The sequence below is a fragment of the Lactuca saligna genome, chromosome 4, assembly GCF_052625555.1.
Source record: "Lactuca saligna cultivar CGN05327 chromosome 4, ASM5262555v1, whole genome shotgun sequence".
NCBI classification, from domain to species: Eukaryota; Viridiplantae; Streptophyta; class Magnoliopsida; order Asterales; family Asteraceae; genus Lactuca; species Lactuca saligna.
The window spans coordinates 100,503,458-100,575,546 of record NC_136420.1 but is presented as its reverse complement, the minus strand read 5'-3'; the positions used below and the strand labels follow the sequence as shown (position 1 = coordinate 100,575,546).

The following is a 72,089-nucleotide window of genomic DNA, read 5'->3' as shown; positions in this document are numbered from 1 at the left end:
TGGACACAAAAGGTCAATCTCAAGCAGTTGTCCAAGTCAGCAACAGTAAGAACAGTGAACAAGAGGCTGTTGTTGATGCTGAAAAGCCTGAAAGCAAAACTGTTCATGTCCCATTATCAACAACACAACAACAACAACAACAAAGAAAGAGAAATAACAAGAGTAGCAAGAATAAGCCTAAAGTTGATGATGTGATGGAAGGTGACGTGGCTAAGGTTTCTTCAGAACCAACCTCTCATGTTGAAGTAGATTCAAGCAAGGATTCGATGCAGCAATCTAACATCCAGTATAATAAAGGTCAGCAGCACTCGAGAAGGATGCCAAGGAATCCACAAGCTAATAATAACAATAACAGATCAGCAGATAGGTTTCATGGGAATGATGGTGTTGTGTGGGCCCCTGTTAGGGCCCACAACAAAGAAGATCGTGGTGATGAGCACAGTCAAGGTCAAAGCCAAAGAGTTATTCAGGATGATGTGGTGGTGCCAGTGAAGACGTCCGTCCAGACTAATCTGAAAAGCAGAAGGGCAGAAATGGAAAGATATGTTCCGAAACCAGTAGCTAAAGAACTGGCACAGCAATCAACACCATCTTCACCCATGAAAGGTGCATTAGAAGAAGATGCATCACAAGAAGTGGTTGTTCAACCTGTAGTTCCAGTATCATCTGATAGTAATAATAATAATAAGCAAAATAAGGCGCAGATGAAATCCCAGCAACAGGGAGTGTCTGTAAAGAAAAATCATAATAATCAGAAAGCTGCAGGTGTGGGTGTGAGCCAGAAGAGTGAAGCTACAGGTGAAATGAATGTGATGCATGACTGGGACCCGTCTGATGGGTGGTTTATGCCTGAATATCCTCCCCCACCACCACCAACAACAACAACCAATACAACCAGTGTTGTGAAAGATGAAGGTGGTGGTAATAAAGGAAAGAAACCAACAGCAGCATATAACAAGAGTCAGAGTAGGAGCACAGCGACAGTGGCAGTGAAAAATCATCAGGATGAAGCCGAGGTAATAACAGAAAGGCCTACTTCTGCGAAAGAGAATCGTTCTACTCATTGGCAACCAAAACCTCAAGCTCAAGCAGCAGCATATAAAGGTCAAGGTGGTGGTGAGGAACATCATCATGGCGGTGAAGAGGGTAGAAGAGAGAGAAAGCCAAGAGGAGGAGGAGTACGGATTCATTCCCCAAATAATAACATGGAAGATGAATCCCCTCCATTTGAGCAGCAGCAGCAGCAGCCAGGTTTTAGGAAGTATGGGCAAAACAACCGTGGTGGTGGTGGGCGGCAGCATAATAGCAATAATAACGCAAACATAAACCGGGAAAGGCCAAGGCAAAATCTGCATTACGAGTATCAGCCAGTCGGATCAAACAAACTGGATGCAGGTGCAGGTGTAGCTGATGGGTCTGGGAATTCAGGGGGTCAGAGGTACAAAGAGAGGGGTCAAGGTCAATCAAGGCGGGGTGGCGGCGGCGGCGGTGGGGGTAACTTTTATGGGCGGCAATAGTGGTGGTGATTGAAGAGAAGTCAGATGATGTTTACTCTTTTTTTTTGGGGTCAGAAAATTGGTGGGTGGTGTGAAGGTACGAATGGTGGGGTTGTATTTGAGTGATTTAATAATATGATGATTTTATAAATGTGTTATTGGTATGGTATGTCAGGTAGGGGCATGCATGCATTGAGCAGAGAGAATAGAGTTTGGGTTGTTTAGGGCGGACAGACAGACAGAGAGAGTGAGGAAGGCAAAGTGTTGCAGTTTATTACACGAGAGGGAGGGACGTGGCGGTTTCTTATGTGAGTGTTCTGAATATTGTAATGTCTTTCTTGTTATTAGGAGAGGAGCTATACATTGTGTCGTGTTGTGGAAGGAAGGAGAGAGATGAGATGAGATGAGATGAGCCCCTTCTTGTTTGGCCTAATATTGTTTTAAACTGACTGGTTTGCCCTGAATATTTGGTAGATAGATCTGATCTGATGTCATGAACCTTGTTGTTATTGTTTCACTCTTTCATCTATAGCATCTAGCTAATTCTCAGTTAACGTTACATCATGTCCTCAAGCTGTTTTTAGTTACAATCAAATGCCCTATTATTTCTTTTCATTTCGTTTTTTTTTTTTTTTTTTTCTTTATTATTATTATTTTTTTAAGAAAGGGATTTCCATTTCCTGATCTTACACCAGTTAGCCATATCTTGGGCCGGAACCCAACCCAATGATATTTTGACATGATTTGCGTTCCTCCACTAGCATTTACTCATTTCATGAGTAAACATAGGGGTGGCAAGGGGGCCAAACGGGGAAAATAGCATCTCTGCCCCAATCTCTGAATTCAGCCGTATCCTTGGATTCAAACCCTCAATCCGGCTTTCAAATTTCAGTATCATCTTTGTTTAGGGATGTCAAAAAAATCTCATGGGACCTTGATATTGTATAGGGGATATTTGTTTAAAAAATCAAGGATGGGGGAGGGGATGGATGTTCCCGTCCCGAACCCGGGGTCCGTTAATATTTTATTTATATTAATATATATTAATTATATAAATATAATAAATAATAGCAATGTTTTTGAGTTTCTAAAATTCAACAAAATACAATGTTTTTTAGTTGTCAACAAGATTCTAAATAACGCAAGGTGTGACTCGATAACAATGTCAAAACTCTAAAATTTACATCGTTTGTAAGGCGCGACATAAGGATGAATTTTGGAGAGGACGATGGAACGAATGAATTTCGGGGGTAAGGCGAGGGATGCAACCCCCGCTTCATTTGCCCATGTTGACATCACTGTCTTTGTTTCCTCTTCTATTTTCCTTGAATATCTTGTTAACTCTGTTTGTTCTGAAATCTCTTGTTTAACCCTAGTTACCTTCTTTTTATTATTTTCACTCTTAAAAATTATATATATATATATATATATATATATATATATATATATATATATATATATATATATATATATAAAAGATCAACAACGAACTTAAATAAGGAAAGAACCAACAAACCCACTAACAACACATTTTTATGCACTTAGCCCCAATCAATCAACAATAGATACACATAACTCCGCAGCGGCAACCTGAAATCATCGAACGCATTGCTCAATCAAGTCCACCACAACTGAATCTACATGCGCATGTTCTCCTTACAGGTGAATTTCTCCATTTTCAACTTGATTGATTCGATGTGCGTATAAAGTGATATGATTTGAGATATCATGAAGATAATTGTAAAATTACGTTGCTATTTTATGGCTTTAATCGGTTGGTTATCTCATTCAATTTGTGACTATAGGTAATCATTAATAAACCATGTGAAAAAACATATGCATCGATAAAATGCATATGTTTTTTTGATTTTTTGCTTCTTCTTTATGTGGTTCCTGAATCTACTGTTTCCTATAACCGTAAGCAACCGAGTAACGTATTCGAATTGGTGATTTTGATATAACTTCCTAAAGTGGGTTTGCAAATGAATCTAACATGTTTAATGTTTCCCCGTTTGAATATTTATCATAGTTTTTGTAACGCCCTGTTCTGAATCGATTCTTAATTCGAAGCTGTGGCCCGAAGATCGATCATCATGAAGATTAAGGCCTTTGAAAAGGTGAGATCTAGGCCTATTTGGGTGCAATTGATGTATTTGAAGTGATCCGGGTGTTCGGTTCATTTTTTGGAGTCTATGGGTATTTCGGTAAAGTGTCAGTTCAGACTTTTGTGAAAATTGGATTTTTGATCGGAAGGTCTTAAGGATGGTATGTGTTGATAGAAGTGTAGAGCTTTTCATTACCTTTCCATGGATATAAGGATCGTCAGAAACGGGCTTATAATGAAGAAGTTATGGTCTTCAGAAGTTTGGTGGTTTTAAGGTTTAGTCTGGTACGCGAGGCGTACATAAAGGTTACGCCAAGCGTACTAGTGAAGAGAGCAATACGCGGGGTGCACCTTAGCGTATGATGGGCGTACTGATCAGGATGGTCGTGGGTGCTCTTCGGAGTATGTTGGACGTACTCCAATCAGACCCAAACCCTATTTTAGGGTTTTAAACCATATTTAAGTTCCTTATCTCATAACCTAACCCTAATATCTTCAGCCTCTATCCCTATAAACCCTAGAAATCGACCCTTAACCCCCATTTGAGTGATTTTAGAGCTTCAAAGTGGTTTAAGTGTGTTTTGGTGCTTGAGGAGGAAGAAGGAACTTCTTGAAGAGTTATTGTTTGACTTGGAGCTTTTGGATCCAAGCTTTATGCACATAGATTTAACTTCTGGAGGTATAAAGTCTCAACCTTGACAATGTTTTCTTGTAGATCTAGCTAGGTGGCACTTTGTTATGATTTTGGTCCCTTTGTGGTGGTTTTTGTGAGTAGAAGTTACTCCAGAACCTTTAAGCTTCATATTTGGCCTTTGTTGGGGTTATGGAGTCATAAAGTTTGGATCTTGATGAGTATAAACCTTTCATGCATGATTTGCTAGTCTTTTGGTGAAGCTTGAGACTTAGGGTTTTGATTTGGGTCCCATTAAGTCGTGCTAAATTATAAAGTCAGGAACTTTATGACTTAAGAAGTCCCTTTGAATAAGATCTGGAAGTTTATACTAAGGTCTTAAGGTATTAAGAGGTTTTTAAGGCATTTTGGTGTGATTTTGACATTTGGAATTTATCTTTGGTGTTTGGGCTTCATTAAGCCATGCAAAGGCTTAAAGCATTCGACTTTATGATCAAGTCACTTATATTTAGCTATTCTGAGGTTTTGGACGTCTTGGCTTAATGGATTAAGAGCTAGAATTGAGAGTTGGTCGAACAGGAGGAGTATGTTGGGCGTACAAGCCCTTAAGTTAGTACGCTTAGCGTACAAGCTGAGTATGCCCCACGTACTCATTAGAGTAGGATTTCGGTTTTGGGGCTTCAATTGGGCCATCTTTTGGGCTTTGTTGTTTTGGGATCTGTTGGGCCATTAGGTTTTGGGTTGATATTTATTTGTGGAGGCCTACTATGGATTTGGGCCAAATTTGGAAAATTAGGCCATGGGTAGTTTTTGGTATTTGGGCCTTGTGGACTATTAGGTTTGGGCCTAAGTCTTGGTCCAAAAGTAGGAGAATTTCATTTACCCCAGTAATGAATTTATGGTTATTGATTGGAACCAATTGTTGATTGGGGTGTTGTTTTGACTTCGATAGTTTGGGGATCTATCAACCAGCAACTATGGATTTTATGTTTGATTCGGCAGTGCGAGATGAGTCTTCTCAATATATTCATGGGTCGAAGGCACCAATGCCGACCCATCACGTGTTATGTGGTATGCTAGTTGTCTTTGTGATATTTGCATGGAAGACCCCAGGGGTGGCTCGTAGCACTTGGATATTAGACCATAGGGGGAGCCCATGTCATTCCAGGTAAAGACCATTGGGGGAGCCCATGACATTCCAGATAAAGACCATGGGAGGAGCCAATGGCAATTATATGTACGTTGCATGATAATATGTGGTTGTATGTTGTATGATATTTTGGGGAACTCATTAAACTTTGTACTTACGGTCTTCAGTTTATATTTCAGGTACTTTGATTTTCAAATGAGAGGGCTTGGGATGATTGCAGAACACATATCCCATGTTTCTGCATTCTATGAAATACTCTGATTTAACGATGTTTTGCTAAGACTCAGTTACCTTGGTTTTATGGGAAAGCTATGTATTAACTATTTATTAATCTAAAAACATTTTTTATGTCATGATTTTCAGGACGTTATAGTTTTCTAGAAGCTTGTGGCTTATATTGGCCTACACTAAATGGATTTGTCTCTTTTCCCTTTCATTACTACACCTAAAATAACGAAATTTGCTATAAAGGATTTATGAATCTTTTCTTGTCTATTAGAGATGCACATCAAGTGCTCGATGAAATGCGTGAAACAAGCACCCCATTTTTTTCCAGTAAGTTAGTCTTTTTAGGGATGGCAAAAAAGCCCGAACCCGATGGGAAAACCCCAAACTCGATCATTTCGGGTCGAGTAACGGGTTGTTATCGGGTTTTTTATCAGGTTCGGGACAGGGAGTGGGTTATCCTCGCCTCGCCCCGTTGCAATTATATATATATATCTACACACACACACACACACACATATGGGAAAAGTGAATATACCCTTAAGGGTATATAAGCTTAGATACCCAAACTCACCATATTATGTCGTTTTGTATAATATAACACATTCTAATTGTCCAATGCTTTTATAATTCAACTTCTAACTTAATTTACTTCTATGATTTTTATAAATTACACATTTATTTTCTTCTTACATAATTTTCATTTTCAACTACAATATATAGACTAATAGGTGTTCGGCAAAAAGATGTGATGTAAGAGAAAAATAATAGTGAAATTTCAAAACTAGTGGGCAGACATTGGTGCATTCGACCCACATGTATTGTGAGGTGAAACTCACCTCAATATGCGCGTAGATAACCACTTTAGCAACGAAGAACTCTATCACCAAAGAGTAGGATTGATTAAGGGTTGACTTAGTCATTCTCGGGTGAAATAATAATCCAATCAACAACCCAATTATGTGCCCGATCATTGTCCAAAATAGAGCTCCCCGTAAGGTGTAGTTGGGTATTTTCATTCCCTAAGTCAATTTTTTTTTTTAGCCACACGCCCATAGGTACATAAGAAATGTATTGAATCGATTCTTTTTAATGAATAGATCCGATCGCAACTTCTTTCCACATAAAATGATAACTAGGGTTAGTGTTCCACACTAAACCCTTTAAGGGCTTAACTCAATAAGTCCAGTATTGCAATAAATTAATTGTAGGACATTATTAAGTATTATTTAAAGTTTAATTAATAGTTTTTAACATGGGTCCCGACCAACTCCAAAATCCAAGGTTTTCTTGACATTAGGGTTTTCTAAAACCTAATTAAGGTTTCCAACCCCAAACTCGCCACTCGGACTAAAGTTAGATGTCTAGGTCATTAATTGCTTAATAAATCAGGCACCACCCACTGCCACCACGGGAAGTGGTGGTCGACGGCGGTTTCAAGTGATGATTCTAGTAATCCAAGCAGACATAAAAATTCCTATATCACACACACACACACACACTAGCACCACCAGAACTAGGAAAAATGCCCAATACAGCCACCAAGATGGTGGCAGCCATACCTCATGGTGGTGGTGGTGGGTTTTCTTTGATTTCAGGCCAAGAAACATTCATAAAACATTACACCATTAAGCACACACATTCACACGATAATACACACACACAACCACCCATACATAGTGGCTGGTGGTGGCAAAAAGAGCATCATGGGTGGCAGCCACCATGGGTGCCTGCCATGCTGGTCATCTTGTTCTCCGGCCAACAACACACGCCAAAGATACTGAAACACACACACACCCTCCAACAGAAAAACCCATCATGCAGCTGCACTTCAGTCTTGGAGGAGGACGATGACGTAAGGGCGAAGAAAGGAACGAGAGAATGAAGTAGTGGCAGCAGCGACATCGACAATATGAGCGACGTGACGTGAGCCGAGGCATACAACAGAAGAAATGGGATATTGTGTATTAAGGTGTTAAGAAGTTGAGATTTTGTGTATTAAGCACTTAATGGGCATGTAAAGTCATAAAGTTGGAAACTTTATGACTCTTCATGATACTTTAGCCTTGGATCTGCATTTAGACGCATGAAGTCGAAGTAATAAGCTCTTAATAGGTTAAGAAGGAAAATTGTTGTGTACATAGGGCGTACCAAATGGTACGTTGCGTGTATGCAGATTTGGCCCTGACGTCTCAGACCGCTAGTACACCCCGCATACGAGCCCTAAGTTGACTCGACTGGGTTGACCCATTGACTTTGACCTTTGACCAAGTTTGACCTAAGGGTATTTTGGGAAAGTGTTCTTAATTTAAAATAGGAAATGTTTTGACATATAGGATTTGGCTTGAGCCAGTTGTCGGAGCTGGGAGTTATTCAGACTACATTCAGACTGCGAGATGAGTTTTCCTCATTGTACTCGTGGGTCGAAGGCAATAAGGCCTTCCCACTAGATTATTTATCCTGTTCAGGATAGTGATAGATAGTCATAGCTGTTCAGTAGACCCGTATGATTATTTGTATTAGTTGGCTTTGTGTTTATGTTTGTTTGTTGCATATGTCGACATGTTGTGTTGGGTTGAGGCGGTCATGCTTTGTGCTGTAGACCAAGTCACCCATGGATGACCGGATAGACTGTAGGCCATGCGAGGCAGTCAAAATAGGCTGACAGCCCATAGAGTCGTCCGGATAGGATGTAAGCCCTGCGAGACGGTCTAGTCATGCCAAAGGCTCGTAGAGCGGTCCAGATAGGCTGTAGGCCTTGCGAGGTGGTCCAGTCATGCTAGTTGTTCATATTGTATGCTTGTTTGTTGTGGTGTGCTGGTACTTTGGGGGAACTCACTAAGCTTTGACTTACAATTTTAGTTTGTGGTTTCAGGCACTTCTGAGGATTGTGGGAAGGCGAATGCGTGATCGTATACAACGTCCTGCTTTTATGTCTTCGGGTCTTGGGAAAACTCTGATTTGAAATAATGTTTTTGAAACAATGACTTTTTGTAAACAATATTGATTTATGGTTGATTTTAAAAAATTTAAATTTTTTGTGATTTTTGGAGTGTTACAATTTTCGGATTGGGTTAGTATCGAGTTACGAGTTGGGTTGAGAGTTGTCACCTTTTATATATATATATATATATATATATATAAAGAGTAGATATATACATACTAGTTTTTTTTAATACACAACTTTTAAGTTTTAAAATATTATATTGTATAATTTTAGAAAACACAAAATTATTGTGTTTGGAGAAAAATTGATGTGTATAAATAACTTCTCTAATATTTAATATATCTCAATTGATATGATCAAAGTCGATACATAATTTTCAAGTCACATTTACACGTATTATAAATGAAACTTATAGGATGGAATTATCAAATGCTAAAAAGGAATATAGAAGGAGCTACTTAAATGATAAAGTAATTGATTATTTAGATAACATTATGTGGTTATAATGATAATATTAAAAAGACAAAATTTATTCTATATATTTGGTTCGGTTTGGTTTTTTTTTTTTTGTATAAAACCAAACCTATCTGCCAAAAAATTAGTTTTTGAAATCAAAGACTGTTCGATTTTGATTTTTTTTTTTTTCTGATTTTTTTTTTTTTTATTTTATGAATTTCGATTTGTACATACCTTAAACATAATATTACAAAACATACTGAAAATGGATTTACCTCAAATTGTTTTTTTTGTATAAAACCAAACCTATCTGGCAAAAAATTAGTTTTTGAAATCAAAGACTGTTCGATTTTGATTTTTTTTTTTTTCTGATTTTTGGTTTCTTTATTTTATGAATTTCGATTTGTACATACCTTAAACATAATATTACAAAACATACTGATGGATTTACCTCAAATTGATCCTCAATCTCATGTTATTATTTTTTTTTTTTATGAGTAGTGATCAATCTAAAATTCTAAATATTATGTTTCTTAAATCAGAATTATCTTTTAATAATTGTAATACTATATTAGAGTAAAACTGATAATTATTGTTGGCATTAAATAATAAAAGGAATTTAGTCAATAACTACTCTTGGAATCTACTTGATCTTCAAGCCAATGGACCATCAAAACTTTTGTTTATCCCCTTTGCTCATTGACTTTCCCCCATGGAACTTAAAGAATCATGCAATAAACCAAAAGGAATATCTTTTATCACTTCCTTTTCCCCTCTAAATCATTAATAATTATTAACACCCATTAACGTACTACCTTCTACCTTGGATTTTATGCCTTGTCGACTATATTTATTTTCGTTCTTTCTTTGTTTTTATTTGGGTATTATTACTATAATGCAACCATCCTCTAATTTCATTCCATGTCTTCATATTAGGTATCACCTTTTGTTGTCATTCTGTTTGTTTCTACTCTACTTCTTTTATGGAAAGAAAATTCTCCATGGTTAGGTTGGAAAAGAGACTAAGCGCGTCGAAAAACCATCGAAAAACAAGGGACTCCCTTATCTTGTTAAGTGATTGTGACAAACCAATAGAGCAAGAAAATAAAAAGTTATGAGTATGATAAAGTTTAAACCTTTTTTCCGATATTGAAATGATCAAAATCGCCATGTAGAACAAGATTAAGAGATGGGTACAAAAGCACTTATGGGTGATAGATATATGGTCCACCAAGAAAGCATATATGGTATGCATAAATGGTGTTTTTGATGGGACAAAACTTCATGGGATATAAGTCCAAAGTGGTTGCATCTTCTTTGATTACACAAACACTAAGGAAAGGTGATATTGAAAGACATAAAGCTTGCTAGCTAGCTACCCACTAGACACACAAATTGACAAAGAAGCCTTGTAACACATATCAACCAAATGTCTTTGTCCTTTCTCGTTTTGGTTCCAATCCCATCAATGAATCTTATTCTTTCTTCAATATACTCTCTAAAATAGCATAAGGTATAACTATGAATACACTATGTGCAACTCATAAAACACGACTTTTGACTTTGAAAAGAACATATATAGTCGAGATTAACTGATTCAGAGACATTTCAAATGAGTCTAAATTCCCATGTGGTTGTTTCTCAATTTAACGTTATTATTATTATTATTATTATTTTGATTAATTAGTATTAGGTGAGGATTAGATGGAGCGATTTGAGATTCGAGTGGAAAAAATGTTAAGGAACTAATCCCGAACATCCTATTAGTTGTCCCATCTGCTATATTTTGTGTCGTTCAAGCAACATTAACTTTGATAAATTAATCATTTTAAAACTAATAATGAGCTCAAGTATCTTTATACTTTAAAGTTTAATCTTGTAGATAACATTAACCTTTTTTTCTCCCAAGCTAATGTATGGTTTTACACTATGATCGCCCCCTTGATACATCATAGGACCCAAAAAGAAGCTCAATAAGTATTTGTGATCTTATAATACAATGATACCTATTAAATAATACAAATGTTGCTATGAAGAGAAAATGGGTTCATATATTCATACCAGTATCTTATGAAAGTCAACAAACCCAATCTAATCCTAAATAGATGTGTTAATTACGGCCATTGAATGGATATTTATTATTATTTGATAAGTCAAATAACTAAAATAAAAAATTAGATAAATCAAGAGAACAATAAACCACACAGGTTATAAAATATTAATGGTGTGAAGTGTATTTTTTATAATGCATACGATCTTTTATACCGTTTTATTTAAAAATCATTATTATCATAATAACGTAGGTTTTGTTTACTCTTAACTAATATTAATTAAATTTAAAATAATAAAAAGTTTAATACAAAATATTTCGGTTCAAACCAATCCATACAATTATATATTTTATCTCATTATTTGTTTGCAGCGATTACCACTTACTACGCTAAAATAAGTGATCATTATATCATTATATGATAAATATTAAAAAAATAATCACTTTGTTACATAAACTCCTCCCATATGATATTTATGTAATTATCCATTATATTTAATCTCATTGGTATGAATTAAAATCATATTTGTATTGCAACTTGAAAAGGGACCAATACATCCATCAAAGAGCAAGTGGGTATGTCTCCCCAATTTTATTTTTTCCTTCTCAACCATCACCATCTTATCTTCTCCGCTCATAGTAACATTCCAAGTCTTTAAAACGATTAAAAGATGTTGAAAATTAAATTAACCACTAACATATTTGTAAATGACCTTGACTATATGCACTCAAGAACATCACTTTTGATTAATCGTTCCGTTTTTTTTTTTTTTGAGTAAAAATCTGAAAACTTACGGTATATTTTCAAATCATGACATCGTATGAATAATTAAAGATATATTTTTGTCATTACTATATATTATATATATATAGTCCTTAAGTTGACTATGATTAACCCGATAATAGTATAAAAATGTTTTTAAACTGATTAAATTAATAAGAGAAGCTTATATAAAGTTTTGAAGTTAAAAGGTGCTCTCACTTTTCATGCACAATCATCATCAACTTTGTTTAACATCAACACTGATGACTGATCTGTCCCATATCGATTTGTCTTTCTGAACCCATTAATTACCACTTCTATTCATCTTCTTCATCTTAACTTCACAACATTCATCACCTTTTCATGAACACAAACATGATTTTCATCTTTTCACTTTAATCATCCAATTACAATCAATCCAATCTTTTCTCAAATGGGTGGCGTTACCATTACCACTATCACTACCAACACATTAATCTTTCTGTTTGTATTCCTACAACTCTCACTCACGAAAGCTTCTTCAAATGATTCATTCTGGCTTCTCAAGATTCAATCACAATTCATCGATCCAATGGGAGTTTTCAGCAACTGGAATTCATCATCGAATATATGCACATGGAATGGAGTGCAATGTTCACAAGATCAAACACGAGTTGTGGGTATAAATCTTTCAAACTCGGGACTCTCGGGAACAATCTCTCCTGATTTTTCCCGACTTTTTTCGCTTCAAAAACTCGATCTTTCCGTGAATTCACTCACTGGGATAATCCCTCGAGAGCTTAGTGAGCTTCAAGAGCTTCAAGAACTACTTCTGTTCTCAAATTATCTTTCTGGTGACATTCCTAATGAATTGAATCTCTTGAAGAAGCTTCAAGTTCTTCGAATAGGAGATAATTTGTTAACAGGAGAAATTGTTGAAAGTATTGGGGAGTTAAGGGAGTTAAGAGTATTAGGTCTTGCTTATTGTCAATTTAATGGAAGCATTCCTTCACAAATCGGGAATTTGAAGCATTTAAAATCTCTTCAGTTACAGACGAATAATCTTGGTGGAAAGATTCCGGAAGAGATCAATGGGTGTGGAGAACTCGAAGATTTTGCAGCATCGAACAACAAGCTTGAAGGCGGAATTACTTCTTCAATTGGACAACTTCGGTCCCTCAAAATCTTGAATTTAGCAAACAACACCCTCTCGGGCTCCATTCCGGATTTATCTAACCTTTCCACCTTGAAATACTTGAACTTTCATGGAAACCGGTTGATCGGTGAAATCCCACCGGAGATACTCCGGCTGCCGGAGCTCCAGAATCTTGATCTTTCAAGTAACAATCTTTCAGGAAATATTACCCGTTTGGATTTTGAAAATGGTAACCTCGAAGCTTTAGTTTTATCGAGCAATTCGTTCACCGGTGGGTTCCCGGAGAAACTTTGCTCCGGGGAATCGAACTTGCGCCATGTGTTTATCTCCGGGAACCGTCTCTCCGGCGACTTCCCTTTTCCGTTGCTGAACTGTTCTTCACTGGAAGTGCTGGACATTTCTGGTAATAACTTCGGAAACGGAATACCATCTGGGGTGGAGAATCTAAAGAATCTCACTGATCTTTTACTCAACAATAATAGTTTTTCCGGTAGTTTACCTCATGAAATCGGAAACTTGAGTAATTTGGTGAATCTTTATCTGTTTGGGAACATGATCACAGGTGAAATCCCGATTGAAATAGGAAAGTTACAGAAGTTGAGTGTATTGTATCTTTACGATAATCAGATGTCGGGAAACATTCCAATCGAGTTAACGAATTGCTCGATGTTAAGTGAAATTGATTTTTTCGGGAATCATTTCACGGGTCAGATTCCGGGTACAATTGGGAAGCTCAAGAATCTTGTTTTTCTTCAGTTGAGGCAAAATGATTTATCGGGTCGGGTTCCATTAAGTTTGGGTTATTGCAGAAAGCTTCAAACTTTATCGTTGGGTGATAACAAGTTTTCAGGATCGCTTTCAAACACATTTGGGTATCTTTCAGAGCTTTCGCTTCTTAGTCTTTATAATAATTCGTTCGAAGGCCCTCTTCCTGAAACAATCTCCCTCTTGAAAAATCTCACCATTGTTAATATTTCTCACAATCGATTCTCGGGTTCGATTTCACCTCTTGTGGGGTCCGATTTGTTGTTGTTGTTCGATTTGACTAATAACAGTTTCTCCGGTTTTATTCCTTCTGAATTAGCGAGGTCAAAGAATCTTACCCGAATACGACTTGCTCATAATCTTCTAAATGGTACAATTCCTATGGAGTTTGGTCAACTTAGCGACTTGAACTTTCTTGACCTTTCATCTAATAGTTTCACAGGAGAGATACCACCGGAGCTTTCAAACTGTAAAAAGATCAGCCATTTTCTTGTCAGCAACAACCAACTTACGGGTTTGGTTCCACCATGGTTAGGAACGTTTGAAGAACTTGGAGAGCTGGATCTTTCAAACAACGATTTCAATGGAACATTGCCGAAAGAAGTGGGAATGTGTTCGAGATTACTCAAGCTTTCGGTCGACCAGAACAGGCTTTCCGGTGGGATACCAGAAGAGATTGGGAATCTAACTGGTTTAAATGTTCTGAAGCTTCAAAGAAACAATCTTTCTGGGGAAATTCCTCCAACACTTGGTGAGTGTAAGAAATTGTTTGAGCTTAGGCTATCGGAGAATTCGTTCTCGGGTTCTATACCACCTGAGCTTGGCACTCTGACTGAACTACAAGTGATTCTGGATTTGAGCAAGAATATTCTCACGGGTGAAATCCCAGTTTCTCTTGCGAGTCTTGTTAAGTTAGAAAGGTTGAATTTGTCATTCAATAAACTGCATGGACAAGTTCCGAAATCGCTGGGAAGATTAACGAGCCTCCATGCCCTTAATCTCTCGAACAATCACCTTCAAGGAGATATTCCATCAACTTTTTCAAGATTCCCATTAAGTTCTTTCATGGCCAACGACAACCTGTGCGGCCCACCACTAATTTCATGCGCGGAATCAAAGCGACAACAGAAAAAGCAGCTCTCGAATACCGCAGCTGCTGGAATCGTAGTGGCCATTGTTTTCACGGCAACCTTGATATGCTTGTATCTGCTTTATCTGATGCTTCGCATATGGTGCAAATGGAAGCAAGCTTCTATTTCAAACGCTGATAACCGCGGCGGGGTGATTGATGGGACGCCGGTAAAGGAGGAGAAATGGGTGTACGAAGATCGACCGATAAGGAGTAATGAGTGCTGGGACTTGAACAAGATGACATTGCTGCCATGTTCGCATTCGAAGAAAGATGTTTCAATGGCGAGCTGTATTTTTCAGGATAGCATGAGTAGAGAAAACTCCATGAGATCATTGGTTTAGTTTTGATTTCGTAGTTTTTTTTTTTTTTTTTTTTTTTTTTTTGTTATAATTGTTTGAATTTGTTCGAGTTATCATCTTGCTTTGGGCTCTGTCCTTCTATCGCTCTTTGAATTCTTAGTCGTTCCACCACTACACCAACCAACAAACAGTACATAAATTTGATATATCCATTCCTATACATCACATTTTCAAATTAAAAATGTAATAAAAATGCTAGACTTTTAAGCAAACTAAAAATATTATATTACATAAATTCAAAAAACAGAAATTAAGCAAATAAAATAAAAACATAGAAAAAATTGTGTGAACATTCAAATAATTCTAAAATTACATAAATAAAAATAAAAGTTTCATAAAAAAATTATAATTAATTCAAAGATAAATTTACTTGTCGCGTTCATGCTATTTTGGTATATAGATGCTCCGCTAGATATTCTCGAAGATATTGAATGTTTCCCCTAGATCTTATCTTCCATTGGCAGTCCTTCTTCGTAGACATGACCAGAACCAACCACACCACCACCACGACACACACATGATGGTGTGCATGATGGTGGTGACCAACCATGATAGCACCGGATCCTTCATGATATGTATGCATGAAGTTCTTGTCGAGGCATCTATAAAAATTGAAATGGATAAAGAGTATCAAAGTTATCATCCTCTTAAAAAACAATTATTGATTTTTTTTGAAGTGTAATAAAGCCATTATAGACTTTTTTTTTTTTTTTTCTATTTATACCAAAAGAGCAAGTTGTCATGTTATCAAGCCTTGTTTTTCAAAAAAAAAATTGATGACGGTTTCTCTCAATATGTTATCATGCATTTAGCGTAATTGCAATTAACGAAAGTATTAACTAACAATATATAGGTTCAGGTTCATTTGAAATCATTTTAATTTTGTGAGACCGTGAGACCAAATCTAAAAATAATTTTGAAATGCAAAATAAATGGAAAAATCCAAAAATTCTTTTTTTAAATATTATTTTCGGAACTTGAATTAATTAAAAAAATAAAAAATAAATAAAAAAATCCCGTTTATTTGAAAAATACGTGAAATATTATAATAGAATATTACACTGTACATATTCTAAAAAATAATTTTAAAATACAAAATAAATGGAAAAATCTAAAAATTCTTTTTTTAAATATTATTTTTGGAACTTGAATTAACTAAAAAAAATAAAAAATAAAAAAATGCGTCTCACGGTCTCACAAAATTAGAGAGAGAGAGAGAGAGAGAGAGAGCTAGGTTCAAGTATTCTAAATAATTATTGTGCAGATATCGTATGGTATGAGAATTATAAAGAAAATATGTTGTTTGATAATATAAATACGTTCAATCTTTATATAATTGTTGTCATTGACACACATTCTCACTAATTAAATCGTCTATAAGGTTGTTATACATTTATTATTATTATTCTTATTACTGGCAGAATGTTTTATTGACTCGTATTTTATCAGAATGAAAATGAGTGAAAAACGATGTGTGAGAACAGAAATAAATAATAATTAGCGAGAATGTATGAAAATAACGATATTTTTGTAAGGTTGAATGTATTTGCATTGCTAAACAACTTATTCTCTTAGTAATTATCATGAGTGCTTATGAATATGATTTGAGCATTGGATTAAACCCACGCTCACTTGGATCGCTCCATGAATTGTATCACGAGTGATTAGTGAGACGATAACATCTTATATTCTTGAAACCGAGATGTGTGAGTTGTATCTTGCTAATCGGTTGCACATTGATAATATGTAAACGCACCAGTAACTTGGTGTTATAGAACATATTATTGTGTGTAATTCGGTGAGTGAGTGCAAGCGAGCATTGTATCAAAGTTTATCCGTTCCTTTTATCCAAAGTAGGATAAAAGCGATATCTTTGGGCCCCTCGATGGTTTAGTGATGACATACGTAAATGCTCGGCCGGGCTAGGGCTAATTTGATTTGTTCAATTAGTTTGTCATCATAAATCGGAAATCGAGATTTAGTACAAAGAGAATGATTTGAAATCATATCTCATACGATATCTAGAATGGAGGAATATATGATCCCTTATCTAAGGACACGCGTATCTGATATGATCAGAGTTGACAGCGGCTTTGGAAAGCTACGATTGCAGATCAGGATCTGAAGTCATACGCAGAATAGTTGTTAGACTTATCAAAGTGGGAGACTGTTGGATTAGTATCTAAGTCCATAACTATTTTGGTATGTACTTGACCCGATGGTGCATGGTCCTTTTGGGTTGCCTTCACCAAAGCAACTTGATTGGAGAAATGAATAAAGAGAGAGAGGATAATATGATTTATTAATATGTTATAAGAATAATATATTAAAGGAGAAATCATATTTGTTTAATTAATATTGGTCAATAATTAATTAAGAATTAGTTTTGTGATCAAATGTAATTAATTAAACTAGAGGGGCTGATTTGTAATTATGTGATAGTTACAAAATAAGGTAAGGATTATCTTATTTATATGGTGGACGAATTTAAGGTTGGAAAGCCTTAGAATTCGAGTATGATAAGGATTCAAGGATTATCTTATTGGTTGCTTAATGGATAATCAACTAGATAAGGATAATGACTGAAACCCTATCTCTAAACCTATATAAACACCCCTAGGGTCATGAATTCGGGTATCCCTTCCCAAGAGATCCTAGATACGAATTCTAACCTCTCACCTCTCTCTTTATACCTTCTCCATTTGCTTATGGTGTTTGTAAGCCATTAGAGGAGTGACACTTGTGACTCTAAGCATTCCAAAGTCAATCCAAGGTGGAGTTGGGATTGTTATTGCTACATAACAATCAAGGTATGATCTTAAACCTAGTTACATGTTAATATGATTACTTGCATGTTAGAATTAGGGTTTATAGTCTTGGATTCAAAGCATGTACAATAGAGAAACCTAGATCCAAGCATTAGGGTTTGTATGAGCACATAGGATGTCTTATGACTAAAACCCATCATATTCATCCATCCGATAATTATGTGACTACTATAGTTGCTTTTAAACTTACTGGGACTGAACACTTTTGTGTTTGGCGTAGCTCTATGGTTAGAAGTATAATAGCTCGAAATAAATTAGGGTTTGTAAATAAGAGTATTAAAAATGATACAACTGATCTTATCAAATCTTCTAAATGAGAGTGTGTTAATGTTATAGTCTGTTCTTGGATTCTTTTTTCTCTTTTCTGAGTCTATATACTCTAGTCATGCTTACTCTGAGTCTGCGCAACATTCACCAACGGATCAACTCTTTTACTCAGGGCGGTTCTTCTCTCTCTAGATACTTTAATAAACTCGAGTCTCTTTGGAAGGAATTTAATGGTCTTATGAACTTAGTTGAGTTAACGATCACTTAAAACTTATGAAACTTATGCATTTTCTATTTGGGTTACATGATTCCTTTAATCAAGTAAAGAGTCGTGTTCTTCTTAAGGGATGTTTGGCTTATCTTTTTTAGAGGCAAAAATCGTTTTTGGAAAAGTTACAAAAAATCATGTTTTCTTGACTTTTCCAAAAAGTCAGTTTTTCTTATATCCAAAATCTAAAAGTAGCTTTTAAAATGTTTGTACCAAATATTTTTTATTTATATTTTCCTAAAAGGACTTTTGGCCTCTTAAAATTTAAACCAAATACCCCCTTATATTCTTTAAGCACTTAATCGTTGAATTCCCCGTAGTCAATGCATTTCAATGGTTTCCAGGACTAATCCACTTACACATGATCCACGCGAGCCCATTTTAGTACCCAAAATTGCATTTTCCGGTATGTTCAAGGCCCTCTAGACCACTGTCAACAACTTCATGGCTCCCCCGTTATAGGTCCTATCGCATACTCTGATGTCAACTGAGATAGATGTCCCTCTGCTTGGAAATCTACATCCGGTTAGTGTTTTTTTAGGAACTAATCTTTTTCCCTAGTCTTCTAAATACCATGATGTTATCTCTTAATCCAATGTCAATGTCGAGATTAGGGATGAGCAAAAGGACCGAACCGACCCGAACCGGGAACCGGCTTCGGTCAAAATCAAGAACCGAACCAATCCGGCGGTTCTACCGGTTCCCGGTTCCTACTACCGGTTCTTGTCGTGTCTTCAAATGTTGGAACCGATCCTCGAAAAATAACATCATACGGTTTCAGTTTTTACCTGTTCTACCGGTTTTTGCCGGTAGAACCGGTTCTACCGGTTCCAGTTATATCGGTTCCGGTTCCTACCGGTTCCCGGTTCCAAAAATCCACAAAAATAACGTCCCGATCTGACCTGTTCCATCGGGTTCCGATTCCGGCCGGTTCCCCGATCCATATGCTCATCCCTAGTCGAGATCATTGTTTCCATTCCTTCTTTTTGCACATCAGCGTGTCTAGTTTTAGTAAACTATGTGAATAACTATGGTCTTAAATCTTGTGTTTTTGTAACTATCTATCTGTTTTATACTAAAGATTCTTTTTATAATTCTTGGGAATATTCTTTGAAACTATCCTACCCTTTTTGCTTTGGTTAAGGAGTTTGATTGAAAGTATCCTCGTTTCTCCATAGCTTCTAAAGACGTATTTTGTTTTTGTGATTTGACCGAAACAATATTGGTAGTCATTTTACCTTTTCTTCATCTATTCTGTAAGTATTTGATTTTATAATTAAAACAAGTCATTTTATAATCTAGAAAAGTATTGTAAACACATATACATATGTGTGTTTAAGGTGATAAACCAAAGGTTAAAATAACATGGTGTACATGTATAAAATTAAATCTCCCTCAACTAGATATTTCTTTTATTCTCAAGATTCAAATTTCAACATTAACATTCTTTATTTGGATACAACTTTATGAACTAGATATTTCTTTTATTCTTAAGATTCAACATTAACATTCTTTATTTGGACTCGAACAAAATCATCAAGCAAATCTAAGTTCACTTTAAACTTGATATAACCAAAAAAACTCAATTTAAAACTTGAAAAATGTAAGAACTTGTTTTCTAGATAAACTTATACAGAGAGAACATCGATTAAAAGTTAAAACATAAGCCCTCTCTTAATAAATAAATAAATAATGTAGGCCTGTAAATTAAGAAAATGATGGATGCGATTATATATTACACATCCATCCTTCTTAAAAAAGAAAAGGCCAATAAACACATATAAAATACATGTTTAAATCGCAATAATATCCGCAAGAATATGGCCGCAGTGCCCACAACACGTCGCATGCGGATGGAAGTGTTTTGCAGAAAAATAGTCAATCAAATCTAAGTAAATACAACATAAAACTCAATTTAAAACTTGAAAAAGTAATAACTTGATTTCTAGATAAACTCAAACAGAAAGAAGATCGATTAAAACACAACGCTTCTCTTAATAAATAAATAATGTGGGCCTATAAATTAAGAAAATGATTGACGCGAGTGTATATACACATCCATCTTTCTTAAAAAGGAAAGAAGGCCAATAAACACATACAAAAATACATGTTTAAATTGCAATAATATCCGCAAAAATATGGCCGCAGTGCCCACAACACGTCGCATGCGGATGGAAGTGTTTTGCAGAAAAATATTCAACTTGTACTTAAAGCAAATCTAGTTGTACTCTTTCTAAAAATGGTAAGTTACTACCAAAGCAGTAGAGGAAACAAATTATATAAATGGAAAGAAACATTAAGGAACTGATTCGAAAAACTGAAACTGCATAGCAAAAACCTGAAAAGGGCATGAAATCTAAATCTTTGCCAAAAGAGATGAAGAAAGGTGAATGGAGGCTGCAAAGAAATGTGTGGTTAAGTGTTGCTATTTATGGTAGGGTTTAGGGGCAGGGGCAGCCGGGCAGGGTGGTGGTGCAACTTGCAGAGTCGGTGGTGGCCTGCCCGTACAATATTTAATATTATAAGTAATGGATTGGTGGTGCCGTTTTGGGAGTGACTAGATGACTCACTTAAACCAAAAAACATTGTGGCAAATTCTTAAACCAAAAAACATTGTGGCAAATTCTGAATAAATATAGATATCGTTAATAAGATGATACCAATACCATGTTCATGTTTGTGTACTTAATTTCATTAAAACCTAACACTGATTTTTTTTGAAAGTATCATTGTAAAATACAGTTGAGCAATAAAAATCGACTCATTACTTCGATTTCATTGTTTAGACTACGGTGGTTCTAGCATCCAGCATTACAAAAACGAACGCCCTTTATAACAATTCATAAACTTTTTTGAAGTGTGTAAATGTAAGTAGAGATGCACATTTGGCAAATCCTATCCAGTTCTGATCAGTTTTGGATCCGGAATAAACCGGTTTACCATCCGGGCCAATCCAATTTTGGGTGTAGATTCATGATCCGGTGGATCGGATTATCCGAACCGAGTATCCAGTTTCCATGTCCAACTCTAAATATAAAATCTCGGTTAAGACAAGAAAAGTTGGTATAGCAGTAATCAAAGCCTAAAATAAAGTGGGTATCACGTTCGAATCTCACAAGTTTCAACCTCAGGTTGCTTCCCGTTCAATAGAAATGGAAACCTTATTAAAATGCTTAGTTATGCCACGAAGTTATTAAAAAAGTATTCAAGGCTAGGTTAACGAATAAGATAGATATCTCTACATGATGTTCATCGACTTAACAAATGCATATATTTTGATAAGAAAACCAAATCGAAAAGACGAAAATCAAATATTTTGATAAGAAAATCGAGGTACCATATCCATCAGAAATAAACCAATGTTTACAAAAGTGGCAACGCCTACGAGATCCAAGTTTCAAAGCTTGTAACAAAAGGATTTTCCTAAATTAGAGGGGCCTAAGCCTAATAGAAATTATTATTTAACACAAATACATGGCACATTATTTTACACCAACCGCCTACTAATCTTTTTTAATTTTTTAATTTTCCCCCTTGACTTTCTCCAAATGCTGCAATTCAGCCAACAAACCAGCAAACTCTCGTTCGGCATCTCCTAGTTCCCTTTTAAGCCGCATCACCTGCCATTCATCCATAAAATCAATCACATCATATCATATATCAGTAATCAATACTTAAACTTAAACACCCGGTCAACAAAAGTCAAACATTGCTGGAATATACCTTGTACTCGAGTTCTTTTTCTGCCTTTTCAAACTCCAAGCATCTGAAAGAAAAAAGAAACATGTAACACGTTAAAAACATTGCAGATGAGAGGGATCAGTTATATGAATTAATAATACTCACTGGGATTTCAGCCTTTTGTTTTCTTCTATCACGTTCATTGCCTCTCCATTGTTTACCAATTCATTCTATTTATTAAAAAAAATAATCAAAATGATATTCAAAAAAATAAAAATAATTTTTTATATCAGAAAAAAAAAAAAAAAAAAAAAAAGTAGTACCCTGGTCCCCATCCGGGCCTCTGGCTGAAACCTTTCACGCTGCTCTCTCCTTTTCTGATTTGCCACTATACAAAAGAAAGTTAATTTTTATTTAAGTTGTAGCATTCTACTTGAAATTAATTTTTATGTCCTTTGATGAACCTAACAATGCTGAAATTTGTATTTGTTTCACTTCTTACCTTGTTCAAACCCTTTAGGGAAGTTGGGTATCAATTCCACTGGTTTTAGAAAAGAGGAATTAGAATAATAACCAGCTTTGTTGTTTACAGTAGCAATTAATGGTGGTTTTTTAGTGGGTCCCGTTCCCGAGTCTGAAAGTCGTTTCCTAGGAACACATTGATCCATAACATGCTGATGAACAAAATTAGAAGAACCAGGGGTTTCAGATGGTGGTCTTGCTTTTTTCTTGATTTGATACCCAATCAATCCACAATGATAATCCCTGTCAAATCAAATCCAGCTATGTCATCAAAATACAAAGCTATAATTGGTTAGATTTTTAAATGCATAATGATTTAACAACTGTTTACCAGTATTCCCATGTCATTTCTTTCAATCGAGAAACAAGTTTTTGAAAAACAGAAGTTTTCTCAAAATCTTGTTTGTTATGAGTAGGTTCGATAAAGTTTGCTTCAAGAACACCAACAACACCTCTCCCCCTACTGTCAGCAAATATCACAACAGGCCAAAACGGCTGCAAAAGAAAACCAGAATACATTTTTTTTTATTTTATTTTAAATAATCCTCAAATTACGTTTAAAAGAAAAAAAAGAGTCAACTCAGTCAAATCACCAGTATCAAACGGTTCTTGTGGTAGACATTGAAACCATGGACATTCACATTTGGGGCATCCTTATCAAACCCGATTGTTGTAATCACTGTACCCTGAATCAATCACCAAATTCAATAAAAAAAAATTAAAAATTAGTTTTCTTGGAGTACAATTAAAAAAAAATATATATATATATATATACAACCTCTGAACGCCCATCAGTGTGAGGTTTATACATGATAAATTCTGTGTGTTTGAGGTCTGTGGCAATATTATGATACAGAACAACTTTCCCTCTCAACACCATTGCAAATGTGTCAGGTAATTTTAAGTATAAAACCGATAAATAGGCCTGAAACATGACAAAATATATAAATATAAATAATTTGGTGCATATAAATATATAACAATGAAAGTATATATAAGATAACAAAAAGTAGTAAAATTACACGAAGAGAATATTTGAGGCGATTAGCAATATGCTGCTCATTTACTGCCATACGAGACCCTTCTTTCACTTTGCCTTTTCCATCCCAAGCAATACAAATATCCTAAAACAATAATATTTCAAATTAATATTATTTTTTTTATGTATATAAGAGAAATTTATTGGCATTTAGCAACATATTTTTACCCTCAATGTACTTTATTAACTATTATAGCAACAGAACATACAATTTCATTTCAATTTGGGCAATGTACTATATTAGTAAACAATGTAAACTTTATTGCTATTATCAGATTATCATTTATTAATGGTTGTTTAAAAATTAAAATATATAAATGGAGAAATACAGTAGGAAAGAAAAACCTCGGGATCTGAGTCAAAATCAAGCTCCATATTACCATCCTCATCAAGCCATAAATTGTATATGATGACTTTTGTGCCATGAGAACCAACATCTTCAAACTATACATATGAAAAATATAGTTATGTTTTAGCAAAACTACAGTTTCTTGAAAAAAACACAGTAATTTTCAAGAAATGGAGAACATACTTGCTTCAGTAGCTCTTCCTCTGTTGAAAAAGGAGACCATTTTAAGAGAACTGAGAGGTTTGAGTTTGAAGCTTGTAGGGGGTCAAAACACCCTGTCACAAAGTTGAACTCGTAGTGAACCTGTAGAAATAACAAGTTTTTGCATTTTAGAATCTTTATAAATAAATGAAAAAAAAGAAAATGTTAAAACACAATTGAATTTTCATTTCTCACCATGGGAACAACTATCCTGTCATATCCTGATTGTGTTAAAAATGTATATGATAGAAGACCGATGCTTTGTGTCAATGTCCTGTTCATACGAACATAAAAGAGTAGAATGAAAATGTTAAATAGAAAATAAAACAAGATTTATTGGTGTAATGAAGTAAAGAAAAGTCAAACCTGTCAGTCAAATAGCGGCTGAAAACTATGACATCTGCTCCAAGCCTCATAGTGCTGGTTTTAAAACCATTTCCATCTGAACGTCTACAAGTCAACCAATCAAAATGAAGGGACAAAACAAAGCAAGCAAACAGAAAAGTAAACAAATTTAAAAAAAAATAAATAAATAAAAGTAGCATTAGCATATGAAGAACAACATACACTTCCCAATTGCAAATTTTGACTTCTTTTCTGAAAACCCAAAACTCAAACACCTACGCATGGCTTCTGGATCCATTCCACCTCCATCATCTAATTTCAGTAAATAAATTTAGTGTCACAACCTCAAAAGAAAATGCATCAAAATATGAAAAACACCAAAGCACAACAAAAGTAGTTATCTAATGTTACCTTGAATTAGCAATGCTGTGCTTCCATTTCTTTTGTTTGTTGTTTTGTCTATGATTACATACGTGGCATCCTTTTGTATCTACAAAAAGTAATCGAATTTTTATACCCATCAAACTTTAGGAGAAAAAACAAATGAGTGATAGTATTGTTCTTTGTTTAATAAGAAGAAATTTAGAAGCTAATTACCTCATCCACAGCATTATCAATAAGCTCAGCTATGGCTGAAATGCAAGTTAACAGAGTGTTAATATTTAAAAAGTTGTGACTTTATGCAAAGTAATTGTAAAACTTAACATACCACCAAAAGCCCATTTGTGAGATGTGGCATTTGAGTGAAGAAATTTCGGGTGTATATGTAGATAACTAGAACCAGCTGTCATGTAAGAAACAAGTCATTAGAATGAAGTGGGAAAATAAAATATGATAGTGTGATTTGTAAAGGTGAATACATTTAATTGTGGACTTCGGAGTAAGATCATCGTTGTAAGCTCCAGCTTTCCAAAATTGTCTGCAAAGAGGTGCAGCACATATTGGAGATGTTGAACACAGATTTGCATCATCAGCTGGTGACTGTTCTTGATCCAACACACTGGTGCCACTAGAGCTTCTATTTTCTTCGGTTTCTTGTCTTACACCATGAATCTTGGACCTTTTATTCAGGGTTACATCAGTATCGTTTTGTATTTGTTGACTCGATACTCCATCAAGATTTTTCTCCAATTTAACTGATCCTGTTTCCAGTTCTAGAATACCAGTATCCCTAAAGAACTCGGCAATGTCCATTCAGATTATATCATTCACTGCAAAGGCATCACGAAAGTGGTGAGTATGTTGTCAAAAGTGAGCGATATGACAAAAGCACAAAAAAAAAGTTAGAAGTGGTAGAAATCTTTCTATAAATTCACAAAATCACATCAATCTTGAAGTTGGAAGTGAATCTGCTGCAATCCAATCAAAAGATATAGTACATTTTAAAAAGGGATGTAACAGACTGTGATATACGCACAAAAATCACTCCAATTTTCATATTTTTCCCGATTTGGCTTTAAAAGAAACCCATAGCGAAAAACAAAAATAGGAAATTTCGTAATACACTGCGTGCACGTACCAAGAAACGTACCAGTATGTTCCTGTGTCTTTTGATGGAACTCTGCTTGAGAAAATCACAAGCAAAGGAGCGGAAATTAAAAAGAAAAAAAAAATTAAAAAATAGGGTTTCGAGTACACAAAGAATTTAGAATTTCTTTATCTGGGAGCATGCAATGAAAAAGAAAAGGATCTGAAACAGAAGTTAGAAGAGTTAGATTGTTTGTTGCAACGAGAATTTCAACCGGTGTGCGAACGACGGCGTACTCTACCGCACTACGGCGGCGAAGAGAGATGGCGAGGGGGTTCTGGGAAAAGTGTGTTTTGATGACCGATGCTTTTGACCGCGTGTGAGCAAACAGAGTGCCATATGCAATCGTAAAATATATAAGGGTTTCTTCAGAGGACAAATATAGAGTAAATTAATAGATACATATTCTTTAGAATAACAGCGTTCAAAATCCTTATATTTTATTTATATGCAAAATAGCCCTTGTATTTTCATTTATATTTCATATTAATCCAAGTATTCGGTTTTGAAGAAATTACTAATTGTTTTATGATATAGTATTTATTTTTTTTGTTTTTATATTAGAATGAAAACAAAAATAAAAGATGTTGCCTTTTTTCTAAAATAAAACATACTCAACGGTCATTTACTCGAGTAAAAATAAATGAGATTGTTTATGTTTTTTTTCATCTCAACCTAAAAATGAAGATAAATGTCAAATTACCGTTAGTTTTTGACACTTTTACTTTTTTTCCCGGTTAGCCGGTAATTAGGACTTTTTTGTCAAAAAAAAAATAAAGTTTAGGACTTTCTTGTCAAATCGTCAATTAGGATTTTACTGTCAAAAAAATAAAGTTTAGGACTTTCTTGTCAAATCGTTAAAAATATTGAGACTTTAGTTATATATAATTTTTTTTGTTAAAAATTTAATGGTATTAAAATCTTCTCTAATCAGCTAAATCCTATTGAAATCCTTAACGTTTACTTCTTGTTAAATCGTTTTTTTAATGTCAACAAACTAACATTGAAAAAAATTGAGATACTCAAGAAAGAAATAAATGTTAAGGAAATTTTGGTTTGTTGAGATTAAAAAAACGATTTAACAAAAAACAAATGTTAAGGATTTCAATAGGATCTATCTGACTAAAGAATATCTTAATAACTCTTATGCTTAAAGAGTATCCTACCATTAAATTTCTAACAAAAAAAATGAGATATACACTAAAGTCCTATTATTTTCAACGATTTGACAAGAAATTTCTAAACTTTATTTTTTTGACAATAAAGTACTAAGTGACGATTTGACAAGAAAATCTTAAACTTTATTTTATTTTTATTTTTTTGACAAAAAAATCCTAATTACCGGCTAACCGGGAAAAAGGGTGAAAGTGTCAAAAAGCTGCCGGTAATTTGGATTTTACTGTCAAAAAAATAAATTTAATACTTTCTTGTCAAATCGATGAAAATATCAAGACTTTAATGTATATATCCCTTTTAAGAAATTACTAGTTGTTTTATGACATGATATTTATTTTTTTCGTTTTTATATTAAAATGAAAACAAAAATAAAAGATGTTGCCTTTTGTCTAAGATAAAACATACTCAACGGTCATTTACTCGAGTAAAAATAAATGAGATTGTTTATTTTTTTTCATCTCAACCTAAAAATGAAGATAAATGTCATGTGAAAAAACGATAACCTGTAACGTCCTCAATTTTTAATCCAAAATTTCATTTTTATTTATTCAAATACATCATAGTGTAATTACATTATGCGGAAACATGTTGTGAATGCATGTGTGTACAGTTGAACATTGTCCTTCTTACGAATCAATGGAGTACCTGAAAAATATTTATATTCAATCGGATAACCACGAAGCTTAGTAAGTTTTCCAAAATGCTATATATCACAATACATATACATTCATACAACCAATGACTCCTTCGTACAACATTTGTTCTCGATTTTCTTTATATCGACGAAATTGTATCTATGAGATCTTCAGCTATTGTTTAGATTGTTTTGGATAATAATCAACCAATTTCTATTTTGGTTTCAGTGTCGTGCATTGTTGCATTGAAACTTCTAAAAATCATAATTTCCTCATACTAGAATTTCAACTATTGAAAAACACAACCAACAATGATTAATCCAAAAGCTTTGCTCTTTATTTTGGATTAATCATTGTTGTTTGTGCTTTTCACTTGTAGATATATGATGTCAAAAAGTGTCACTTGATTATATTGGCATATAAGTTTTTGAAGTTGCTCTATTTAATAAAATTATACTTTCACATAGTTGAGAGCACCGCCAATTTAGAGCTAGTTGTTTGAGAGATTTTTGCTTGTTGAAAGTTGGCAATTTTTAAAACATTCACACAGGGAACATCATAAGGGTTAAGATCTAGCATCCTAGCTCATGAAGGGACTCGAACTCCAAAGAGAACCCAAAAGACCATAATAAGGTCAAAAACAAGTCATAATCTCAATTTAACACAAAGAGGTTCCAAGATAAGAACTTTATACATTTTGGAGCTAGCAAACTTGGTGAAGATTCTGGATCTACAACCTCAAGTCCATCCAAATATTGGTCACCAAGAACCACTTTCTTCGATGCACACAAAGCAACACCAAAATTACTTCCAAACCTCAAGAACACACTATGAGAGGCTAAGGATTCGATCTTAGGGTATAAAGTGATCAAGGTTGATCAAGAGAAGATCCATAGGTGTTATAAGTTGCTTAAATAGGGCACAACCCCTAAAAATAGGGTTTATCCCTGCTTAGCATACAGCCTGCGTACTTCCACGTATGCCCAACGTACGTGGGCGAACCCGCATTCCTGAAACGAGCTAGTACACTGAGGTACTCATAGAGTACGCCCTGCGTACTAGCTAGGGACCAAAAAGATAGAAATTTTTCATTAAGGGGTTAAAAGGGAAACATACCAAATCTAAAATGTTACACAATATTGGTAACCAACTAAATAAATCCATGTTTAGAAACTATCCATATGAAAAAATGGGGGTTCAAAGCTAAATGAAAGTGTCTTCATAATCATCGTTACAATCGTTTATAGTTAAGTTGTTTGATTAGTTTATAGTTACGTAAATAGTTTAAGTTAAACTGAACTTGAAAAATTAGATAAAATCATTTTTTAGTAATTGTTCTTAGATTAATTTTTACTAATTATGTTATTAGCTAAATCTTGTTCCATGTGTTGGTTTATATACACTACAAGAAAAAGACTCTTTTACGACGCGCAAACCACGACACTCATTGATTTATATTACGCAAAAGAGAGTGACATTAAAAAAGTGTCGTCTCTTCAAAAAAATTAAGGATTTATGTCACGGATTATTGCGTGCCCTTAGATTAGTGTCTCAAGTAAAAAAAATAAAAGCACGGAGGGCACTTTATCTAAAATTGTGCGTCCTTTGTGAATGTCGCTTTATGTTTTACTCAAAACGCGCGTTCTTGAAAGGGGGAAATGAAATCCCAAAAAATTAAAACCCCGCCTATTCCATGTGAAAAATTAAAACCCGCTCCGCTTCCAATTAGCAAGAAAGAAGCCTAGCGTCTTCGTCTTCCTCTCTCTTTCCCTCTAACCTAAAACCCAACTTGTGATTTCATAGAGATTGTTATTACTATTTAAGAAGCAAAGAAGAAGACAAGCAAGGATAGTACTATTAAATTCCACAAAATCGCAGGGACTAGGGCTTTTTTTTCAAGAACGGAAACACTTGGTGCTCTCTAGCCTATGCAACAATCGATCGACATCTCGCCTCACCTTGCCGACAACATCTTTGCTCACTTCTCCTCCAACGACCTTAGGGGTATTTTCCTCCGGCGACCTCGGGTTCATGTGACCTCGTTGGAGACTGCTCAAATTTCCACACCCTAGCCTGACTAAGATATGGTTTGGTTATTCATTCTTCCTAATGTTTTCGTTCTTCTATTTCTTTAATTTCTCCTCTATTCATAGCTTTGATTTCGATTTTGGATCTTCTCATCTTCTCCTGTGTTAAACCCTAACTGAAAAACTATGTAGGTTTCAATGGCGATTTCCTCCTCATTCCACAATCCTCACTTCTACTCTCTAAGCATCTCAGGTATGCTTTGTTCCTTCTCCCTAATTTTAATTTTTCTTGTTTGATTTCTTGGGTGCGATATCCTTCCCCCTACTTTTCTGATTCTCGATCCCATTCTGATACACTGTTAGCAGTCGCACATAGCACCTCACACACATACTCACATTTAATATTTTGAGCATAAATTCGAGAATATGTTATGGTACGATGAATTTTTTGTATGTTTGTCTTATCCAGGGTATGAATTTTTTGTATTATGCTAAACTACATCTATCATGCTGTTACTTTTTGAGGCTTTATGTTTCTTTTATCACAGTGATTGTTAAAGCAAGTAGTGGCCCAAGGTATGTGGTCGGTTTCATAACTAATTCAATTTTGATGAGTAAACAGGTTAGATTTCATATGGTTGTTTGTTCAGATTGGTATTCATCCTGATTTTCCTTCAATTATGCAACAACTATGCTGGAATGTGCTATGTTCCATACTCGGATTGTGAATTTATCGAAAAATTGAATAATTAATCTGGAAAAATACCATCTTTGGATGATTTGTTTGTCATCTGTAGATAAGGAATACAATCTTTGGGTAATTAGTTTATCCAGTCTATATGATTAAATTAATGGACATATAATTCTCTATTGATAGAACAAAAAACATTGCTTTGTAGTGAAGATAAGGAATACCTGCTTTGGGAAATGAGTTTATCCATACTCGGATTATGAATTCAGCCCACCATCAGCAGTGGATTGCTGAGTTTTATGTGACCATAATGCCCTTTCGGTTTGTAGTGAAGATCCAAGCATGTAATTAATAACACCTCTAATTAATTAATTAATTAATTAATTAATCCTCTAAAACTAACTATGGTTAAATTAAACTGGTGGTAGGTGCCGGTGTACATAGGGGCACAGATGGTCAAATATGTTTTAATTATTAATCTAATATCTTATGATACTTATCAATAACAAAAAAATAATGTAAAATCTTGTGAATACAATTCAAGGGTATAATGGTCTAGATAGAGATCATTTTTATTAAAGATATTTATTTATTAATCATCAGAGAAGAAGGAATTAATATGAAAGAATCACTTACTGCAAAAAAATCTTCAAATGTAAAATCAGCACAGCCTAAGCCCTGATTTTTATTTCACCACAGGTTGGCGAGCTGGCGGGAATAGCTGTGGGAGCAACTGTCATGCTTAATATTCTTATAGCTGTGTACGTATAAAGTGAACCTTCTTAATATTATGATAATTGGGTATGTTGATAGAAGTTTAAAAAAAAGGGTACCCTCTTTGTTCACATTTTCCCTTTGTTGAAATGATATAGGCCACTGATAGGAGCATCAATGAATCCAGCAAGAACCTTGGGACCAGCAATAGTTGTGGTCAAAATAGTTCAGCAAGAACCTCTATTGAAATGATATAGGCCACTAATTATTTAAAACTATCACTGGCTCCTCATTATGGTCAAAATAGTTGATCTGTTAAAAACTGTGACTATGAGCAATTCACCACTTCTAAATGGGTGCTTTGTAGTTTTCCTTTCTATAATTCAGGAAATAGGATCATATTTTACTCTTGCAGCAATAGTTATGGTATGTGAGCATTCTTCCAGATTGTAAGAACGTAATTTTCAACACATCAAAGGTAAAATTATATCTATGTTTTCTTGTGTAGTTAACTTCACAGGAGCTGAAACATGATCTAATTTTTTTTTTTTTATATCTATTGGTTATATTGAATATGGATAAAAGGTTGTGGCTCAGAAAAGTGTTGGTGATGCTTCTACATTTGTTGAGAGTGAATTTTCACTGTCAAGTTCAAGTTGGAGTTGGTATGTAGAAAAAGTGGGTGTTTAGAGTAAGGACTTCTTTTTCCTTGTTGGACTGTAATAGTAGACCGATATGATTCGTTTTATAAAACCCTTAGACAGCTCACAGTTGGTTCTGCAATTGCTTGGTCAGGTAAACATTCTAAAACACATTTTCAATTTATTTTGTGATATTTAATTTCTCCCATATTCTTTTAAATTATATTACAATACGCTTATTAACACTACTTTCCTTTCACGTAGCCAAAAAATTGTCCCAAAGTTGACTGAGGTACTTTGGACAAAAATACAATGTTAGCTTACATCTTTATTAGTTAATATAATCAAATTTATAATTTTAATTTTTTTATTGATTTTAGGTGCTAACTGATACGCATCCGCAAGTTCAGTCTGCATGGCAGATAACACTCCAGCAGGTTTGACTATATTCTTATAAGTTGTGACATTCACATTCCCAGAGTGATCTTGATAAAGTTGCTTCTAGTTCCATGCTAAGTTGGCTTTATTTGTAATATATGAAGTCCAAAATCTTGCAAAGAAGGCTTCAGAAACTGTGGTGTTGGTAATTGATGATGAAGGGATTGAGTATTTGATATCAGAACTTCTCAAGTTGCTTCTATTTCCATGCTAAGTTGGCTTTTATTTATCTTACTGTTTATGTAACGCCCGTGTTTCTAGGCTTGCCATTTTTAGCAATGTAATAGTCTAGGTTAACCTTGTAACTCAACTTGAAATAATAAGAATGTATTATTTGTGAATTATTTGAATTATGTGATTTATGTGTGTATTTTCTTAATTTTATAATTTAATAAATTAAGAATAAAATAAGCGTCAAAATTTAAGTGTGAGATAAGCCCGACATCTTTGCATAAAGTTGTAGTGGTCGAAACAAGGATTCCGGAGATATAAGGAATGCCAAAATTCGAGTTATAACAAAGAAGTTATGACCTGTCGAAGTTTCGCGACAGAACCGACACGACGCCGAGTGACGTAAAATATGAATTTAAGATAGAGCGATATTTAGCCTTAGCAATCTAAACGAAAGTCGTAGATTTCGTTAAACCGTGAGCGTGCATAAAAGGAACGCCCAAATCTGACTTCGTATGAGGAAGTTATGATTTTATGAAGTTTCGACTTAGCAGTATGCAGCCCGAATACTCGATTTGAGATCGAGCGGTTTTTAGCTGAAACAATCTAAATGAGAATCGAAGATCTTGTTGTTAGTAGCGAAACGATGAAAAGTTAGGCGAGAACGGACGTCAGACGAAGAAGTTATGAATTTATAACGAAGTTTTTCTGTCCCGGCCTTCTAAAAATAAATAATAAAAATAAAAGTCAAAATTAGCCAACGGAGTCTAAATGAAAGTTGTAGAGTATGGTCTGACCTTCGCGTGGATATAAAGAACGTCGAAAACGGAGCTCGTATGCGAAAGTTACGCAATTTAGAAGTTTGACAAGTCAATTACGCCCCGCGTAATTTGAGTACGCCCCGCGTACTCAGTCGGATGCAACTTGTCTGACCAATACTCGAGTGCCACCAGTCGATGCACGCAGTGACGTCAAAGTACGCCCCGCGTAACCCGAGTACGCCCCGCGTACTGAGTACGCCCCGCGTAATTTGAGTACGCCCCGCGTAATCCCAGACCCAGCAGCCTATAAATAGAACTCGAATTCAGCCATTTTCTCTTGTTCAAACTCTTCCCTCTCTCTAAGTTTTGCCTCGATTTGCGTGCCGTTTATACCCCAAAGCCTCGGTATCATTCCCGAGCCCCGAAGTAAGATCCGAAGCCCCGAGGATCCCGAAGAGCGTTATTCTCGAGCCGAAACGCTGCCCGCGAGGAGCCCGGTTTTGTGAAGATCTTCCAGATCTACGGAGAAACACCCCTTCTACAAGCCGTAGTGCTGCCCGATCATCTTTTGATCAAGTGAGTGTGTAGTTATTTTCATTCCAACGCAATATTATGAAGTATTTTCTATAAAATACGTGTTATGTGTATATATTTGGTTGTTATACGTGTGAGTGTATATTCACTCTCTTCTATCTTATAGCTCTGATGTATTCTCTATGAAATACGTGTTATGTGTGTATGCCTCATCTGTTATGTGGAATATGTATTGCTTAAAGCATGTTATACAGGTTTTTAAACTATGTATAAAAACGTATATTTTTATCTACTAATATGTTGGGTAGAACATGGGTAGGTAATTGGTGTGTAATAAACAGATGAGAGGCCTCGGTGTTATTGGTGTTATTCTAGTCATTCAGCAGAGTATGGATGACGACCACGGACTATTCTAGACTGTCCTGTGGAACACTAGCAGGCTCATTACCTGTAGGTGTTGTGAACGACGTGTTCACCGGTGTACTCTATCCCCCACATGGTTGCCTTTAGGATACTTATTGTTGAGGAAGCCCCTCTGCAGTAATATCCGTCCCGATGAAAAATCCTAAAATAAGTTCCTTATAATAGACGTTATTTTTAGGAACGTAAGGTGAGGATAACGGGAATGGGTAATCGGGTTTATTGTTGATTGTTGAAATTAAATATAATTATTGTGGGTTGAAAACCCTATATGCTCACCAGGCTCCCAAGCCTGACCCACTCAGTTGATTTATTTTACAGGAAGTGGCGCAAGAGCTTAAGATGGGTGAACATCAAGTTGTTTTGTTTACAAGTCTGTATATGTATATATTTGTTGAAAGACTTGTAATGCTATCGTTTATGCTTTATGATCTGTATCGGAACATGACATCCCGACTTTTGATTATGAAATGAAATCATATTTCTTTATGAAATGTTTTGATAAATATCTATTTTATCATGTTTTGTTTTTGGGAACAAATTCCGCATCTCTTTTAAAATTAAAAGGATTTACTCTGAAAATTATTTTAAAAAGCATAAATGAAATCGGTCTTTTCGGGCCGAGATTTTGGGGATGTCACAGTTGGTATCAGAGCATTAGTTTAAGCGAATTAGGAATTTGTAGGATTTCTAAACTTAAACTTAGCATTCTAAGTGGAGATTGCGAGGTGTGTGTCTGTTGGATCTTAGACACAAGCACTAGTTTATTTTAGGAAAGTTGCCTAAAATGCTTTTATGTGCTAAATGTTATATGTTGCCATATATGATATTATTTGTTCGGATCTATGGTTTGTTGCCAACCGGATCTGAAGGTTTATGTGTTTAGGATTCTAAGTGTATGTATACGATATTAGAATTAGCATGTAATCGTTTGGAGTAATAAGGTGAAATTATTCGGTGTATAGATCAAAATGGTGAGAACAAGAAGCGGAGTTGGAAATGCTAATGAAAACAGGAATCAATCGCCTGTAATCGAGCAAGTACCTGTCGTAGCTGCTGCACCTGAGCCGATAACAATGGCTGGTGTACAAATGATGATTCAAATGATGTTGGATCGTCAGATGGAAGAAACAAGACGCCTGCTTAGGCAGAATCGTGAAGAACCGTCAATTCAAGCGGAAGAGCCCGAGGAGAATGGAGGGCAGTCTGAAGGAGAAAACTTTAGTGGGATCATTGGTCAAGACGAACAACCAGTGGTTAGACGCAATAACCAGTATGGAGGAAATGATGGTCGTGGGTGCAAGTATAAGGATTTCATGGCATCCAAACCACCATGCCTATCCGGAAGCCCGACGCCGGTGCAAGTTATGGATTGGGTCTCTGAAATGGAGACTATGTTTGAAAGTTGCGAATGCAGCAACAGGCAGAAGACCGCTCTTGCGATCCCTCTGCTAAAATCTGGCGTGTTGAGTTGGTGGAAGTTGTTAGCTGACTCTATGCCCAAGGGAGAAGCAAGCAAAATGTCTTGGGAAGACTTTCTGGAACAACTAAAACTGCAATACTGCTCCGAGCAGGACCTTCTGGAAATCAGTAATGAGTTTCAGAATTTAAAGAAAGGGAAATTGAGCGTTACTGAATACGCTACAAGTTTCACGGAAAAGATGAAGTTTATCCCATATTTGGTGCCTACAGAACTCTCTAAAGTCAACAAGTTTGCCCTTGGACTACCAGCGGACTATGGTCCAATGGTTAAGCAAGCGACCACATTGAAAGCCGCCATCTGGGCTGCTAGAAATGTTGAGACCCAGATCAGGGAAAAAGGTCTAGAAAGGTCAGAGGTTGGTGAGAAAAGGAAAATCGATGGATTTTCAGGGTCCAACAAGAAAAGTAAATTCTCGAAGTCTAGTTCGAGAGGAAGTGGAGGAAAGGTAGAGGCGAAATGGTGCGACAAGTGCAAGAAGAAGCATCATGGGAAGTGTGGCGGGGAAACCACATGCTACAAATGTGGAAAGCCAGGGCATTATGCCAACGAATGCACCTTCACCAAGAATGTTTGTTATGGTTGCGGTGAGGAGGGGCACATCTCAAGGGATTGTCCGAAGAAGAAGGAGGCAGCAAGACCCAACATTCCGCCAAAGCCAAAGGCGAGAGCATTCCAGATGACACTGGAAGCTGCTAAAGATGAAGCTGATGTCGCTTCAGGTACCTTTCTCGTTAACAAATTGCCTGCCCAAATTTTATTTGATTCTGGAGCCAACTACTCCTTTATATCGCATGAATTTGGTAGAAAACTAGCTTTGCCTATTGTGAGACTAGATAATGCTTTATTAGTCGAAGTTGCTAGTGGCAAGATTGTACCTGTTAGCCATTGTATGAAAAACATTTTAATTGATTTGAATGGGAATAAGTTCCACGAGGAATTATTACCTATAGAACTTAATGGTTTCGACATCGTTTTGGGAATGGATTGGCTTAGTGCCAATGATGCCGAAATTTTATGCAAGAAGAAAATAGTGAAAGTGAATTCGCCTGGAAAGGAATCGTTTATGGTGTATGGAGATAAACGCAGAGTAAATTCTGGAATCATTTCCCTAATGAAAGCCAGAAAGTGTTTGACCAAGGGATGTACATCATATTTAGCATTTGTGATCGATGCTAAGAAGGAAAAGAAGGTGATGCAAAATATTCCTGTTGTGTGTGATTATCCGGAAGTATTTCCCGAAGATCTTCCTGGATTACCGCCCGATCGACAAGTAGAATTTCGTATTGACTTGTTGCCCGGAACAACGCCAATTGCAAAAGCACCTTATCGATTAGCACCGACGGAGATGAAGGAGCTAATGATGCAACTTCAGGAGTTATTGGACAAAGGTTTCATTAGACCTAGTTCATCACCCTGGGGAGCTCCGGTGTTATTCGTAAAGAAGAAAGATGGAAGCATGAGGATGTGCATTGATTACCGAGAGTTGAATAAGGCAACAATAAAGAATAGATATCCGTTGCCGAGGATTGATGACCTATTCGATCAGCTACAAGGTTCAAGTTATTTCTCAAAGATCGACTTAAGGTCAGGATATCATCAGCTAAAAGTAAGAGACCAGGATATAGAGAAGACCGCATTCAGAACCCGATATGGACACTATGAGTTTTTGGTTATGTCGTTTGGACTAACCAATGCTCCAGCAGCATTCATGGATTTAATGAACAGGGTTTGTAATCCGTTCCTTGATAAATCTGTGATAGTGTTCATTGATGACATTATGATTTATTCAAAAAGCCAAGAGGAGCATGGCAGACACTTGCGAGAAGTTTTGGAAGTCTTGAAGAAGGAGAAGTTGTATGCGAAGTTCTCCAAATGTGATTTTTGGATTCGAGAAGTCCAATTCTTGGGTCACGTGGTCAACCAAGAAGGTATAATGGTTGATCCAGCAAAGATTGAAGCTGTAATGAAGTGGGAACAACCGAAAAGTCCCACGGAGATTCGAAGCTTTTTAGGATTAGCCGGATATTACCGAAGGTTTATCCAAGGCTTTTCTTCGATTTCTAGTCCATTAACAGCTTTGACCCACAAAGGAGCTACTTATGCTTGGAGTGATAAGCATAATGAAGCATTCGAGAAGCTAAAGAAGAAACTATGCGAGGCACCGATACTTTCTCTACCCGATGGAGTTGAAGACTTCGCTGTTTATAGCGATGCATCTGGTGTTGGATTGGGTTGTGTTTTGACCCAAAGAGATAAGGTGATTGCATATGCATCTCGACAGCTGAAAGAGCATGAAAAGAACTACCCGACTCATGATTTGGAGTTGGCAGCGGTAGTTTTCGCTCTGAAAATATGGAGGCATTACCTCTATGGCACGAAGTGTAAACTTTTCACTGATCATAAGAGTCTCCAATATCTCTTTAGTCAGAAAGAATTGAATATGAGGCAACGACGCTGGCTGGAACTACTTAAAGACTACGACTGTGAGATACTTTACCACCCCGGTAAAGCCAATGTTGTCGCTGATGCTCTCAGTCGGAAAGTCAATCTTGAAAGGAGAAGGCCAAGAGCGTTGAGAATTGAAGTTGTCTCGACTATTTTGGAAAGTATAAAGAAAGCTCAAGAGGAAGCTTCGGAGAAGAATGACCGAAATGAGGAACGTTTGGGCAAAACGTTGGTGTTCGGTGTAAACAGTCACGGACTGAAGGTGTTCCAAGATCGGATTTGGATACCTAAGACAGGAGGAGTCAGAGATCTACTGATGGAAGAGGCTCACAAGACCATGTACTCAATTCATCCCGGTAACACTAAAATGTATAGGGACCTGAAACCCTATTATTGGTGGCCGACGATGAAGCTCGACATTGCGAAGTATGTGGCCGAGTGTGTGACTTGTGCAAGAGTCAAGGCACAACATCAGAAACCGTACGGGAGTTTAGAACCATTGCCTGTGCCTATGGGTAAGTGGGAAGACATTACTATGGATTTTGTCACTAAACTGCCCAGAACAAAGAATGGTCACGACATGATTTGGGTGGTCGTCGATCGATTCACTAAGAGTGCGCATTTCATAGCAGCCAATGAGAAATGGTCTATGGAAAAGCTTGCGAATTCTTATGTGAAGGAAATTGTGAGACTTCACGGTGTTCCGCTAACAATTGTGTCGGATCGTGATAGTCGTTTCACCTCAAGATTTTGGAAAAGTCTACAAGAGGAATTGGGTACCAAGTTGTGTTTAAGTACAGCTTACCATCCGCAGACTGATGGTCAGAGCGAACGGACGATACAAACACTTGAAGATATGCTGAGAGCATGTACCTTGGAATTCCTAGGTAATTGGGATGAACATTTACCTTTGGTAGAATTTTCCTATAATAATAGTTTTCACTCGAGCATAAAGATGGCACCTTATCAAGCTTTGTATGGACAGAAGTGTCGTACGCCGTCTTGTTGGCTTGAGGTTGGGGAAAAGCAGTTTATGGGGCCGGAGATAGTCCATCAAACTACTGAAAAGTTGAAAATAATTAGGGAGAGAATGTTAGCAGCTCAGGATCGTCAAAAGAGTTATGCTGACAAAAAGCGAAGACCGATGACTTTTGAAGTTGGAGATTCGGTTTTGCTTAAAGTCTCGCCGTGGAAGGGACTTATAAGATTTGGAAAAAGGGGAAAATTAAGTCCAAGGTTTATTGGACCGTTTAAAGTTCTTCAGAGGATTGGGAACCAAGCTTACAAGCTCGAACTACCAGAAGAACTGAATGGAATTCATAACACTTTCCATGTGTGTTATTTGAGGAAGTTCACGGGAGAAGTTCCCGACATAATTCCACTTTCAGAGTTGAGAATCGATGAGAACAAAAGGTTGATTGAGGAACCGGAGGCAATTGTTGACCGAAAGACTAAGAAATTGCGACGTAAGATGGTGGAGTTAGTGCTTGTCCGATGGAAACACACGAATGGGCCAAACCTCACCTGGGAGACGGAGAGTGACATGATGAGTCGCTATCCGCATTTGTTTGTTGATGTGTGATTCCGGGGACGGAATCATTCTAAGGTGGAGAGAATTGTAACGCACGTGTTTCTAGGCTTGCCATTTTTAGCAATGTAATAGTCTAGGTTAACCTTGTAACTCAACTTGAAATAATAAGAATGTATTATTTGTGAATTATTTGAATTATGTGATTTATGTGTGTATTTTCTTAATTTTATAATTTAATAAATTAAGAATAAAATAAGCGTCAAAATTTAAGTGTGAGATAAGCCCGACATCTTTGCATAAAGTTGTAGTGGTCGAAACAAGGATTCCGGAGATATAAGGAATGCCAAAATCCGAGTTATAACAAAGAAGTTATGACCTGTCGAAGTTTCGCGACAGAACCGACACGACGCCGAGTGACGTAAAATATAAATTTAAGATAGAGTGATATTTAGCCTTAGCGATCTAAACAAAAGTCGTAGATTTCGTTAAACCGTGAGCGTGCATAAAAGGAACGCCCAAATCTGACTTCGTATGAGGAAGTTATGATTTTATGAAGTTTCGACTTAGCAGTATGCAGCCCGAATACTCGATTTGAGATCGAGCGGTTTTTAGCTGAAACAATCTAAATGAGAATCGAAGATCTTGTTGTTAGTAGCGAAACGATGAAAAGTTAGGCGAGAACGGACGTCAGACGAAGAAGTTATGAATTTATAACGAAGTTTTTCTGTCCCGGCCTTCTAAAAATAAATAATAAAAATAAAAGTCAAAATTAGCCAACGGAGTCTAAATGAAAGTTGTAGAGTATGGTCTGACCTTCGCGTGGATATAAAGAACGTCGAAAACGGAGCTCGTATGCGAAAGTTACGCAATTTAGAAGTTTGACAAGTCAATTACGCCCCGCGTAATTTGAGTACGCCCCGCGTACTCAGTCGGATGCAACTTGTCTGACCAATACTCGAGTGCCACCAGTCGACGCACGCAGTGACGTCAAAGTACGCCCCGCGTAACCCGAGTACGCCCCGCGTACTGAGTACGCCCCGCGTAATTTGAGTACGCCCCGCGTAATCCCAGACCCAGCAGCCTATAAATAGAACTCGAATTCAGCCATTTTCTCTTGTTCAAACTCTTCCCTCTCTCTAAGTTTTGCCTCGATTTGCGTGCCGTTTATACCCCAAAGCCCCGGTATCATTCCCGAGCCCCGAAGTAAGATCCGAAGCCCCGAGGATCCCGAAGAGCGTTATTCTCGAGCCGAAACGCTGCCCGCGAGGAGCCCGGTTTTGTGAAGATCTTCCAGATCTACGGAGAAACACCCCTTCTACAAGCCGTAGTGCTGCCCGATCATCTTTTGATCAAGTGAGTGTGTAGTTATTTTCATTCCAACGCAATATTATGAAGTATTTTCTATAAAATACGTGTTATGTGTATATATTTGGTTGTTATACGTGTGAGTGTATATTCACTCTCTTCTATCTTATAGCTCTGATGTATTCTCTATGAAATACGTGTTATGTGTGTATGCCTCATCTGTTATGTGGAATATGTATTGCTTAAAGCATGTTATACAGGTTTTTAAACTATGTATAAAAACGTATATTTTTATCTACTAATATGTTGGGTAGAACATGGGTAGGTAATTGGTGTGTAATAAACAGATGAGAGGCCTCGGTGTTATTGGTGTTATTCTAGTCATTCAGCAGAGTATGGATGACGACCACGGACTATTCTAGACTGTCCTGTGGAACACTAGCAGGCTCATTACCTGTAGGTGTTGTGAACGACGTGTTCACCGGTGTACTCTATCCCCCACATGGTTGCCTTTAGGATACTTATTGTTGAGGAAGCCCCTCTGCAGTAATATCCGTCCCGATGAAAAATCCTAAAATAAGTTCCTTATAATAGACGTTATTTTTAGGAACGTAAGGTGAGGATAACGGGAATGGGTAATCGGGTTTATTGTTGATTGTTGAAATTAAATATAATTATTGTGGGTTGAAAACCCTATATGCTCACCAGGCTCCCAAGCCTGACCCACTCAGTTGATTTATTTTACAGGAAGTGGCGCAAGAGCTTAAGATGGGTGAACATCAAGTTGTTTTGTTTACAAGTCTGTATATGTATATATTTGTTGAAAGACTTGTAATGCTATCGTTTATGCTTTATGATCTGTATCGGAACATGACATCCCAACTTTTGATTATGAAATGAAATCATATGTCTTTATGAAATGTTTTGATAAATATCTATTTTATCATGTTTTGTTTTTGGGAACAAATTCCGCATCTCTTTTAAAATTAAAAGGATTTACTCTGAAAATTATTTTAAAAAGCATAAATGAAATCGGTCTTTTCGGGCCGAGATTTTGGGGATGTCACAGTTTATTATCATTTTTTATATAAAACTTCATCATTTATATTATATAGAATACATTATCGACTTTGCATCATAATTTATTGAATGTTACAGGATATAATTCAAAATTCAATTTCCTCATGTTGTTGCTGAAATGACAGCAACTGGTTTTGGCCTACCAAAGAATGCATTCACCGCTTTAATGAAGAATGTAAGTGTTTATTTTTCTTTTCTGTTTGGTGAAAATCATCAAATGACAATCTCATTATATATCTTAGGATCTTATCAGTTAATGAACTTGATCGTGGGTATGATCAAGCACAGGTTTACAATTCTACCCCTGCTTTTATCTTTTATCTTTTGTGTCATATAATTATATTTCCCCCTTTTTTTATCAGGTTAATTTGGTGGTTAATTATGATCTTCCTATAATACATGATCATCAATCTCAACCTGACCATGAAGTGTACTTGCATTGAATCAGGAGAGTAGGGTGATTATGGGAGATGTTAAGTAGTTATAGGGCTTTGGATGCTTTCCCTTTGGGTAGGAAATGTTTTTAAGACATGATCATCAATCTCTACCCCTGCTTTCCCTCTGGTGTTTATCTCCACATAAAAACCCTAAAATGTGGATGTGCTAAAACTGAAGAAACTAGAAGACACATACTAGATTTTAGCAAGTCGGGTAAGTTTAAAAATATATTAATACGATATTGATTAGATTACACAACATGTAGTGTAGAAAATATGATGAATATTTATGATCAATATTCAACTTTTGAAAATGTATCCAGTTTGATGTTTATCTGTTTGACATTTTTTTGACAGAAAATGAGAATACCGGAGAAGATGAACCACAAATTGACATTGAAATGATCAATGGAATTATCAAATCCTTTCTGGTATCATCTCATATCACTTGCTTATGAAATTTCTTCATCTATACTTGAAAAGATATATTGATTTTTGTGTTGTTTCCAGGCTATCCCTGATGTAGTTCTCAGCACAACAATTATGATTTTATGATGTTAGGCTAAACTATAAAGCAATCATTCTTTGTTTTAGGAAATGTTTCAGAGCTTCTTCAGGCATCTTAATGATGAGTTACTGAAACAAGAAGGTGCCCCTTTATAGCAATGTAGTATTAGGTTATATAGTTAGGGAAAACCTCTTAATAACAACGTACAATTAGATCTCCTTAATATCAATGTATTACAATTTTATGATATGATGTTATTGAATGAAATTGATTGTGTAATGGATTGTATTTTTTGTATATGGTATTTTATTTTCTATTATGAGACATGAAATGCAAATTTAATTTAAAAATTAGTAAATCTATAAATAATTTTAAAAAAATAAAAAATAAAAATTACGATACGCAAAAATGTGTGTCATCTTCATTTATGACATGGCCTTTCTTGACAACGGCTTTAATGATACGCATTGCGTGTTATAAATGCGCGTCGTAAATGCGCATCGTCTATAGACGACACGCAAAAGCGAGTCGTCTCTCGTTATGACAGGGTCTTCCTTGACGCGCATTTGCGCGTCGTCTGAGCGTTTTACGACGCGCAATGAGCGTCGTAAAAGGCCTTTTTTCTAGTAGTGATATAAAATTTAAAAGTTGATAGGTATATTTTCATGCACATCATTTCCCAACCTGACCCACTCAAATTATATGCATCACATGTAACAAGGTTAAAGTTGAACTTGTTTAGGATTATCGAATGATTAATAGACAGCATGCAATATTGTTAATGACTATTAGGTCTTTACATTGTAACATATGTTGCGCATTGATTATGACACTCATGGGATTGAGGTAAATGATAGGGAGTGTTTGGTTAAGGAGCATTATTCAATTTTCATACAACTGAAATGATCCCTGAAGTTGTATGGGATGATATGAGGCGGTAGTACGTGGCATCATGAATAAGATGGTGACTATCGTTGGAGGAAGGAGTTGAAGAGAATAATAATTGTCTATAAACTTAAAATAAATTTTAAAATAACACAAAAACAAGAACATGGTTATATTAGTCATTTTATAGGCATTTAGAAGAGCATCTAAGACGGAGTTAACTTCAGGGACCATATGTGTAACTTTTGGAAACCACAAGATGATACATGTAAAATTCAAAAATTAAACTAAAATTCTAGATATATGTAAACCACATTGACGAAAACTATAATTTACTCTAACTTACATGTTTTTGTAAACCACAAGTTGTCTATTCATATCTTCAAAACAACATGGATTAATTGCTCATTTCATTACCAAACGTCACAATGGAATGATAATGATACATTTAAATATCATGTCCATTCCATTATGTTATCATTTAATTCCATAGTATGATAATACCGAACAAATATATGGATTTTCACAAACACGAATAGAATATGATATTGCCCGTGACATCCCCAAATTCACGGTCATTTTAAAAATTTTATTTATGTTTATTTTAAAATCAGAGTATCCATTTTAAAGAATAATATTGCGGAATTTGTTCCCAGAAAATATGACAAATATATTATCAAAACATTTTCTATGAAATGTATTTTGTTTATATTAAAACATTGGGATGTCATCGTCAATACTGAAACATAAGCTTATACAAACATTACATTCATTTATAATAATAATTTACATCTTCTTTAATCTCTAAGTATAATATATCTTCACATCAATACATGTGATACAAATAAACTGAGTGGGTCAGGTTGGGAAACTTGGTGAATACATAGGATTTTCAACCCACAATAATATAATTATTATGTTTAATCACCAAACAATTAACCCAATTACCCAACCCCCATTATCATCTTTATTCTTACGGATCTACTTTGAGAATCATCTATCCTTCATTCATTCATTCCTAAGGATTGTCCTAAGGAATAGGCACGAAGTCCATCGCTGCCAGGGTTTATCAACCATGCACTAAGTTTATAGTTGTCGATGTTATCTATTAGGCGCTAAATTCATAGCTGACAACATTCATCTATTAGGCACTAAGTCCATAGCTGCCAATGTTAGTCTATAAGGCACTAAATCCATAACTGTCAACGTTCATTTGAAAGGCACTAAGTCCATAGTTGTCAAGGTTTTTAGAGTACATCTGGTGAACATGTAGTTCAAAAACACCTACAGGTTGCAAGCCTACCAGCGTTCCACTGGACTGACTATAATAGTTTATGGTCGTCATATATACTCTGCTAGATGACTGAATCATTGTTATGGTCAATGCTTCTCATCATCTATAACATCTTTCATATATCATCATTCATCTCATCTTTCATATACCCATTTGTATCCAATATATTTATAGGTATAAAATACAAATATAGTTTAAATCAAATAAAACATGTATATTCGGTACATCTAGAAAATATAAATTGTATATGTTTTGTGAGGAGACATTTTCTCTTGTTACAAAAATAATGATTGTCCGCACCTTGATTACGGTTTCTTCCATTCGCCAATGGAAGATTTATCAGATGGGTGTTAATAATAATTTATTGAATGGTGATCTTCATGAGGAAGTATACATGTCTTCTCCCCATGGTATTGCTCACTAACCAGGTGAAGTTTTTCGACTTCAGAAGACACTATATGACCTCAAACAAGCCCCTCATGCTTGGTTTAAGAAATTTTCTATGGTGATTACTTCGCTTGGTTTTCAACCAAGTAACCATGACCCGACTCTATTTATTCGATGTATGAATACATATCAGATCATTCTTTCCTTATATGTCGATGACATGATTATTACTGGTGATGATCATGATGGTATAAAGTATTTAAAACGTGATTTGGCTCACCATTTTGCTATGAAAGACTTCGGTTTGCTACATTATTTATTGGGGATTGAAGTTGTTGAGTATCCAAAGGGTTATCTTTTATCTCAAACGAAGTATATTTCAGATTTGTTTGAACGTGCATTGATGTGTGTGGAATGCACTAGTTTTAATCCTACTAACTAAGACAGAGAAACAAACACATGAAAGACATTGTACCTATCAATTAGCAACTTAGTTCAGGTAAGTAGGGTATCGAACACCGAGAACGGTAAACAATTAAGATTATTACTAATATCATCTAAATAAAACAAGTAAAAAAGAAGGGTTTTTCTCTAGTTTTACAATACTAGAAACTTAAACAACTACTTAAACTCTTTAACAAAGGACAATTAACAACTAAGGAAAAACAAACGACAACTAGATTCAATAATGGATGAGACTTTTGTTTAGGTTTTGAACCATTTATTCATATGGTTGATTTTATGGCAAGTGCAATGGATTAATTGGCTTTGGCTACCGATTAATGTGATTAGGTTCACGTTCGCTATTACTAATCCTTAGAAAAAAAATTAATTCAAGAAGTGATCAAGTGATTAAACTAATAGATTTCCTAGTTTATTGATTCGGGTTAAGTAAGACTTGTAATGAGCTAATCAAATATGCTAATTCAATTAACTCGTTGTTGATGGTTCGTCACACAAGCTCACACATTAACATACCTATTTTTTAGTTAACTCTAGTTTCACGTTCGCTATTCCTAGACATATAACAATGTTTTCACATAAATCATAGGAGATTAACAACTAAGAGGTGTTCATGCAACTTAATTACTGGTTAGTTAACAGAAAATAATTGTAATTAACACATAAGGTTATTTAACAAGCTTAACAAAACAAAATCACCAAATTAAATTAATCCAATCATAAAATCAAACCATATTCATAAAATCATTTATCCTAAACAGAAGTTATGAGTTTTTAGCTCATATCTACAGTAAATAACAAACTAAAAATGATTGAAACATGGTTCATGCAAAAGATTAAGATAAAAGTAATGTGTTATTGACTTTGATCTTCTTCCATATTGATATCTAAGTTGAAATCTCGAAAACCACAGCTTCTAAGAACCCTTATGGCCTCCAAAAATTGTCCTAAACTTCCCTATTCATTAGGGTTCGAATGAGAAGCGTTTCTATATATAAATTCTGAAAATAGGGGTGACTCGGCGAGCCTAGTGACCGACTCAGCGAGTCCATCACTTAAAATCCCGTGTACGGCAAGTCAGCATCGAGAATCGCGAAACTTCTGACCAACTAATCGAATTGATGGCCAACTCATCGACTCCATTTGAAATCAACATTTTCTCCAAACACGAAAGTCGTCCGAAATTGTGTCTAGTATTCAGAACATTTTTAATCTCATCAATCGGAGTTACGGTTCATGAGATATGGCCAAAACACCTCCGAGGGGTTAAGTTGTCCATCAACATCCTTCTTTCTTCAAAATCCAAGATCCAAGCTTCCAATTGCTAAATCTGCTTCCTTTTCCATCCGAGCATGTCATTGTTGCTGAAAAATGAAATTCTAAACTAATTAAGCACCTTTTGTTCATTAAATGAGATAAAATCAACATAAAGTATTAAGATAATGCATGAATTTTATTAGTGAATATGCCCAAATCAAAATACCCCACACTTGACTTTTGCTTGCCCTCAAGCAAAATTGAATTTTAATATACTAATACCACATAAGACAATCCCAATCAAACCCATCCATTATGCCAAGACCACAACGCATGCATTTGTGTTTAGAATTTTTCCTAAGGACCCCCCTCAATTCTAAATACTTACAAGCCTCATAAACACCCGCCCACTTCTTTTGAACAACGCTCATTTTATGCATCCCTCCAAATCCATACTCATGAAACTTTACCTCAAGGTATTTTTGGTCAAGCTACCTAAGCATACATAATCTAGAAAATTACAACTTTTCGATACCACTATGGAGCTATTGAAATTCTTCACTTCTTTGATAATTTGATTTTGATTTCTTTGAATTCACCACATTTTATTAATTTTTGATATCTTCAACCTTCTGAATCTTCGGGATTTTGATCTTTTGATCTTCACTTTGATTGCTCCAAAATTCTTACAACTTTTTCTTGTAATTCTCGCTTTTCTTTTTACACATACATTTCACTTTTTTTCACTCAAAACCTACATGCTTAAGCAGGGGCGCTCAACTTCAACCTTTATTGGTTAAAGATATTAGTTTTCCTGGATACATTTCAAGTACACGATGTTAAACATATTGCATCCCTCAAACTAAGCAAGGTTGTGTTTTTGTCCCATGTGCTCACTAGAATAAAGGGGGCCACAAATGCATTATAACGTGTATAAGCTCAACTAAACATTTAGGTCTTCATAAAATCATCAAACACAATACCAGCATGATTTCCTAATTGGTTTTACCAACAAAAAAAAAAATCTAAATTAGCCATAGCGATTTTTATTAAAAAATAACAATTTTTTTTAAATTTAACTAAAATTTCAACTAATATAACCAACTCCCTACCCCACACTTAATTTATGAAATGTCCCCATTGCATGTTATGTATGATAAAGAATAATAAAATAAAGAGAGAATTTGAACAAACTCCCCTAGTATAGTAGTGGTGAGGGTGATCTTCTTCAGTTTAGCTCCATCTTTAGCTGACTTTAGGCATGGGAACAACTCATCCACACCTTAGGTGTCAAAATCTCGTGTGGTTGATAACTCTAAATATTCAGGCAAAAGCTTATTGGAAGACTTCAAAAATATTGCCAATACCCTCCTTGAATGGAATCAAATCAAAAAGTTGAAAGAAAATTGTCTGAGCAACTCGTCGAGTTGTAAGTGAAGACTCGTTGAATTGGATCGTGACTCAGGCAGAAAACGTGAATTTCCTCTGGAACTCGTTGAGTTTAGATGTGCACTCGACGAGTTTAAGATGTTGAACGTGAATTTTCTTCTTTCTACTTCAGTTCTGATTTTGTGGTAAAAAAGAGGGTATTAAGGTAATACACCTCCTTATACTTATCAGTGACGAGACTCCTTTTAGCAAATACAAATATCATACTCAACATATCGCTAAAAGTCTTATAATCATCTTGTCTACGACTCGACCCCTCACATTAATTCACTCACGCTTTAAGAAATTGCTCTAATATCACCCTAGCTTCTACAAAAATCAACGACAAAAAAACCATGTAATAAAAAGGAAAACAAACATCAAAATTAAAATCCTAAATTATCCCTAAATACCAGAAGAAATGGGAAAAGAAAAGCAAACTCAAATGACGGGTGCCTCCCGCAAGCGCTTCTTTTCGTGCGAGTCTTTAGCTGGACTCTCAACTTAATAAACATCTAATAAAGTCGATGTCCATCCTTCCATTGCATTAAATATCTTTTTTGCACCAATTTTTAAAGTTCGACTCTTTGCTTCTAAAATTGGTCAAACAAATTTGAATACATAAACCCAAAAATTATGACAAGGGTTGGGAACGGTTGCCGGTTGGATACTAATCAGAAATGGATCGTGCTTCGTAACTTTCTCCAAAGTTGGAATCGTTACCCCATGCTTCAAAACACAAACTGGAAATACAGGGGGGCATGTCGTGGTAATGGTCAAACCACAGGTTGGTTCCAACAATTCAGCTTGTTCTTGTTCTTCGTCTGACCCTTCTGCCAACAATCTTTCTAGCTCCTCCAAATCTCTTTCTGGATTAATTCTTCATCTTGTAACTCTAGCTCTTGTAACACATATTGCACTTATTTATTAGGCAATATGTTATCTAACCATCTTCCAAAGTTCTTCAAATAATCATATGAGTCATACTCCTCATCTTCTTGCTCAATTTCTTGTACTACTTCTTCAAGAAAAGCATCAAAAGCATCGAGATTTGGAAAATACATAATAAATAAAAATAAAAATTAGACTACATAAAAAATTAATTAATAAACTAAAAACGATAACAATTAGCAAATAAAATTAACTATTTGAACCGTTCCCCGACAACGGCGCCAAAAACTTGATGTGTGGAATGCACTAGTTTTAATCCTACTAACTCAGACAAAGAAACAAACACACGAAAGACATTGTACCTATCGATTAGCAACTTAGTTCAGGTAAGTAGGGTATCGAACACAGAGAACGGTAAACAATTAAGATTATTATTAATATAATCAAAATAAAACAAGTAAAAAAAAGAAGGGTTTTTCTCTAGTTTTACACTACTAGAAACTTAAACAACTACTTAAACTCTTTAACAAAGGACAATTAACAACTAAGGAGAAACAAACGACAACTAGATTCAATAATGGATGAGACTTTTGTTTAGGTTTGAACCATTTATTCACATGGTTGATTTTATGGCAAGTGCAATGGATTAATTGGCTTTGGCTACCGATTAATGTGATTAGGTTCACGTTCGCTATTATTAATCCTTAGAAAACAAATTAATTCAAGCAGTGATCAAGTGATTAAACTAATAGATTTCATAGTTTATTGTTTCGGGTTAAGTAAGACTTGTAATGAGCTAATCAAATATGTTAATTCAATTAACTCATTGTTGATGGTTCGTCACACAAGCTCACACATTAACGTACCTATTTTTTAGTTAACACTAGTTTCACGTTCGCTATTCCTAGACATATAACAATGCTTTCACATAAATCATATGAGATTAGCAACTAAGAGATGTTCATGCAACTTAATTACTGGTTAATTAACAGAAAATAATTGTAATTAACACATAAGGTTCTTTAACAAGCTTAACAAAACAAAATCACCAAATTAAGTTAATCTAATCATAAAACCAAACCATATTCATAAAATTATCTATCCTAAACAGAAGTTATGAGTTTTTAGCTCATATCTACAGTAAAGAACAAACTAAAAATATAATCTAATAATTGAAACACGATTCATGCAAAAGATTAAGATAAAAGTAATGTGTTATTGTCTGTGATCTTCTTCCAAATTGATATCTAAGTTGAAATCTCAAAAACCACTGCTTCTAAGAACCCTCCTAGCTTCCAAAAATTGTCCTAAACTTCCCCCATTCGTTAGGATTCGAATGAGAAGTGTTTCTATATATAAATTCTGAAAACAAGGGCGACTCAGCGAGTCCATCACTTAAAATCCCGTATACGGCAAGTCAGCATCGAGAATCGCGAAACTTCTGACCAACTCGTTGAGTTGATGGCCAACTCGCCGAGTCCATTTGGAATCAACATTTTATCCAAACACGAAAGTCGTCCGAAATTGTGTCTACTTTTCAGAACATTTTGAATCGAAGTTACGGTTCATGAGATATGACCAAAACACTGCCGAGGGGTCAAGCTGTCCAGCAACATCATTATTTCTTCAAAATCCAAGATCCAAGCTTCCAATTGCTAAATCCGCTTCCTTTTCCATCCGAGCATGTCATTGTTGCTGAAAAATGAAATTCTAAACTAATTAAGCACCTTTTGTTCATTAAACGAGATAAAATCAACAGAAAGTATTAAGATAATGCATGAATTTTATAACTAAATATACCCATATCATCCATGACTCATGGATAATCGGACAATTGATATGCCTATAGAGAGTAATGCAAAGTACTCTCCAACTGATGGTGTCCCATTATCAGATCCAAGACTTTATCATACAATTGTAGGGAGTTTGGTTTCCCTGACTGTCACTAGATCGGATATTGCTCTTGTAGTTCACGTGGTTAGCCAGTTTTTCACTGCTCCTACTATTGTTCACTGGGGAGTTCTTTATATTTTCAAATATCTACGCAGTACTCAGTTCTGCACTCTTATGTTTCCATCTACATCCTCTTCTCGAATTGCGTGTCTATAGTGATGCAAATTGGGATAATGATATTTATGATCGCATGTCCACTACTAAGTATTGTGTTTTTTCTTGGAGATTCATTGATATCATGGAAAAGTAAGAAACAAGATGTTTCTCGATCTTCTACAGAATCGGAGTATTGAGCCATAACTATCACCACTTGTGAGATTGTTTGGTTGAGATGGCTTCTTGCAGATATGGGCGTTCACATCTCTCAGCCTAACTCTTTGTATTGTGACAACGAGAGTGCGATACTAATTGCCAAAAATTCAGTGTTTCATGAGTGCACAAAACACTTTGAGATTGACTATCATTTCACACCATCATCTCCAGAAGGGCACTATCTTCCTTCCTCATGTTCCTTCCTCTTTACATATATTCTTATGAAGTCGTTGACTGCTTCTTGATTCTATTTTCTGTCTGACAAACTCTCAATGCTTATTACTATTGCATTGTGAGTTTGAGGGAGGATATTAGCCTAATGAGATTTTAGGCTTAATCTTGTATTGGGTTTTATGATTGAGCATTTTAGTTAGAAAACATTAATTAGCTAGTTTATATATTATGTATTTCCCTTTCATTATATTTATATATTTATACTTCTATTTGATAATAATATGAATATGTTGTATATTTTGTTAGTTTTCAATTAGATGCATTATACGGAATGATACATTTATTTCATTTTTTTCGGCAAAAAAAGGGTAGAATGGTCACGGGTCAGAATCAAACAATACAAATACGGTTTAGTCAGAGGCATGTAGTTCTTCAGGCCCAGTTAGCAACTATAAAAGCCCTTATATTTCATCAAATAACATCCCTTTTTTAAATCGGTTTCTAATAAAACAGGTAACAACTAACAACCAATGTTGTTTGAAGCCCACTAAGCAATTTGTAGAAAGCCCATGTTTTCTGAAACTCAATATTCTCGTTTTTCTGCCCAAAAGTTTTTTGCAACGAGCGCCGACATTTTTCTTTGGCGCCGGCGACGCCAACTACATCCCTGTTAATTCAACACTAGATTTCGGGCCTTCTGTAACTTGGAATCTTTCATATCGAGGTCGCAATTATGGCTCTCTTGTCGTTACAATTCTGAATTCTTTCATATAATCATATATCATCACGCCTACAATCTGTTCGATGAAATGCCCAAGCCAAACTAAATAAACTTCTGATTTCCTCCTCTCTTCTGCTCATTAAACGACTGTATTCCAACTTTCAACATCTGATTTCTTCTCGTATGAATTAGGTCAATGGACGTGGGACACTGCTACCTAGATGGAAACGCCGACGTCGTTGAGTTTTGCCCCCACGATTCGTTCCACCATGTCCTAGCTGCTTCAACTTACACATTACAAGAAGGTGATCATCCAACTAGATCAGGAAGCATTTCCCTTTTCAATGTCGATTTGGGAAAAGTCGATTTGCTTTACAGATTGAAGACAGCTGGTATCTTTGATATGAAATGGAACCCAGTGAACACAACAACAACAACAACAACAACAACACGTCCGTTGCTTGCTCAAGCTGATGCTGATGGTTTCCTGAAGATTCATCACTTACAAAGCTCCATTAATGGTAAGTTAAATCGATACAACCAAATGCTAAATGCTATATGTAATTGATGAATAATTGATATGTAGGGAATGATTTGAAAGAGGTAAGTAGCGAAAAACTTAGCTCATGTATGTGTCTATGCTTGGATTGGAACCCTTCAGCCACATCGATCTCAGTAGGCCATTCAGATGGATCGATCTCACTAACTACATTTCAAGAAACCAAAACAATCACATCACAACAATGGAAAGCACATGATTATGAAGTCTGGGCTACAACTTTCGATCCAGACCAACCAAATTTGGTCTATACCGGTTCAGACGATTGCAAATTCAAGGGATGGGACTTACGAACCAGTCCTTCCTCCACAACATTTCAAAATTCAAAATCCCATGAAATGGGTGTTTGTTGTATTTCAAAATCCCCCCATAACCCCTACACTCTATTCACTGGAAGCTATGATGAACAATTAAGAATATGGGATGTGAGGTCAATTACAAGGCCTGTGATTGAGGCATCGATTGGTTTAGGAGGTGGAGTTTGGAGAATTAAGAATCATTGTGTTGTTCCTGGATTAATCCTTGCAGCTTGTATGCACAATGGGTTTGCTATTGTTAAAGTCAACGGGAGTCAAGAAGTCAAAGTAGTTGAAACGTATAATAAGCATGAATCACTTGCTTATGGAGCGGATTGGTATAGAGGGAGTATAGACAAAAAGGGTAAAACCGTCATTGCCACATGTTCCTTTTATGACAAGCTCCTTCGTGTTTGGGTGCCAGAAACTGATATTATTTAATACGTTTACGTAATGTGTTGTTTGTATTTTATTTTTGAATGATTTAAGCATACATTTGTTTAATAGTTATGCAAGATTTTTGTATTCCTGTTGAAATGATTAAATTGAAAAGGAGAGATAGGGTGGAGAAATTTTGGTGTATCATATTTGGATTTAGAAGAGGGTAAAGCGGTTTTGATTTTTTGTGGTTATAAGTTAATGTTTTGGGATATTATTATATATAAGAGACTACACAAAAGACACTAATGGGCCCTACATATTTGGAAATACATAGAAATTCATTCAAAAATCACTATCATCTCTCACTAGGAATGGTCATTTTTTTGGAAGCATTCAGAAATTCCATTCAGTCGTCTCTTTACAGTATAAAGTTTATACCCTTTTGAGAAGTCTACATTACGCTTGAAACAAATGATACGGTGTTACTTGTATAATTATACAATTTCTGCACATATTTTTTTACTTATTCATTAATAATTATACTGGCCCACATCATGAAAATTTGTAAATCAATTCACACTAGGGGAAAATAAGGTAATATCTTAAAGAAAGAGAAGTAAGTACTGTTGAGTAAATGATGTAGGGGCCATCATATTATCTTTTGAATATTGGCTGTTTGTTTGATATGGTTTTGAATAGGATGGATTGATCTTTGTGTTTTAGCCTCATAAACATTATCACTACTCTTGCTGTTATGCACGAGAATACCCCACCAATCAAAGGCAGATTCCATCGGGATGGCTGCCAAACACATATAGATAATAGTCCAATGTTTTTTCTGAAATCGAGTTTTTGAGGTTGTAGATGTTTGAATATACTCTAATTCATTTTGTGTGTTGTTAATGTAGCTAAATTTCTTAATGTTTACTATCTAAGCCTATAACCAATTATAAACAGAATATGACTAAATTTTTGTTCTAAGGAATATTATTTATTAAGGTAATTAACTTTTCGGTTTGTTTACATCTAGATTACGAACTTGTTTGAAAGTCATAATGGTCATATGTGAACATTTCCAATAAGTTCGTTACCTAGATGTGTACAAAAAAACGTAGTTATCCAGATGTGAACAAACCGAAAAGTTAATTACCTTAATAAATAATATTCCCTTTTACTTATAAATGAGGTGAAAGTTTTGCAACAAAAGAGTTACAACAAATAGGATTTTCAAAAAAAACATTGATTCACCATTTTATTTGAAATATCAATGTTTTTTTCCAGAAAAATAATTCATGTTTTTTAAATGTTTTCAAAAAACAAGGTTTTTTACATAAAACGTAAGTTCATTTTTTATTAAAACCAAAACTAAACCGAACCGAAAACTTCAATTTTAAAAATACAAAATCATAGGTTTTTTCCTTGTTTATTTATGATTTTATTTTATTTTCATGGGGGTTTCTTCATAAAGAATGTTGATAAAATTTAACAAAACATGTATTTTTCTTAATGTTTCAAAAACCGGTTTTTTAGTTGAACCGGCATGGTGATCGGTTCCCGGTTCAACCGATTTAACCGGTTCGACCGTCGGGTTAACTGGTTTCTATAATTTTCATATTTTTTCTTATACATACATACAAATAAAAAATAATTATAAAAATAAACTGTGGATCAATTCAAAACATTAAAATAACACATAATCATAAATTTTAATGTTTTATATTAATCCATATACATCAAAAATAAAATAAAATATAATACCGAAACAATATAGTTTTAGATGAATACAAATACATCAAAAAACTTTATAACATTTATCGTATGTTTTATTTAGGGAAAATTAAATAGATTTAAAAAAAATTACCAAAGTTTATTATTCAAATGATTATTTTTCATGTATTTCTATTCGGTTTAACCGGTTATTTTGATCGGTTCAACAGGATTTTTACTAAAAACTAACCGGTTCAATCCGGTTCAGAAATCGACGTAAAATCGGTGATAGTTAAACTGTTTCCTATCCCGGTTTCCGGTCCAAATGACCGGTTAAAGCCGATTTTTAAAACATTAGTTTTTCTACGAGATAAGAGCAACACATGTTTATTATTTTAATTATTAATAGAAACCATAAATTTATTAAAATTGTTATATTTTAACACATTTAATCAATTATATAACAACAACCATTAATATAATAATAATAATAAAAATAATAATAATAATAATAAAACACATATCCCATAAGAATGGTGTAAGTAAGGGAGATGTGAGATGACCGGCAATATAAGTTGTTTCCAAAATAGATCTCCGACAAACATATAAAGAAAAGCAACATACAAAACCTTTTAATCAATTAAACGTAAACATTAAATGATATAATTTTTGGTACCAAACTGAACAAATTTTTTTTTTTTTCTAAAGTCAAAAACCAAACCGTTGGTTTTTTTGGTTTTAAAATTGAATAGAAAATGTCAAATTTCATTTGAGGATAACTCTAAACACGTTTGAGAGGATCTATGTTCAAAATTTCCCCGTAGTGTATTAGCAAAAATAACAAGCATCCAATGATTTTGATATGAAAGTATGATGTAGTAGTTTTGTAAAGTTATTCATGATGTATTTTGAAGTTTAAGCATGATGATAGAAATCAATTAACATTGTATGTCATTGCAAGAACCATTATAACACAAAAGCTTTATAGAAAAATATGCATGAGGTATAGTGTTCGTTGCAGGATTTTTTTTTTTGGGTTATAGTGTCATTGCAACCACGTACATTATTAATAGACTTCCATCATCATGTTTAAACTTCAACACACGATGACAATATATTTACAAAACTACTATATCATACTGTCATATCAAAATCATTGGATGTTTATTATTTTATGGGTAAATACGAACATAGATCTCTCAAATATGCTTTGGATTATCCTTTAAATTAAATCAACATTTTCTATATAATTTCATACAATGGTGATTCCATTTCATCAGACATGTCAATGCCTTGTGATTGAAAAAAATATGAAATCAGTGGTGATTAACAGGATGTACAAAAAAATAGTTTTGAAACCAAAAAACCAAACTGTTAATAGGTGTGTGCAAAAGAACTAAACCATTTAAAAAAAATTAATAATATTTGCGAAGAAACCCAAGAAAATTTTTAAAAAAAAAATGAAAAAAGCAAAAGAAAAAGAAAAAAAAAACCATAAAAACCAATGGTTTGGTATTTTTGAAATCAATTTCGATTCAGTTTTGATTTTAGTAAAAAGTTGAATTATTCTCACATCTAGTTGCTAACAAACTCTGTTAAATGATCAAAAATTATGTTGTATATATTATGAAAAGAATCATTGTTCTCAATTTTTTTTAGAACAACTGAATATATTAAAGCTAGCAAGAAGCTAGAAAGGAAAAATAATTACAAACGTAAAGCCATTAAGGGTTTTGGAGTCAATCACTCCAAAATACCTTAAACTTTATGTTTCTATTGACAAACCATAAAAAAGAATAATCAACTATACTCTAGAATAAAACTCCGCGAGAAGAAAGTTTATCACCAAACACCATCCCGTTTCTAGACCTCCGTAGCATCCAAAGCACCACTCCTAAAATGGATTCGAGAGCTAATTTTTGAACCGAATGCAACCTTAAATCATTAAACCAGTTGTAAAAATCACACAACTTGCTTGAAGAAGTAGGGATAACATCAACCCACTTAAAAACTTTAGACCAAACAATGGTTGCTAGATCATAAGACCATAGAACATGGTCTATATCTTCTGGAACAATCAAGCGTACTGGGCACATAAGAGTGTTAAGATCTATACATTTCTGAATAAGATTCCATATAGTAGGTAGCCTCTTAAGTAAAATTCTCCAAAAAAGAATATAAACCTTCTTAGGAAGGAATTTAGACCACCTTGTTTGCATATTGTTATGAGGAATAGTCAAATTGTCAATGTACAACCTAATTTCCTTAACAGAGAAAGAAACAGAATCATCTAAACAACATCTCCAATGGTCCTGATTATTAGAAAAGCACACACCTTGCAGCAACATTAAAAAATCTTCAAGTTGACGGCTACTAACCCCTCCACGTATATGTCGAGACCAACACCAATGCCATTCATCATTCCACTTATCTCACACCAAACAATTTTGTTGAGTTTCCAAATGAAACATTCTAAAGAATCTAACATTAAGTGGTAAGTCACCTAGCTAAACATCACTCCAGAAACGCGTAGAATTTCCATCACCCACCTTTTTTGTAAGAAAGAATAAAGCACCAAACCCTTTTCATGCATGGAATTTATGGATCCTACAATCCTAGACCATACGCCTTGCCCATGAACACGAAGAAAGAAAGATGTGTATCCACCTCCATATTAAACATACATGGCAGTAATGAGTCCATCCACAAGGCATTTTTTCAGTAACTAGCCTCCATCTCCACTTTTGAATAAGCACTAAATGTAAGGCGTCACGACTACTAATTCCTATACCACTGTTGGTTTTAGAAGCAAGAATCGAGTTCCAGGCAATTCAAGTATTTTTTTTTTCGCTCTGGTCAGAACCCCAAATGAACTCAGATCAGATAGACTCTAATTTCTTACTAATTTGAATCGACATGCGGAATAAAGAAAGATAATATATACCAAGAGACCCTAAGACAACAAAAACCAACACAGAGCGACCACCAATTGAAAGCATATTAGTTTTCCATTTAGAAAACCTATTATTAAATTTCTCAATTATAGGATTCCAACTTTTGAGCCTCAATATATTATTGCCAACAGGGAGACCCAAGTAGGAAAAAGGGAAGCTGATATGCCTTGCATCCAATAATTCCAACCAAATTTTTGACTTTTTCAAAATCTACACCTACACCATACATATTAGCTTTATGCAGATTAAGCTTTAGGTCAAAAAACAATAAAAACACTACAATAATTGAACAATCCCATGTATATTGGAGCGATCCCAATCGCCCAAGAATAACATGTCATCTGCATAACGTAAATGATAAATTTGAAGATAACCAATCATAGCACCCCGAAAGAACCCCGCAACTAAAGCATCCTCGAAGGCAACATGAAGAGCCTCCATAGCTAAAATAATGAGAAAATGAGAAATATGATCTCCGTAATGTAACCCTCTTTGTGGGGCAAACTCCGCAGAAGGATTTCTATTGACTAAGACAGAAGTCTTAGCCGAACTTAAACAACCACGGACCCACAACAACCATTTGGAACCAAATCCCAAGAAAAGCATCATACGGTCGAGAAAGTCCTAAGATACCGAATCGAACGCCTTTTCAAAGTCCACCTTGAATCATGAGTTTTTTTTCTTTATTTTTGTACCAATCCAATATTTCATTTACCATGAGTGGACTATCTTTGCTTGCCCCTGACGAAAGCAGTTCGCTCACAGTGTAACGTCCCAAAATACAGTCTAAAAATTTCTTTTTAAAACATTACTTAAATCATAATTGTCAAACCATAAATAAATCCTAACATAATTCAGAGTGTTAATTCCAAAACATATTTCCATTATCAAACATCCGAGGTTGATTAATCAATGGTGTGTGTGTCATGTGATCACCTCGAGCTCTTCCCTCCGCTACCGGAAGTACCTGAAACCAAAACTGAAAACCGTAAGCATGAAGCTTAATGAGTTCCCCAACTTACCACATACCCTGCATAATCACATAATGCATATATTGGGCCACGCTTGGTACTTCGGGCCTCACCCGCTACATCGTCCCCGCCGATCCCAAGCCCTGTCCGTTTTCAAGCCCCGCTCGGATACAAATTAGTTTCTCTTAGGCCCCGCCCGCTGAACAAATACTACATATAATAATGGCTTATAACACATAAACTGAGCATACCCTACTGCATTCCTGTATTAAGGCCTCGCCTGTCTTGGGCCTTGCCCCTGACCTGCTAATAATGAGTCATGGAACCCCGTCTAAGCTCCTGATGTAAGTGAGATACGGACCCATTCCCACACTCACTCCACTCCTATCTCGAGCCTCACCCCTGCTCTGCTACTAATGAGATATAGAACACCGTCCACCCTCTGCTATTGGTGAGACACGGGACCTCGCCCACACTCACCTCCCTACCAAGCACATTCATGTATCACACAGACAACAAGTATAAACTATCATGTAAACCGATCCTTAGGTACACACCCGCTAACATTAGACCTTGGTCTTGAATATCATACTAGCATACAATGCCTAGCGCTAACCCCCAAGGTCTTCCTACTCATATCTATATGGGCCGACATTGTGGCCGTAGAACCATCCACACAAAGGGAAAAATCACCTTGCACTGCTGAAGCTCTGACTGATACTCTTCTGACTGCTATCTGAAAACTACCCAACTGTTGCTCCAGTAGCTCCCTGAGCTTCAATATCAATATAGCATTTAGTCCCAAACTGACCTCCATAAGTCAAACTAAGTAAACCCTGGTCAAAGTCAAAGTCCTGGTCAAAGTCAACCTTCCAGATTGACCCTACCCGCCGAGTCAACCTATTGACTCGCCAAGTTCATGAATTCAGAAACCCCAACAATCGCGACTTGACTCATCGAGTCACCCCGTGACTCGTCGGGTCCTTCAACTTCTGAGTCCTAGTCCTGATTCTAACCAACCCACTGTGTCACCGCCTTAACTCACTGACTCAAATCGCATCCAGAAGAGGTTAGGGTTTCGACTCGTCTCGCCGGGTCCAAGAACAGACTCACCGAGTCCACCTTCATCATTTTCATTCTGTTGATTTCAGTCCATTCCATTGCTTCCCAATCGTAGATCTGGACTCCTAAGGCTAGCATTATACATAAAGTTGCTAACTTTATGTGCATGCAAAGGGTTATGAAGCTAAAACACCAAATCCAAGCAAAAATGGTGGTCTATGACATAGAATGGAGCCATGGATGGAAAAAGCTAACAACTCTGAGCTTCTAGAACCAAAAAGTACTCAGATATGAAGTCTTCTTCGTCCTCAAAGGCATAATACTCGGATTGGCCTTGGAAATGGCCCAAAAGTGACAAAATCTAACTAGGAAAGGGGATCTAAATGAGTAGCAGCCAAGGTATGAGCTTCATACCTTCAAATGATCTGAAATATCACACCAACTCTGGATCTACTGCCCCTTCTTGAATCACCAAAGGTTCCTTTCTTCCTTCTAGCTTCAAATCACCCAAAAATGGCAAAGAAAGCTTGAGAGCACTTCAATGGAGGCTTAGGGTTTCGAGAGTAGGTAAAGGGAGTGATGGAGACTGGGGTGGAGGGCTGAAATGATGCTTAAATAGGGTACCAAATCCGCAAATTAGGGTTTCCCAACCCAGACCTAACTCGCCGAGTCAGTCCCTCCAACTCGCCGAGTCGGTAACTTAAATCTCGACGTGGAACCTGCTCCGACTCGTCGAATTCACCCATGGACTCGACGAGTTGACCCCTTTGACTTAGGATTTTCCTTTCCTTTCTTGGTCTTCCGGATTCCACGTGTTACACAGCTAACAACCGAGTCAATGACTCAGAAAGTCTTATTGTTAAGACTTTAGCAATAATAATATACTGAGCTCCGATAAGACTAATAGGGCTAAAGTCAATCAATATCACCAGACTGTTATCTTTGGGGATTAAAGTGATAAAAGATGAATTACATCTTAAATGTATCTTTCCCGTAATAAAAAACTCACTAACAAAAGTCATACCATCACCTTTCAAAAATTTCCAATATTTTTAAAAAAATGTGAAGGTAAAAGCATCTGAACCTGACGATTTATCCAAGCCACAATCCCATATAGAATCACGAACCTCTTGTTCAGTAACATTGTTTTCAAATAATTATGAATTTTAAAAACGTTTCATAAACATGAATAATTTTTTTTTAGAAATTTTTTAGAAATATAAATAACTCTTCTGAAGGAAAAAAAAAAAAAAAAAAACTTTTTCAAATAAAAGAAAGAAAATATAATAACATTTTCTAAAATTCCCCTAAAAAGTGCAAAATACTTTAATCATTTTATCCGTTCATACAACATATTTTTGACTAATCATTAATGTAACAAACCATCTTATCATTATTATTATTTTTTGTGAAAATTAACCATTTAATGTAACAAATATACCACTATTTCTACCATCTTATGTAAAATCTATTTAGAATGAAACAGTGTTAAATGGTTTAAAAGATATTTCGAAAGAATTGATTAAATGATAAACGGATATTTTGTAAGAAGTGAAAAAATTAGCTCTGTAAAATAAATGTATGTCTTGTCCTTGCTACTCTTTGCTGTCTCATCATGTTATATGTTTAGATTTGGTCTCCTCAACCAACATGTGTGGCAATTTTTTATTATTATTAAATTGTGCTTAATTAAGTAATATTTTATATAATTTATTTGTTTTATATAAACTGAAATGACAATTAAATATTTTCATAAAGTAAAAAAAATGAAGAAAAATATAAGAGTACGTCATGCCGTAGTTTTTTTTATGTGAAATGTATAGGATAATATCTTTTGAGCCTATAACCATCGGCTTAAATCAGAAAAAAAAAACTTGTAATTTTATTATTATACAACAACCAAGATCGCAATAAATTAGATTTAGGTTTAAGGGTGTTTTTGAAAAAAAAAATATTGGTAACTAATAGCTGAAGTAGGAAGTTTAAAATTAGTTTTTAAGTTTTAAAAATAGGAAATTACACAAAAATATAAAAAATAAAAATTCTCAAATTCAAATAATAAGTTATTGTTTAAAATAAAAGTTAAAAGTTTAAACTAACAAAATCCACTTAGATAACCACACATGGTTATATCATCTACTATGTATTACGTTTCACAAACATATGTTACATTCAAATCCGTCACATCCAAATATTGAGTTTGATATTTATGTCATTGAAGAAAAAGACGATGAAAAATTATTCTTGCAATTCTCACCAAATTTGAAGTCGTAACCGAATCAAAGCTATATATATATATATATATATATATATATATATATATATATATATATATATATACCTTTCTTAAACTTTAAAATATCATACTTATCCAAAAAAAATTTTAATAATGTTTTTATTAATTTATAATTATTTTTATACCTTAGAAATATTATAATAATTAATAAATTTAATAATATTATCATTACGTCTATGATAATGGAATATCAACTTCTAAATTATTGAAATGTCTGTCAAGACTTGACAGACAAAAATATTTACCTTCAACTATTTCTATGAAATGTATATTTTGATTGTTTAGTTTTTGTTGCTGTTGATTATTATCATGCTATAGATGGATGATATTTTAGTTATTACCATTGATATTTTGATGTTTAAAAAGTACATATACGATATTTTGATATTTAAGAATAACATATATGATATTTTGATGTTTAAAAATGACATATATGATATTTTGAAATTTTATGAAAAGGTAAATATGATATTTAGAAATTTTATGAAGGTTAAATATGATATTTAGAAATTAAGTTGGATAAATATGATATTTTGATGTTTAAGAATGGTGTATATGAAATTCTCCCAATTAATGTTTTGGTTAAATTAAAAGTGAAAATTTTACCTCATAATTTTGGGTTGTTACACCTGGCCACTACTCGGATGGTCCAATAAATCGGGGACCCAACTTTCCCTCTTCCTGAAGCGTATAACACTCTTTCAGGGTGATACATTTAGTAAAATCATATCCCCAACCTGAATCTCTAACTTAGATCGTTTTCTGTCGGCATAACTCTTCTGTCGGCTCTGGGTCGTCTGCATTCTTTACTTGATCTGTTGGATGAGCTCTGTTGTTGACGATTCAGTTCAACCCGAAATCAATACATTGCTCGTTTTTTTTCTTCTTTTTTTATATCGATCGAACTTTCTCTAATAATTCCAAACAAACTTGCAACCCATTGACTAAGATTTTATTTTCTTCTTTTTAATATGTTACCACCCAACCTATAACTTCCATGTGAAACAGAGGAAATAATGGTGATGATTTCACCGGTGAGGTTGGGGAAAAAAGAAGGAAAAAATAGTTGAATATTGTTGTTCTTGAGCTTGAACCGGTTTGAAAGATTAAACCAGTCGGTAAACGTTAAAATAATAATAATAATAATAATAATAATAATAATAATAATAATAATAAATTTTACTACCTATCAACCCGGTATCAGGTCACATAAAGATATTTTAAAATAGGAAAATGTGACTTCATTTCGTTAGGTGTTGTTTGTTTTTTCGAAACAAAAATTCATAAAGTCTGTGAACCACCTCTACAACCCTTTGCACCAAAAGAGGTGGACCAAACACATGCACCCTGTCATAAGAAATTTGTTTGTTTTTAACATCCGCACTGTTGCAATAACTGAAACTTAAATAAACTGAATTTACAAACTGAAAATAGTTCTCAAAACCGACATTTTAATAATTATAATCTTAAAACATTGAAAGAATACTAAAAAGAACATGTAAAAAAATCAAAATATAAAATTTCTAAAAAAATCTTAAAAAATGTAAAAGAAGCTATCAGTTTTTTGTATAGAATAAACTAATTTTAAAGAACATAAAATTAATAAAATTAAATAAAAATTAAGAAAATATTGTGAACAATGCCTAGAAAATTTGTAAAAGAATCACACATGTTAAAAAAGATGCAAACAAAATTGAAAATATTATTAAAAAAATAGTAAAAAAATAAAAAATCAAGTTATAAAAAATTATGGAAACTATTAAAAAGAAATTGTATCAAATCCATAAATCAAAGTTTTAAAAAAAATGAAAGTTAAAAATATCAAGTTATACCAAATTTCTAAAAAAGTCAATTGGAAAAAAAAGGAAAGATGAAGATATTTGAAGAGACACATCAAGTATTGCACCGCGCAGAACACCCACAAAGATTCTATAGTCGGAAGTATTTCAAAAAAACAAACTGCTGTAAGAGGGCAAATGTTGCGTGTGTGCTGTGCAGTATATTAAAATGTGATCTGAAGAGATTTTTATAAAAAACCAAAAGCCTCTAAATGTACAAACAAAAAGTTAGGGGTGGCCTTTTAGGGATAATTACTTAAAAGGGTAACATATTTTTTGATTTGTACACATTTAGTCACTGATTTTTTTTAGTCTACATTTTCCCATTGAACTTGTTGAACCATTCAAAAAACATCTTTATGACCCGCAATCATAGGTTTAGTCGGTTTCCGACATATTTGACAACTCCGGTGAGTCTCCAATCATCTTCTCCGACAAGGCTACAATGTTCATGGTTTTTCCGGCAAAACATTATCTTAAAAAAAACAAAGATTAACACATCAAATATATTCCAGATTCAAGAACACATATACAAAAAAAAAAAAGATATACACATCAGATCACTATTCATCATCTTCAACCTCCAAGCCACCATTAAAATCAAGTTCTAGGGTTTATGATTTTCAAATGATGGTGTTCGATGTGGATTGAAAGATGGTATGTGTTGTTCCAAAATCAACATCAGAAATGAGAGATGAGAGAAGTGTATGTGTGTTGTTCCAAAATCGAGCATGAACACACTCTGAAAATTGTTCCAAAAACCCAAAACCCAGATTTGGGAAGAAGATGAACACAATAAAGATCTACAAACAAAAAAGATAAACACACACACACACACACACACTTCGATTACTGTTCATCGTCTTCAACCTTCTTTCATGGTGTTCTTAAGCAATTCTGAAACGATTTCTTGAACAAAACTTCGATTTTTTGAAGAATAAAACCCCATAAATGATTTCTTGAGCGAAATGATTTCATCCATGACAGGTCTAGCAAAAAACGAAATCATACACACATGTAGATATGGGTTTGTGTTCTAATTAAACACATACACATACATGCATTTAAATCTGAAGAAGCTCTTAAGAATACGATGAACAAACCTGATGATAAAGATCTTAGCTCAAGAACACAATGAACAAACTTACAAACCCATCAGAAGCTCTCGATTAGATCTAGAATTTTTTATCAAAGAAGATGAAGATGAAGAATTATTTTCTAGGTTTGAGGTCTTGAGTTTGAACAGAAGAAGATGAAGACGAAGAATTGATTTTTAGGTTTGATTTCTTAAGTTTGAAAATCGAAATCAGGTTTATGTTCGAACTTTGTTCAGAACACGCACTCACACACAAATCTGAAATCATGTATGATTAACTCATTTTTTGATCGTTGTTCTTGAAGATGTTTAATCTGGGTTGAATACTTTCTGGAGGAAAAACATATAAATTAAGTTTTTTGGTGTTTTTAGCCAGCGGAGCTCACAAGCTTGTTGGAAAGTGGAAACCGGCTAAACCTCCTATAATAGGTCATAATGATGTTTTCTGAACAGTTCAACGGCCAAAAAAAAAAAAAAAAAAAAAAAAAAAGCTCACTACATATATACAAATCTAAAAATATATAACCCTTTTAAGTCACTATCCCAACCTTTTAAAACAAATATGACAACTTTGATGGTTTAATATGAAATTTTCCCAAAAATAAAATTAGGGACCAAAATATGCACAATGCCCAAACCACAAGGACTTCCAATGTAACAAACTAACAAACTTATATGTTTTATAAAAAATTAAAGAGAAATATGGTTATATAATGTAATATATATTATTTAAAGAGAAATATGGTTATATAATTATTTATTTTGTTGATGAAAACTGTAATTGGTTGCTGAAGACAAGGGTCCTCCTTCCAGGAGGTGTCGTTAATGGCCGAATCATAAGTCCTGTATCCCTGTTTAAACATTTACTACTCTTTGGAATCTTTCTCTTTCTCTTTCTTATCTTCACAAAGTCACACTTGGCCATGGGTATGGAGTGTCAGTTTCCTTTCACGTGCTCTCTCCTCCACGAAACCTTCGATTTCCTTCCCCTCTTCTCTCCATTATTATTTCTTCTCTAATCACTCCCACCCACACTCCACATAGACAGCCATGCATCTCCTTCTTTCCAACCACTCATGACCTCAAACCACTCTCCAATGGCTGCTCTACTCAAATCCACCAGATATTCATGCGCTATTTGCATAATCATTCTCGGATTTCTGTGTATGAAAGGTGATTGCGATGGTTCACAGCTTTTTATCAAGTTACTGAACACGCCTGAACCAATCTCCAATCTTAACTCGCCTACATTTGCTTTCCAAGTTGGTAATGCCGACTCTTCTTCTTGCTCCAATTGTACCTCCAGCTGCAAGGTTTGTACATTATATCCTCTCCGTTCGACTTCTATTTTCTATTTCTGTTATTGAAGACGACTGAACCATTTTTTTACTGTTGCAATTTGCATGCAGCTCGATGATCTTCCGGCATCGAATTGTTCAACGGGAGAAGTTTCTTACACCAAATTACAAGACGGAAACCATACATTCGAGGTGTGCAGCAACAACGGATCTAATCAGCTTCGTTGTGCTTCCTATAACTGGACAATCGGTTAGTTAAACACTTAAACTTAACACTCCTTTATCCTTTTAATCCCCAATCAAAATTAGGTTAATTTTAGTAGCTATAATCTTATCGTCTTTCGGTTTTCCCTGTAGATACTGTTCCCCCAACGGCATCTGTTGCAACAGCATCATCATTCACAAACGCCTGGAACGCTACCGTGTATATATCCTTCTCTGAACCTTGCGGTGGCGTTGGTGGTGGTTTTAGATGTTTGTCCGCAAATGAGTGCAGCGTAAGTAGGTGCTTAATTGCTTCATTAATCGTTAGATATACAACTCTGTATCTACAGGTTTACAAATTCAAATCTAACCAATCGAATTCTCTTCGGTTTCAGCTTATTGTTTATGGTGCTGGGCAAGTCATTCCAAAGACGCTAAAAACCATCAAGCCGAATCTCAAATATTCCATTTTAGTAAATTTGTCTCCAATCGTTGAATATGGAAGAGTCGTGTTAGTAACAGATAAAGGTTTCTGTAAAGATGCAGCTGGAAATCAATTTACACGAACAGCTAATTCCAGTTTCTTTCTTCATTTTGGTGAGACTTTTACCTTTTTACCCTTGAGGTCAAACAAAGTCAAAGGGTAATCACTATTATGATATTATCTATACTGACAATTAATTTGTTGACTGGAGTTTATATTTACAGATAGAAGAAGTGTATATGTTGACATGAGGACTCATATACCCGAGCAACTACTTCAACTGGATAACAGTGTTAGATCTGTTCAAGCAACTAACAAACAAAAAAACTTGAAGTTATATCTATATTTCACTGAGCCTATAGTCAACACATCAACACAAGTATTGAAATCTCTTCAAATTAGTGAAGGGTCTCTTGTTTCAGCCACTGGGAATAATGACAGCCTTGGAAACAGAAGATTTGGGTTTCAACTTGTAAATATTTCCGATATTGCCATTGTCACTGCAAGATTGGATTCGGGATTAGTTTTCAGCAGACAAGGCACCCCGGTTTCTCCCATTGCACCGGTTACTTTTCTTTTTGGTAAGTTGAGAGTTTGAATTCAAAAGTCTAAGGGTAGATTTGAGATTTCAATTTTGTTTTACTAACTAACTAATGTCTTACAGATTCTCAAAGGCCTCATGTGAGGTTAAGCACCACGAGTCATATGAGGACACGACAAGAGCATATTCCGGTGACCATAAAGTTTATGAAACCGGTTTTCAGTTTTAATTCGTCTCACTTATCTATTTCTGGAGGAGTGATGAAAGGGTCAGTTTATGTTTTTTTTTTTTTTTTTTATTAAATCATGTTTGAGAAAACGATTTAACTTTCAGTGACCATAAAGACTTAACGGGATTTTTTTTTTTGCCTACATCATGATTAGCAACTGACTTGAAATGTAATTCTAATCATTCCACATGATTTTGTGTAGATTTCGAGAAATAAGTAAAAGTGTTTACTCACTCGAGATTCAACCGGTTGAAGACATGGTGTTGGTGCAAGTTCCTGAAAATGTTACTACAGATGTAGCCGGAAACAAAAATCTAGCATCAAATACGTTACAATTATTACACTGTATGAATTCTTTTCTTCATGTCCTTCTAAATCTCGAATATGTACAACTTGCCTCCAAACTTGGCAAAAATGGTCATGGGTTTGAGTCTTAGCATTTACATTGTTGCAATTTAATTCCAATGTGAATTGGGCCCTTATGGACACTATCTCACGATATCCATGACATCTAATGCTCTCTTTGAGGCGGAGAGTGTTCAGCTCAGGGTTGTTGAAAGAATACCTGTAAATTTTTTACAGATTCTATACCTTGTGCATCCTTGGCGCTTTCTTGCACGGCGACGGCTGCTTTTGTGTTGACTGCCGTGGTTGCAACCGTTCTCACCATTTCCACCGCTTCCCTCCAAAATTACGGAGCATTTGCAACTCCATCTCCTTTATTAACTTCAAGTCCAGCAAGAATTCTTTTTGTAAGATACTTTCTTACTATGTACCTAAATTACATCTCTAATGGTGTTTTTTTGCAGAAAATAAACAATTCTAATTGTTTTTTTTTTTTTAATGTTTGATGAAAACAGCGAATTGTGTGCCACATTCAAGTGTTTGCGTTATCTGGATGGCTAGCTGTTCCTTTGCCAATCGAGTATAGTGAATTTGTGAAGGGTCTAAGATGGAGTATACCCTACTTCAGGCTCCCATGGGAAACCGAATACGTTCAGCCAGTTTGGCCTACAAATCCACATTCATATAATCCTACAACCTACAATTCTGCATCTCAAAGTATGCAACTTAAAGCCATGACTGGAGAAAAACCCGACTTAGTATACGGATTGCCACTCACCCCAATGGAGTATAAGTCGTTTTTTGAGGTCAGTAGACTGCAATTTTGTAAAATAACTACTGCCAGTGTTCTTTTTTTACTAGTTTTCTGACAATTGTTTCTTTAATTAGAGCCAAAATGCCATACCTGAGGCTGAATACATTATGGATCCCAATGATTCCAATGGGTAACTTTTCCATTCTATATCTTTTCTCCAAAACTTTTTTTTTTTTTTTTTTTTTTGCAAGTTTACAATTTTTAGAATTATTTTAATAAAACTAAGTTCTGTCATGCAGGTGGAGGGATTTCAATCGGAGCATGTTTTGGCTAGCGATCATCAGTGGAGGCTTGATTATTCTGCATATACTGATCCTTCTTTTACTAAAACTTAGAAAGAAGAAAGAAAAAGAAAACAATTACATCTCAATCGTTTTCCCAAGATTTGAAATCTTTCTAGTCATTCTTGCAGTCCCTTGTGTTTCTGCAGCTTCAGCAGCTCTACTCAAAGGTATATTATATATAGTATAAAGCTTTGACTTTTAAGGTCAAACCTATTATTTTTCAAAATTTAAATGCCTTTTTTTTTTCAGGTGGATCAGCTTCAGGGATTTCAGTGGGAGTTCTTCTTTTAGGATCTGTGCTTTTCCTTATACTCGCATTGTTTCTGTTCCTTTCTGTGGGAATATCATTCGGGAAGTTACTTCAATACAAAGAAGTTCATCAAGAAGATCAAGATATCCATTGGTATCAATCACTAGTAAAGGTAACTTTGGGTCCTGGAAAAAGAGGCCAATGGACATGGATCAACACAACAAATTCCAAATGGCTATCAATTTTAGGCCCTCTTTTCGAAGATCTAAGAGGTCCACCCAAATACATGCTCTCTCAAATCACCGGAGGAGTGGATTATCGCACAACCGGAGGCAGTATCATCGCATCAGACGACGAAAACGAAGACGCAGAAGCACCGTTTGTCCAAAAGGTATTTGGAATTCTAAGAATCTATTACATTTTCCTCGAATCGATTAAACGAGTTACTTTAGGAATCCTTGTGGGTACCTTTTCGAGAGGAGGATACTCCGAAACACCGACGAAAACGTTGATATGTGTCACTTCGTTTCAATTGTTCTTCATGGTCCTCAAGAAGCCGTTCATTAAGAAGAAGGTTCAATTGGTGGAGATAATTTCAGTTTCGAGTCAACTTGCGATTTTTGCGATTTGTTTGGTTCTTTTGAGGAACGATTTTTCTACACACGAACAGATGAAGATCGGGATCGCCATGCTTTGCCTGTTCTTGTTCGCTTTCGTGGCGCAGATTCTGAACGAATGGAACGCTTTGATCTGTCAGTTAAAACAGCTTGATCCCAATAACAAATCTCTCTATCTAGGTTTGAAAATAGCATCGTGGGGGATTCTTCTGCTTTTTGTACCGATTAAGTTTATGAAAAACATCGAGAGCCGATTCCCATTGAAATCGCAGGCGGCGGTGGCGGTTGCGAGGTTTAGAAGCTCCTCCGGTACACCGGATCGGCCATGGATGAAGCAGCTGAGAGATTTGGCGAAGTCTAGTTTTAGTAGAGAAGGGAGCAGTGGAACACCGCAGACGGATCCTTCGTGTAGTCGACCAAAATGGAGTGGGTTTTGGAGTGGGAAGAGAAGTGGGAGTTCGTCACAGGCTACATCCATGGATTCGAAATCGAAATCAAAAGGGATGTATAAAGATTTTGAAGCCCTTTTTGGTTCCAAGTGAGTGATTTTATGCATCATTCATAAGCTTAATTAGTCTGTAAATACGATTTAATGATGAAAGAGAATTTGATGAGCATGTTGAAAATATATGAATTTCTTACAAGCAACGATTCTTAACTTTATGCATAGAGAAATAAAAGGGGTAAATTACACCATCTCGTGGAGGTGCTAGAAAGCACGTTGAGTCCCTATTTTCAAAAATTAACTCGGACCGTCCTCATTTGATTAAAAGTTGCACGATTCGTCCCTAACAAATGATTTTGTTGCAGGTGTAGTCTCTATCTGATTTGAAATGACTATAATACCCTTAGTGTATTTAT

The 72,089-nt window shown here is 35.1% G+C and overlaps 5 protein-coding genes and 1 long non-coding RNA gene across 7 annotated transcripts in view; 4 read left to right on the top strand and 2 right to left on the bottom strand.

The window, feature by feature from the left end:
• The window catches only part of MOS1 (modifier of snc1), a 6,387-nt gene extending 4,332 nt beyond the window's left edge, over window positions 1–2,055 (top strand). Inside the window, exons 10-11 of the mRNA XM_078990933.1 lie at window positions 1–1,593; window positions 1,672–2,055. The exon at window positions 1–1,593 is cut by the window's left edge and continues 268 nt beyond it. Of these exons, the coding sequence (XP_078847059.1) occupies window positions 1–1,517 (1,517 nt within the window). The 3' untranslated portion in view covers window positions 1,518–1,593; window positions 1,672–2,055. The remainder of the gene's footprint in view (window positions 1,594–1,671) is intronic.
• Window positions 2,056–12,035: 9,980 nt separating this feature from the next.
• Window positions 12,036–15,284, top strand: LOC145042490 (uncharacterized). The gene has a single exon (XM_078990932.1). The coding sequence runs from the start codon at window positions 12,256–12,258 to the stop codon at window positions 15,193–15,195; it is 2,940 nt and encodes a 979-aa protein (XP_078847058.1). The 5' UTR covers window positions 12,036–12,255; the 3' UTR covers window positions 15,196–15,284.
• Window positions 15,285–21,890: 6,606 nt separating this feature from the next.
• DMS11 (Histidine kinase-, DNA gyrase B-, and HSP90-like ATPase family protein) lies at window positions 21,891–26,598 on the bottom strand. 2 transcript variants are annotated; one of them, XM_078990931.1, is made up of 19 exons: window positions 26,233–26,598; window positions 25,574–25,924; window positions 25,423–25,497; window positions 25,311–25,345; window positions 25,125–25,203; window positions 24,936–25,025; window positions 24,735–24,810; window positions 24,564–24,642; window positions 24,351–24,470; window positions 24,164–24,262; window positions 23,802–23,903; window positions 23,558–23,704; window positions 23,373–23,465; window positions 23,111–23,274; window positions 22,760–23,022; window positions 22,581–22,645; window positions 22,423–22,487; window positions 22,300–22,342; window positions 21,891–22,196 (listed from the first exon to the last, which is right to left on the bottom strand). In XM_078990931.1, exons 2-19 carry the CDS (start codon window positions 25,905–25,907, stop codon window positions 22,098–22,100), a joined length of 2,028 nt encoding a protein of 675 aa, XP_078847057.1. In that variant the 5' UTR covers window positions 25,908–25,924; window positions 26,233–26,598; the 3' UTR covers window positions 21,891–22,097. The 2 variants fall into 2 exon arrangements, with proteins under 2 accessions (XP_078847057.1, XP_078847056.1); XM_078990930.1 differs by having other exon boundaries at window positions 26,245–26,598.
• Window positions 26,599–52,709: 26,111 nt separating this feature from the next.
• LOC145042488 (uncharacterized) lies at window positions 52,710–53,932 on the bottom strand. The gene is made up of 2 exons (XR_013680666.1): window positions 53,815–53,932; window positions 52,710–53,708 (listed from the first exon to the last, which is right to left on the bottom strand). It is a non-coding gene; the product is annotated as an uncharacterized LOC145042488 (long non-coding RNA).
• LOC145042487 (Transducin/WD40 repeat-like superfamily protein) lies at window positions 52,889–54,442 on the top strand. The gene is made up of 3 exons (XM_078990929.1): window positions 52,889–53,005; window positions 53,195–53,523; window positions 53,589–54,442. Exons 2-3 carry the CDS (start codon window positions 53,199–53,201, stop codon window positions 54,296–54,298), a joined length of 1,035 nt encoding a protein of 344 aa, XP_078847055.1. The 5' UTR covers window positions 52,889–53,005; window positions 53,195–53,198; the 3' UTR covers window positions 54,299–54,442.
• A 12,541-nt stretch (window positions 54,443–66,983) lies between these two features.
• LOC145042486 (uncharacterized) lies at window positions 66,984–71,872 on the top strand. The gene is made up of 12 exons (XM_078990928.1): window positions 66,984–67,475; window positions 67,572–67,710; window positions 67,818–67,957; window positions 68,060–68,261; window positions 68,373–68,729; window positions 68,813–68,957; window positions 69,121–69,263; window positions 69,501–69,670; window positions 69,779–70,069; window positions 70,152–70,207; window positions 70,317–70,528; window positions 70,611–71,872. The coding sequence occupies exons 1-12, from the start codon at window positions 67,239–67,241 to the stop codon at window positions 71,768–71,770; spliced, it is 3,252 nt and encodes a 1,083-aa protein (XP_078847054.1). The 5' UTR covers window positions 66,984–67,238; the 3' UTR covers window positions 71,771–71,872.
• Window positions 71,873–72,089: the final 217 nt, after the last annotated feature.

Excerpts from the sequence above, each read along its gene's own strand:
- LOC145042490 (XM_078990932.1), top strand. The coding sequence starts at position 12,256 with ATGGGTGGCGTTACCATTACCACTATCACTACCAACACATTAATCTTT.
- DMS11 (XM_078990931.1), bottom strand. The coding sequence starts at position 25,907 with ATGGACATTGCCGAGTTCTTTAGGGATACTGGTATTCTAGAACTGGAA. Across the intron at positions 22,343-22,422 it reads AACAAAAGGCTGAAATCCCA|ATGCTTGGAGTTTGAAAAGG; the intron begins GTGAGTATTATT and ends TTTTTCTTTCAG. Across the intron at positions 22,197-22,299 it reads AAAAAGAACTCGAGTACAAG|GTGATGCGGCTTAAAAGGGA; the intron begins GTATATTCCAGC and ends GATGAATGGCAG.
- LOC145042487 (XM_078990929.1), top strand. The coding sequence starts at position 53,199 with ATGGACGTGGGACACTGCTACCTAGATGGAAACGCCGACGTCGTTGAG. Across the intron at positions 53,524-53,588 it reads CTTACAAAGCTCCATTAATG|GGAATGATTTGAAAGAGGTA; the intron begins GTAAGTTAAATC and ends ATTGATATGTAG.
- LOC145042486 (XM_078990928.1), top strand. The coding sequence starts at position 67,239 with ATGACCTCAAACCACTCTCCAATGGCTGCTCTACTCAAATCCACCAGA. Across the intron at positions 67,476-67,571 it reads ATTGTACCTCCAGCTGCAAG|CTCGATGATCTTCCGGCATC; the intron begins GTTTGTACATTA and ends ATTTGCATGCAG. Across the intron at positions 69,671-69,778 it reads GTCCAGCAAGAATTCTTTTT|CGAATTGTGTGCCACATTCA; the intron begins GTAAGATACTTT and ends TGATGAAAACAG.